Raw genomic sequence first — 72,089 nt, forward strand, 5'->3', positions numbered from 1 at the left:
TGCAGGAGAAACCACATCCCCCCCCCCCAAAAAAAAATCTGAGCTGTGGGTCAAAGCTCGTTTTCTGGCTGAATTGAGTTCTACCACCAATTCTGAGATATTCCTTGGGCTAACACCTCAGGGAAAGCTCGGATCTGAAAATGAAGTTTTTTATAAGCCTTCCAGAGCCAGGGGAACATGGATATGTGTTTCTTTTTCAAATTTGAGCTCTGAGGCAAAACTCACATTTTTTGGCTGAATTGAGTTCTACCACCAATTCTGAGATATGCCTTGGGCTACCCTCCTCAGGGAAACTTCCATCGACATATTTATAGTGCTGTGCAATCTGTTGAATTTTAAGCAACATCTGTTAAAATTGTTTATCCACTTCCTCTTCTTCCTTCATTCATGGCATCAGGAAAAACAGTTTAAAGAAGAAGAAGCTTTCTGAAACTAGGAAAGGAAGCATAAACAAAACTCATAATAGTATTATCATTATTTCAAGCCAGATTTTTATTCCCATGGGATCAGACTACAAAAGTGGGATGGTGCAGATTTTCTTTCTTTTTCTCTTTATAAAAATGCAATTTAAAGTAGGTCAACTAAGCTATTGGCAGTCTGAAAACATTTATTTTTCTCCCACTTTAGTACCACGTGTTAGCCAGAATGCTGCTCTGTGATGGTTCAACAATACTATATTGATTTGATCATGACCAAGTTGCCCATCCCTACTCAGCAGGACTGGAAAATAGGACATAAACAAGATCACTGGAAAGCCAATAAAGTTAATTTTAACTGCTTATTCATCCAGAACTTTTCTCTTCCAACTTAGAGTACAGATGAGACTATTTGAGAAGCCTATCCTTTGTGAACATCAAAATAGAACCTGGCAGTAGGACCATGAAGGTAATTTTCCTTGCATGCCAGAAGAGCATGCAAGCTGAGACAGGAATAAGATAATAAAAAACTTCATTCTGAGTTCTTTGTTGACTAGCATCCTGTTTCCTATAATGGCTAATCAGATACTCAATGGGAAACAGGACTGATGAACAATATACAGATGCCTCACTTCTAAAGGTAAAATATAGCTATTAAGACTCACAGACACTGACACCATTATCTTATTTATTTATTTATTTATTTATTTTATATGGCTGCCCATCTCAAACAAGTGACTCTGGGTAGTGAAAAATCATAAAATCAATTAAAAACCAAAATATATCACAATATTAAAATTAAATATATACAACAGCTGAAAATAAAATATGACAATCATAGATTTTTTTAAAAAATATTCTTTTATTTCTTTTTTAAAATGACAGAAAAATTGAAAAAATCCCACAAAGATAAAAATCCATGCATTGTTACAAAAGAAAAGAACCCCCACCCCCCAGATTGGAAGTGTTTTTTCAGGTGAAAAATGAAATTATACACACACACACACACACACACACACACACACACACATATATTTAATACTTTTCTAGTCAGGGTTTTTTCTTACGTAGCTCAAGATGTTTGTATAGCCATAGTGGGGTGATATCTCAAATCACCACTTTCAGGCTTTATCAGACATTTTGTGTTGTCTGTTGTGAGACTTAAGGGAGACTTATCTCAACGCTAAATCACATCACCATCCAGCACAAATAAACTCTGTTGCCAAAACATTAACCACAAGAACTAAACGTCTGGCTGATGAAGCACATTTACAAACAGAATTATATACATTAACTAACGTACCGACATCAAATGGGTTCTGTAGAAACAAAATCATCAGTATGATCCAGCATGTAACACCCAGACAGAAGAGAAATCAACAAGAGGAACAAAACAATGGGAAAGCCATCTTGCCCTATATAAAAGGAACAACAGATAAAATTAGCAAAATACTACATAGACACAACATCAAAACCATATTTTGCACAGATAGAAATATATCGTCTATTCTGAGAAACCCTAAAGACAAAATAGAATTAGAAGATCAAGGCATATACGAAATCCCATGTGCTTCCTGCCCTTCAACATATATTGGACAGACCAACAGAAGAATGAGTGTGCGCATCCAGGAACATAAAAATTCAGTACAAAAGAAAGAACACACATCATCATTAGTACAACACATAAATGCCACAGGACATAATATTAATTTTAATAACGCAAGAACAGTTGCAAAAATAGAACATCTCAATGGCAGAATAATCAGAGAGGCCATTGAAATAGAGAAAAGACCATATTGTATGAATAAACGTGATGACACCTCCCGTCTGCCTACTATTTGGAAACCTGCTCTCATAGACAGACGAATCTTAACACAAAATATAAACCATAGATCAAAGATTCATCATAATGCCTGTGTTGCCACCATTTCCAGCATAACTTATCCAGTAACCCACAACCAAACAACAGCGCTTCCACCCAATCAAAATACAACTACATCATCAGCCAATTAGAATACAACAACACTGTCGACCAATCAGAATACACCTTTGCCTCTTTTCATAGAAAAACGTCAGTTATAATCACACAGTTTGCCCATAAGAACCAAACCGAGAACTTCAGCCAGAAGATGACAAATGTGATTTTGTCGAAACGTCGCTGCTACCCTTCTAGGGATATGTTTGCCATTACACGGGAAGAAACCCAAGATATTAACTGTACACACACACACACACACACACACACACACACACGTAGGTCTTTGGTTATTCGGGTTTTCTCCCGCGAAAAATTGGAGGTTTCTTGGCAACGTTTCGACGAAGTCTCATTCGTCATCTTCAGGCTGGTGTCTTCGGCTTCGTGCTTCTAGGAGCAATGTGTGTGACTCCTTGATTTTCTAACTCAATTTTGTCTTTGGGGTTTCTTAGGATGGTGGATATTTTTCGGTTTGTACAGTATGCTGTCTTGATGTTGTGTTTGTGGAGGATCTTGCTGATTCTATCTGTGGTGCCTTTTATGTATGGGAGGAGGGTTTTGCCGTTTTCTTGTTCTCTGTCTTGGATTTTAGTGGGGGTTTCTTTTTGGATTAGGTACCTAAACACCCACGAAAACCTCAGAAAACATATATATATATGTTTTCGAACCGCTACACCCCGCCGCAGGGAGGCGGACCCAATTGGATGGATCCGCCCCAGGCGCCTGATGGATCCTGATATGGGCCAATTCCTGAAGATCTGGCACACGACTCGGCCGAGGACCTGGTAGCTGCCTGGGATCGGGCAGCTGGTGGGGCCTTGGATCGAGTCGTGCCTTTGCGGCCTCTGACCCGGTGTCGATCCCCCGCGGCTCCTTGGTTCACCGAGGAGCTGAGGGAGATGAAACGCCGGAAAAGACACCTAGAGAGCGGTTGGAGGGCCAGTCTCGCTGAATCTCACCGAACACTGGTAAGGTCACATATTAAGACCTACCTAATGGCGATAAAGACGGCAAAGTTTAACTACTTTTCCGCCTCTATTGCATCATCAGGGAATCGTCCGGCTGCCCTGTTCAGGGTAACCCGCTCCCTGTTCCATCCGGGAGCGCGGGAGGATCCCTTGGAAGGCAGGGCGGAGGATTTCGGACAATACCTGTATGACAAAATCGCTCAGATCCGGGGGGATTTGGACTCTGACTGGGTAGATCAGGGCAGGGTGACGAGGAATAGTCTTGAGAATGTTACCTGGGAGGAGTTTGATGCTGTGACTCCCGATGATGTGGACAGGATTTTGGGGAGACTTAGTGCGGCCACATGTTTACTGGACCCGTGTCCCTCCTGGTTGGTACTGGCCTCCCGGGAGGTTACATGAGGCTGGCTCCAGGGTGTTATCAACGCTTTGTTGAGTGAGGATCACTTCCCCGCCACCTTGAAAGAAGCGGTGGTGAGGCCTTTCCTCAAGAAGCCGTCCCTGGATCCAGCAATATTGGCCAACTATCATCCTGTCTCCAACCTTCGCTTCCTGGCGAAGGTTGTTGAGAGTGTGGTCGCGCGACAGTTTCCACAATTCTTGGAGGAAACATCGTATCTAGATCCGTTCCAGTCGGGTTTCAGGCCTGGACACAGCACGGAAACGGCATTGGTCGCGTTGGTTGATGATCTCTGGAGGGCTCGGGACAGGGGTTGTTCCTCTGTTCTGGTCCTGTTAGATCTCTCAGCAGCTTTTGATACCATTGACCATGGTATCATGCTGCACCAGTTGGAAGAGTTGGGGATGGGGGGCACCATATTACGGTGGTTCTCCTCCTTTCTCTCCGACCGGTCGCAGTTCATGTTGGCAGGGGGGCAGAGGTCGACCTCAAGGCCTCTTATATGTGGAGTGCCTCAGGGGTCGGTCCTCTCGCCCCTCCTGTTCAACATTTATGTGAAGCCGCTTGGCGAGATCATCCGTGGCTTCGGGGTGAGATACCACCAGTACACTGATGACACCCAGCTGTACATCTCCACCCCAGGCCACCCCAACGATGCCCTTAAAGTGATGTCCCAGTGCCTGGAGGCTGTGCGGATCTGGATGGGGAGGAACAGGCTCAGGCTCAACCCTTCCAAGACTGAGTGGCTGTGGCTCCCGGCATCCCGATATAGTCAGTTGACTCCATCACTGACTATTGGGGGTGAGTCATTGGCCCCCACAGAGAGGGCTCGCAATCTGGGAGTCCTCCTGAATAGGCAGCTGTCCTTGGAGGAACATCTGACGGCTGTAACCAGGGGGACCTTTTGTCAGGTTCGCCTGATCCGCCAGTTGCGGCCCTTTCTTGATCGGGATTCCCTGTGCACAGTCACTCATGCCCTCGTCACCTCTCGCCTTGACTACTGCAACGCTCTCTACATGGGGCTCCCCTTGAAGAGCACCCGGAGGCTCCAACTGGTCCAGAACACAGCAGCGCGGGTTGTGATGGGAGCAGCATGGCGCTCCCATGTAACACCGCTCCTGCGCGAGCTGCACTGGCTCCCAGTGGTCTTCCGGGTGCGCTTCAAGGTGTTGGTTATCACCTTTAAAGCACTCCATGGCATAGGGCCTAGGTATCTTTGAGAACGCCTGCTGCCACTGACGACCTCCCATCGACCCGTGCGCTCCCACAGAGAGGGCCTCCTCGGGGTGCCATCAGCCAAACAGTGCAGGCTGGTGACCCCCAGGGGGAGGGCCTTCTCTGTGGGAGCACCTACCCTCTGGAATCAATTGCCTCCAGAGATAAGGAGAATCCAAGACCTCAGTGCCTTCCGCCGTGCCCTTAAAACCTTCCTTTTCCAGCAAGCCGGGCTGGCCTAATTTTTTAAGTGTTTTTAAGTGTTTTGTTTATTGTTTTTAATTAATGGGGCCAAATTTATATATATATATTTTAACTTTATTTTAATATTTGTACTTGATGTTTTTACTTGGCTGTTCACCGCCCTGAGTCCTCAGGGAGAAGGGCGGTATACAAATTCAAAAATAAATAAATATATATATATATTTATATTTATGCCCATATTCTTTCTAGCCAGGTTTTACCTACGTAAACTTAGTTGTTCTACAACTCTAGGTTCTGTGAAATCTCATTCACAAGTTTCTGGGCTTTTTTTTTTGCTGACAAACTGCAACTCTGTGTTGCACTCTGGGAGACTCAGATAGCTATTTCTGCCTTTTAAGGCATCGTCAGTGAGCCACACCCACTTCTCAGATATCCTTCCTGTAAAGGTACAATGTATCTTTTTTCTTTTTCATAGGCTTTTATGTGCATATTCTTTCTAGCCAGGTTTTACCTACGTAAACTTAGTTGTTCTACAACCCTAGGTTGTAGTTAAAATCCTAGCTTAAAATCTTCCAAAAATTCTTACAGAGCACTCTGCAAGGTCCTTTAAAACCTTAGCTAAAATCCTACCAGTATCTTAAAAGTTTTTCTTTCTAGCAACGTTTCGACAGGCTCACAACCCTGTCATCTTCAGGCTCTTGTTTAGTTTAGAAGCTATGGGTGTGTTGTGAGGTTGGAGCTGTCACTTTTCTATGTTTGCTGCTGCTGACGTATGCTGGTTAGCCTGTAACTCTGTGTCCTGATTGGAGGACAGCAGTTTTTCTTCCTGCTTCCTCATCCTGGCTTTTTGGCTACGTGTTACAGGCCTAGCTTTCTCAGGTTCTCTATTATTATCTGTCTGCTGTAGAGGAGAAAGGATTCTGGTAGGCATCCCAGCACCCTTGATTGTTAGTTGAGATCTCAGCCTGTCTTCTGGCTCAATCCTCTCTCTCTCCCTATTGCTAGCCACCCTCTGCAAAGAGGGAAGAATTCTGGCAGGCCTTACAACACCACTGGTTGCTTGTTGGAATCTCTGCCTCTCTTCTGATGTGAACACTCGAGTTTCTCTCAGTGCAGGTCCCCAAACACTTGATAACCTAGAGGCGTTGTCTCGTCTGTTCATATTCTGCAGCCTCTTTTCAATTTTGATGGCCTCCCTGATTATTCTTTTGTTGAGATGTTCCTCTTTCGCCACTGTTCTGGTTTTATTAAAATCAATATTGTGTCCTGTGGCCTTCATGTGTTGTACCAAAGAAGAAGTTTGCTCTTCTTTCCTCACTGCATTTTTATGTTCTTCTAAACGTACACTTATTCATCTATTTGTCTGTCCAATATAAGATGACTGACAGGAGGCACATGGCATTTCGTATATCCCCTGGTTTTCCAACTCAATTTTATCCTTAGGGTTTCTCACCATCATCGATATTTTTCTATCTGTACAGAACACTGTTTTTATTTTTTGTTTCCGTAATATCTTACTAATTTTGTTGGTGGTCCCTTTTATATAGGGCAGGATGGCAGTTCCCATATTCTGTTCTTCTTCTTGGGTTTTGCTCTGTCCTACTGTCCCTTGCTGGATTATAGTTCTAATTCTATTTTTGTGGAACCCATTTTCCATTAATACTTCTGTGAGGGTCTTAAACTCTGTTTGTACATGTGCCTCATCTGCTAGACGTTTAGTTCTAGTGATTAAAGTTTTTGTCACTGAACTTATTTGTGAGGGATGATGGTGTGAGTGTGTGTTCAGGTAACAATTTGTATGTGTCTTCTTTTGGTAAACACTGTGTCCTAGGGTGAGAGAATAAGAGAATAATAAGACTATAAGAATAATAATAAGAGAACTGATGGCACTCTAGGACACAGTTCACCATGGAAACAGAAGCTAACAACCAACTTCCCTTCCTGGTCTTAGTCTACAAGAAATCCAATGGCTCCCTAGGACACCCCATCTACCAGAAGAAAACACACACAAACCGCTATCTGCAAGCACTCTCACATCACCACCTAGCACAGATCAACTCCGTAGCCAAGACACTCATCTCCAGAACAAAACGCTTAGCTGACGAACAACACCTAAAAAGCGAACTACACACTCTCACTAACATACTAACATCCAATGGATTCCAAAGAAATAAGATTACCAACGTAATCCAAAAAGAAACCCCCACTAAAATCCAAGACAGGAAAATGGCAAAGCCCTCCTCCCATACATAAAAGGCACCACAGACAGAATCAGCAAGATCCTCCACAAACACAACATCAAGACAGCATTCTGCACAAACCAAAAAATATCCACTATCCTAAGAAACCCCAAAGAGAAAATTTAGTTAGAAAATCAAGGAGTCTATGAAATCCCATGCACCGCCTGCCCCACCACATACATCAGACAAACCAACAGAAGAATAAGTGCACGCATTGAAGAACACAAGAATTCAGTCAGAAAAGAGGAACCAACTTCTTCCCTGGTCCAACACCTTAAAGCCACAGGACATGATATTGACTTTAAAAAGACCAGAACTATCGCCAAAACTGAACACTTTAACAACAGAATAATCAGAGAAACCATCGAGATAGAAAAACGCCCACACAGCATGAATAAATGAGATGATACCTCCCACCTACCAGCCATTTGGAAACCCGCCCTCATTGACAAACAAGTCCCTAACTCAAAGAATGACACCAGACCCACACTCACGAAAACCACACAGGATGTCACCACCACACATCCACGCAAAAAGCAAACCCACACTGATGAGGCATGACCACAAACAAGAAGCCAGACCACAGCTGCATCATTAGCCACTTTAAACCCCTCCAATCCATACATGAAGCAAACTGACACCCACCATGAAGATGTGGCATGACCATGAACGCGAAGCCAAACAACAGCAACGCAGCTCACCAGCTCAAATCCCTCTGCAACTCAGACTAACCCGAGCACAACCAAGCCCCCACCTAAACAGAACACACTCCCATCTAATCAGAGCACAGTCAATCCCCCATCCAATCAGAGCACAGCCAAACCCCCAACCAATCAGAACACACCTCCACCCAATCAGAACACAGCCAAGCTCCCACCCAATCAGTTCACACCCCCACTGGCAGTTAAAAGGAAGAAACAGCTGCGATCACACATTGCTCCTAGAAGCACGAAGCCGAAAACACCAGCCTGAAGATGACGAATGAGACTTCGTCGAAACGTCGCCAAGACACTTCCAATTTTACGCGGGAGAAAACCTGAATAACCAAAGACCTACATACAAACACACACACACACACATATATATATACATATAAACACATATAAAACACACACATATATAAAACACATATAAAAACACATATAAAAACGTATATATATATATATATATATATGTAGGTCTTTGGTTATTCGGGTCTTCTCCCACGTAAAATTGGAAGTGTCTTGGCGACGTTTCGATGAAGTCTCATTCGTCATCTTCAGGATGGTGTTTTCGGCTTCGTGCTTCTAGGAGCAATGTGTGATCGCAGCTGTTTCTTCCTTTTAACTGCCAGTGGGGGTGTGAACTGATTGGGTGGGAGCTTGGCTGTGTTCTGATTGGGTGGAGGTGTGTTTTGATTGGTTGGGGGTTTGGCTGTGCTCTGATTGAATGGGGGATTGACTGTGCTCTGACTGTGCTCTCAGAAGAATAAGTGCACGCATTGAAGAACACAAGAATTCAGTCAGAAAAGAGGAACCAACTTCTTCCCTGGTCCAACACCTTAAAGCCAAAGGACATGATATTGACTTTAAAAAGACCAGAACTATCGCCAAAACTGAACACTTTAACAACAGAATAATCAGAGAAGCCATCGAGATAGAAAAACGCCCACACAGCATGAACAAACGAGACGATATCTCCCGCCTACCAGCCATTTGGAAACCTGCCCTTATTGACAAACGAGTCCCTAACACGACGAATGACACCAGACCCACACTCACGAGAGCCACACAGGATGTCACCACCACATATCCACGCAGAAAGCAGACTCAAACCCACACTGATAATGAGCCATGACCAAGGACAAGAAGCCAGACCGCAGCTGCATCATTAGCCACTTTAAACCCCTCCAATCCATACATGAAGCAGACTGACACCCACCACGAAGAGCTCGCACGGCCACAAACACGAAGCCAAACAACAATGCAGCTCACCAGCTCAAATCCCCCTACAACTCAGACTAAGCTGAGCACAACCAAGCCCCCACCCAAACAGAACACACCCCCAGCCAATCAGAGCACAACCAACCCCCCATCCAATCAGAGCATAGCCAAGCCCCTAACCAATCAGAACACACCTCCACCCAATCAGAACACAGCCAAGTTCCCACCCAATCAGCTCACACCCCCACTAGCAGTTAAAAGAAAGAGACAGCTGCGATCTCACATTGCTCCTGGAAGCACGAAGCCGAGAACACCAGCCTGAAGATGACGAATGAGACTTCATCGAAACGTCGCCAAGACACTTCCAATTTTACGTGGGAGAAGACCCGAATAACCAAAGACCTACATACAAACACCCGCGAAAACCTGAGAAAACATATATATATATATATATATATATATATATATATATATATATATATATATATATATATATATATATATATATATATATATATATATATATATATATATATATATATATATGTTCTTCTTTCTTTTTCATAGGTTTTATGTGTATTTCTCTTTAGCCAGGTTCTACCTACGTAAACCAAGATATTATGTAGCCCTAGTTCAGTGAATTGTGATTTCACTGAACTAGGGCTGCATAATATCTTGGTTTACGTAGTTAGAACCTGGCTAAAGAGAAATCTATCTATCTATCTATCTATCTATCTATCTATCTATCTATCTATCTATCTGTGCATTACTGTTCTAGCTAGGGTTTTTCCTATGTAAATCAAGATGTTTGTATTGCCATAGTTAAGTGACATCCCAAATCACTATTTTCTAGGCTTTATCAGACATTTAAGCAGCACTATGACAGCATAGTCAGATATGCATCGTGCAAAAGTTCATTTATTTCAGTAATGCAACTTAAAAGGTGAAACTAATATACGAGATAGACTCATTACATGCAAAGCGAGATAGTTCAAGCCTTGATTTGTCATAATTTTGATGATTATGGCTTATAGTTCATGAAAACCCCAAATTCACAATCTCAGAAAATTAGAATATTGTGAAAGGTTCAATATTCTAGGCTCAAAGTGTCCCACTCTAATCAGCTAATTGAGCCATAACACCTGCAAAGGGTTCCTGAGCTTTTAAATGATCTCTCAGTCTGGTTCAGTAGGAATCACAATCATGGGAAAGACTGCTGACCTGACAGTTGTGCAGAAAACCATCATTGACACCCTCCATAAGGAGGGAAAGCCTCAAAAGGTAATTGCAAAAGAAGTTGGATGTTCCCAAAGTGCTGTATCAAAGCACATTAATAGAAAGTTATGTGGAAGGGAAAAGTGTGGAAGAAAAAGGTGCACAAGCAGCAGGGATGACCGCAGCCTGGAGAGGAAAAGGCCATTCAAAAGTGTTGTGAACTTTCACAAGGAGTGGACATGGGCTTCAAATGTCGTATTCCTCCTGTCAAGCCGTTCCTGAACAACAAGCAATGTCAGAAACGTTTTACCTGGGCTAAAAAAAAAAAGAACTGGTCTGTTGCACAGTGGTCCAAAGTCCTCTTTTCTGATGAGAGCAACTTTTGCATCTCATTTGGAAACCAAGGACTGGAAGAAGAATGGAGAGGCACACACTGCAAGATTCTTGCAAGTCCAGTGTGAAGTTTCCACAGTCTGTATTGATTTGGGGAGCCATGTTATCTGCTGGTGTTGGTCCACTGTGCTTCATTAAGTCCAGGGTCAATGTAGCCGTCTGTCAGATCCCTAAAAGTGATACTGCCATTCAAGTGGAGGAAGGGGGGACTTGGATTCAATTTACTAGCATGGCCTGTGTCATCAGATATTTTACAACCTATATCCTGGCGCCAAGGAGGCCTGAGATTCCCTTTACCTGCAGGAATTTATATGATAGCGATGTGGGTTGTCTCACTTTAAAGGGTAGTGGTGGGAATGCATGTTTGTTCGGGTTCTCAAAGGAAATAGTAAAGAAAACATCTTCACACTCGTATATTGGCTGAAATCTGCATTCTGACTTAAAGGGAGGGGTCTCTACCACTTTAATCCTACTGCTTTGCCTAAGGGCATTCAGATTGTGCTTTAGCTGGATGGCAGTCACTTCTGCTTAATAAAAGAATCCTTTTGAACAACCACATTTCAAGAGTTCGTACTTTCTTAAGTTGGAAGGATAGGCGATCCTTACACCGTCTACCAGGAGATTTTGGAGCACTTCATGCTTCCTTCCACAGACGAGCTTTATGGGGATGCTGACTTCATTTTCCAGCAGGACCTGCCCACACTGCCAAAAGTACCAAAACCTGGTTTAATGACCCTGTGTTTGATTGGCCAGCAAACTCGCCTGACCTGAACCCAATAGAGAATCTATGGGGCATTGTCAAGAGAAAGATGAGAGACATGAGACCGGACAATGCAGAGGAGCTGAAAGCCGCTATTGAAGCATCCTGGTCATCCATAACACCTCAGCAGTGCCACAGGCTGATAGCATCCCTGCCACGCCGCATTGAGGAAGTAATTGATGCAAAAGGGGCCCAAACCAAGTACTGAGTACATATGCATGCTTATACTTTTCAGAGGTCCGATATTGTTCTATGTACAATCCTTGTTTTATTGATTTCATGTAAGATTCTAATTTTCTGAGATTGTGAATTTGGGGTTTTCATGAGCTGTAAGCCATAATCATCAAAATCATGACAAATCAAGGCTTGAATTATCTCGCTTTGCATGTAATGAGTCTATCTCATATATTAGTTTCACATTTTAATTTGCATTACTGAAATAAACAAACATTTGCACGATATTCTAATTTTTTGAGTTTCACCTATATATGTGTGTGTATATACCTATCTATCTATCTATCTATCTATCTATCTATCTATCTATCTATCTATCTATCTATCTATCTATCTATCTATCTATCTATCTATCTATCTATTTATCTAGCTATCTAATTTTAGTTGCAAATAGTTATAGCTACATATATGGTTGTTTAGAATAGAATAGAATTCTTTATTGACCAAGTGTAATTGGACACACAAGGAATTTGTCTTGGTGCATATGCTCTCAGTGTACATAAAAGAAAAGATACATTCATAAGGTACAACACTTAATGATAGTCATAGGGTACAAATAAGCAATCGAATCATATTAGGAAACAGCAGGGGTGAAATCTAAACATTTTTGCTACCGGTTCTGTGGGCGTGGCTTAATTAGTGGGTGTGGCTTGTTGGTCAGGTGACTGGGTGGGCATGGCTTGTTGGTCAGGTGACTGGGTGGGCGTGGCTTGTTGGTCAGGTGGGCATGGCCAAGTTGATGTCAGTTCTTTGCCCTTTTTTAACCTACAAAACACAACACAACACAACTGGCTCACCCACAATGTAAAAGCAGCTGTGTTAGACCCAAAATGGCCCCTGCAACAAGCAGGAACCTCACACAGCCACAAAAAGTCCAAAAAAAAGAACTTTCACACTTTACACACACAAAATTCCACATACAGCTTTGTGAGATTTTGTGTGTTTGTGTAGTTAGAGTGAAACACTACAGAAACACACAAAATCTCACAAAGCTGCACAAATATTATTTTATTTTATTTTTATTTTTATATAAAAGCAGCTAAATTTAAAACTTCCTAAACTTTAAATGGCTAGGTCTAAAAAAAGAACAACTACAAAAAACCCCAATTAACTATTTTTTTAAAGCTCCCAAACGGGAAAAAAACTTACCCAATTGAAGGGAGAAGGCAGGCAGGCAGGCAGGCAGGCAGGCAGATAGAGCTGCTCACCGATGAGCTTGATTGCAGGCAGGAAGATTCAGTTGCTTGCTGATGCAATGGATTGCAGGGATTACAGCAAGCGAAGCAAGGCAGGCGTTGCAACCAGCAGCTCAGAATTCGGTCCCAAGAGTGAAGGTAAGCAAGCTGGAGGCTGTGGGGGGGAAGGGATTTTTGCTACCGGTTCTCCGAACTGCCACCACCCGAGCCGGTCCAAACCGGGAACATTTCACCCCTGGGAAACAGTCAATATAAATTGTAAGGATACAATACAATGTTGTTTTTGATCATCTTTTTCTATATAAACATAACAAACAATAAGTTCTAAATATTATTTGTTCTTGTATAAATCATAATTTGAGGTCTAGTATCTAGTATCTCAAGTGACTCAGAAACTGAAAATGTTGCCAGTTCAAACAATGTTGTCAACATATGTAACTGTAAATATTGCAATTGGGTTATACCTGTAGGTCAGGGATGTCAAACTCAATTTCATTGCGGGTTGCAACAGTATTGTGGTTGTCCTCAGGGGGCTGGGGTGGGGGTGGGGGGCTTGGTTGGGATGGTCACGGCTGAGTGGGCATGGCCCAGGAGTGTGGCCAGTTCAATGTCGCTCATGTGGGCCGGGAGGTGTTGGAGAGGGAATCCAGGGATCTCCGGTAGGTGGGACAGTGGGCGGGAGGCTTGTCTAACAGGATGAGGTGAAGTGAGACAACACAGGGGGTGGTGTCCTGGGTGAAAGGAAGCGCTCAGAACGCAGTCCCCAGGGACGCCAGGCCCTGTGAACTTGCCGCCTCCTGTGTGCACACCTAGGAGGTGGGGCTGAGGTAGCCCTGCGGATCTAAGGCTGGCCATGGTCTGGCCCAGATGGATGCCACCAGGTTGTAGATCAGCATCTGGTTGGCCTGGGCCAGGCTGAGGCACTGAGGGCTGGTCCTTCACTGTTTCTAGGAAGGACCGGTAAAGGACCAACAAATCACAGATAACTCAAGGCAGTGAACATATCCAACATATCCTCCTCCTACTTTCTGCACAACAACCCTGTGAGGAGGTTTAGGCTGAGAGAGAATTACTAGCCCAAGTCACGTTATTAACTTAGTTATACCTTTTGATATACATATACTTAGATATTTAATGGAATTGGCACAATTAAGGAATTGAATTGCTTAACTGAATGGGTAACCAGATTTTCAGAAACTTACTGGGGGGAGACTTCAATGCTAGATTGGGACCAGATGATTATACACTATATATGAAATATCATCATTATTCACCATTAGAGGTTCCCATACAAACCAGCTCCTCCCTCACATGACTCTCTAAAGACAAGAGAGCAAATTTCGCTGGCCTCTGTCTTGCAAAGATGAAGAATAAACTCAACCTTTATATATCCAATGACTCTTGGGCTGGTGACTATCCTGGCAAGATTACATTTATGGCAGGGTCCAAAACCAGCACCATTCATTATATCCTAACTTCTATGGACTTATTACATTATGTAGAAAATTTTGAAGTCCTACCTTACCTGGAAAGCAATCATCTACCTTTATGTATATACATGAAGCCCTTCATCCATCAGATGCCCTTTGAGGACCAATTTATTCCTGCAATTTCTCCAGCAGGCCCAACAAGATGTAGGGTCAAATGGCCCCAACAACTTGACCAGAAGGTGAGAAGAGCTCTAACAGAGCACAATCTTCAAAAATGTCACTCAGCCTTTATTACAGCCAACCCTTCCCAAGATTTACTAGAACCATATAAAAATATAGTTCATAAAGTACAACCTAGGGATAAAATACCTAGGGATATGGCTGACCAATAAAAGTTCATCAATTAGAGAAGATAATTATGATAAATTAACAAAACAAATTAAGAAAGACTTAGAAATTTGGAAAAAGTTACAGCTATCTCTTTTGGGAAGGATCGCCTCCATTAAAATGAATGTGTTGCCTCGAATACTATTCTTGTTCCAAGTGATTCCAATAAAACCGGGGAAGAACTTCTTCAAGGACTTTAATAAACTAATTGCAGACTACATATGGCAAGGGAAGAAGGCAAGAATTAAACTAAAACACCTACAGGACTCAAAAGAGAGAGGAGGATTGGCATTGCCCGATTGGGAAATATATTACAAAGCATCAGCATTAATTTGGATCAAGGAGTGGATGGAACTCAAAAACCATAGACTATTGAATTTGGAAGGATTCGATCTTCAGCGAGGATGGCATGCCTTCTTATGGGAGGGCACAGACAAAAGGCATGAATATTTTCAGAGACATACAATCAGACATGCATTATACCAAACATGGCAGAGTATTAAAAAGGCACATTATTACTAAATCCCGGAGTGGTTGTCAATGATGGAAGCTCAGATCTATCCAAATGCCATGGACTATAACAAAACGAAAACTTATAAAGATCTGTTAAACAACAGGGGGAACTAAGAACAAGGCAAGAACTAAAAGAGATGGGTACAGACATTGACTGGTGGCCATATATACAAATAAAATCAAGATACAATAAAGATTCGGCTCAATTTGAATTCCAAAAAGGTCAAACCGAATTAGATAAAATTTTGCAAGGGACACAGGACAAACTGATCAAAAAAATTTACAATTACTTACGAGGATATAAATTAGAAGAGGTAGTGAAAGAAAATATGATAACCTGGGCAAAAAATTTTGGTTATAGTATTCAATTAGACAAATGGGAAAAACTATGGAAAATAAATTATAAATTGACAATGTCTGTACCCTATAAAGAAAATCTCTATAAAATGTTTTATAGGTGGCACTTGTCACCAGCCAGATTGGCAAGAATGTTCCCCGGCACACCATCAACATGTTGGAAATGCAACCACCACAAAGGCACCTATTACCATATGTGGTGGCCCTGCCCAATGGCGAAACAATATTGGCAAAGGATCAAAATACAAATAGAGGAAATAACACACCAAAAGATAGAACCAAGACCAGAAAGCTTCTTATTAGGCATAGTGAATGGATACTACGAAAAAGAAACAACATATTTAATTATACATATGATAACAGCAGCACTAATACTATACGCGCAACACTGGAAGAGTAGTGATATACCAACACCAGATAAAGTAATCAATAAAACTAAGGAATGTGCGGAATTAGATAGACTCACAAAGGAATTACAAAATAGGGAAGAACATGACTTTTACTTAGTATGGGAAAAGTGGTATAGTTGGTTGAAAGATAGGAAAGAGATGAAGCAATAGAAAGTAAACAAAATGACCAAATATAATATGATGGAAACAAAGAACAGACATAGGTCAACAAAGATCAATAGTAGATAGACGAAAGGGAATGACCAAATAAGGAAGAGTCAAAATACAAATGTATATTACAGTTGCGACAAACTAGACATGTATTGAAATGGATGTTTATATGTTTTTATGTTTTGTACGTTTCATTGTTCTGTTTAGTTTGTACTTATAAATAAAAATTGGGAAAAAAAATGAAATAAAGTACAACCAATACTAGTACATGACCGGAACTTTTCAACTAAGAAAAGTTTGTATCACCTCCAAACCATGGTTTGATAAGGATTGTGTAGAAGCCAAGAAAACTCTCACCTTGGCTTATAAGATGTACAAAAGTGAGACTGGGAATGGTAAGAAAACAAGTCTTAAACATCTTATTACTCTCAAAAAACAATATAAGCAACTGATTGCTCTTAAGAAGAGACAAGACAAAAGGTCCTCCTGGGAACAGCTTATTGTGGCAGCAAAGCAAAAGAACTCTTCTCTATTCTAGTGTCTAATAGCTAGACATTCTGACAGAATTCATACCCCATTAGACATCCACATACCTCCTACAACATGGGAACTTCATTTTCAGAGAATGTACGAAGACCTGTCCAGTGAGAGTATAAGATATTCAATGAAGGACTTACCTGAATGGCCAGTTTCAGAGTCCGAAATCAAATCGCTCATTGACCAACTCAGGACTGGGAAGGCCCCAGGAGCTGATTCCGTTACTGCTGAATTACTGAAGAACAATTTGGAGTGGTGGATACCAGTTCTGGTGGCACTATTCACTTATATCAACTCCACTGGCTATATCCCAGAAGATTGGGGCTTGGCAATTGTTGTCCCAATTTTTAAAAAGGGAAAGAGAGATGACCCTGCCAATTATATAGAATTATAGAACAATTCACAAAATCTGTGATTAGACCAGAAGGATGTAGAATTCAAAGTTACCTTCGGTGGTCTTGCCATTCCTTTAAAAAATGGCCTGGAAGGGGAACCCATGCTCCAAATCTTAATAGAAGGAAAATCATTGTCAGTGTTCCAGAAAAACCTCCAACTCCCAGTAAACATGCGGAAGCAGGCATTTTCCAAAGTTCTCTTTACTAGAATAGGTAAACTGGCACATCTGGGAAATCCCGAATCTGAAAAGCCTGGGGTTTCCTTCAGTAATTCAAAGCTCCCAAAACCATCCCATTTCTCCCCAGTCGATCACATGCTCCAATCAACGTCCATTCCACCTCGACCCAGCCCCTGACCTTGACCGATATGAAGAATGCTATTATGTCTACTAATTCCCCTCTCCTCAATCCCCCCTCCTACTTTCCCACACATGACGAGGTAGCAGCATTGAAGCTTCCAGCCTAATATGGCTTTCAAGGCTGACAGGCATCCCCCCTGCAGAAAGAACCACATCCTGAAAAGTAAATCAGACAAAACACAAAAGAAGGGTTTTTCGCTTAGCACCAATCCCTTTAACTCCCCCCCCCAGGAGGATCTTTTGGTTTGTCAGGAAATTTGCCATGAAACTGTTTCATGAGCGCATCAGCCTTCACATCCCAACTCTTACCCCAAGTAGCTTCAGCCAAAAGGTAGCCTTTCCAGTGCACCAAATATTGCAATAGACTCCTGTAGAGTCTAGAATCCAGGATTTTCTTCACCTCATAATGAGTCTTCCCTTGTATTACTAAAGGAGGGGGCGGAGCAGCTGGCAAAGGTCTGAGGGTAGATTCTCTGACTGGTTTCAATAAACTGCTGTGGAAAATGGGGTGTATTTTCCCCAATATGCGAGGGAGCCTAAGTTGGACAGTCACTGGGTTAATCACTTTCACTATAGGAAAGGGACCTATGAATTTGGGTCCAAACTTCTTGCTGGGCACCCTCAATCTTAGGTACTTGGTTGACAAATACACCTTATCACCTATTCGGAAAGGTGGTTGGAGACCCCGGTGTTTGTCGGCCTGGGCCTTATATTTTTCCACTGACTCCGCTAAAGCTTTTTTAATATTCTCCCAACCCTTTTTCAATGAGGTCATCCAGTCCGTTAAGGACATGGAAGTGGGCGGCTCTCTAGGCAACTCAGGCATTGGCACAAAATCCATGCCCGTAGTTATTTGAAAAGGGGTCAACCCAGTACTGCTGTGTACTGCATTATTATAAGCGACTTCTGCGAATGGTAGCAAGTGCTCCTGTTGATAATTCACATAACACCTAATGTACTGTTCCACCATTGCGTTCAATTTTTCAGCCGATCCATTAGTTGACGGGTGAAAAGCTGAGCTAAGTCCCTGGGACGACCCAATGGATCGTAGAAATTCCCTCCAGAACTTAGCGGTAAACTGGACCCCGCGGTCCGATATTATTCTCCTTGGGACTCCATGTAGCCTGTAGATATGTTTCACAAACAGCTTTGCCAGTTTTTTAGCTGAGGGTAGTCTGCTGCAGGCAGTGAAGTGGGCTTGCTTGGAGAATAAATCAATGACAGTCCAAATGATTCGGTTTCCCCCACTGTCAGGGAGCTCAACTATGAAGTCCATCACAATCTCCTCCCAGGGCTTGGTGGGTTCGGCCACAGCCTGGAGAAGGCCAGGGGGCTTCCCTGGTCCGTATTTCATGATGGCACAGGTGGCACAGCTCCTCACATAGTCTTCCACTTCAGTTTTCATCTTTGGCCACCAGAATTGCTTCCTAGTCAAATGGAGGGTTTTTAAAAACCCAAAGTGGCCCCCTAGGTGAGAATCATGACTTCTCTTCAGTACCAGGAACTGCAGGCTGTGGGGCAAGTAAAGTTTATTCCTCTTCCAAGCCAGCCCGTCCCTTAGGGTGAGGTCCGCTTGGTGCTCTTTGAACCAGGAATCATTAGAGAGCGCCGCTTTTAGCGCCACTGTCAACTTGTCTTCGGGGAGGTTGGAACCCTGGTGCATTTGCACTCTGGTGCGGGCTTGGGCAGCTGGCTGAGTCTCTGAAATCATGGCGTGAACTATCTCTTCCTGTCGGCTGTCAAATTGGGGTTTGAGGGAGAGAGCGTCAGCCAGAAGGTTCTTACCTCCCTGGGATATATTTCAGGTTAAAGTTAAAGCGTTTGAAATATTGAGCCCAACGAACCTGCTTTGGAGAAAGCTTCCTTGGGGTCTTCAGTGCCTCGAGATTCTTGCAGTCAGTCCAAATCTCAAAAGGCTCCTCCACCCCTTCCAGGAAGTGTCTCCAGGACAGGAGAGCCCATCACACCGCAAATGCCTCCTTTTCCCATACCGCCCATCTGCGCTCAGTGTCTGTTAACTTCCTTGATACATAAGCACATGGCATTAGATTGTTCCAGGGGTCCCTTTGTAGTAGAACAGCCACTACCGCCACTTCACTTGCGTCTGCCTGAACCACAAAGGGCTTGTTCGGGTCAGGATGCTGTAGGATTGGCTCCACCACAAATAGGTGTTTTAACTGTTCAAAGGATTTTTGGGAGTCCATTGTCCAAGCTAAGGGCTGGCTAGGTTTTGGCTTGGTGGGAGACAGACTGGTTTTTAGCAGTTCGGTCAAAGGGAGTGCGACCTCAGTGAAGGAAGGGATGAATTGTCTGTAAAAGTTTGCAAACCCCAGGAAGCTCTGGAGTTGCTTATGGGTGCATGGGGGCTGCCAGTCCAGTACTGCCCTCACCTTCTCTGAGTCCATTTCAATCCCCTTATTCAACACCCTGTATCCCAGGTAGTCAAGGGCTTCCTTATGGAACTCGCATTTGGACAATTTTGCATAAAGTTTGGCTACTAGGAGTTTTTTCAGCACTTGTCTGACCAATTTGACGTGGTCTTCCATATTTTCGCTGAATATAAGAATGTCATTGAGATAAACAAGAACCCCGTGATATAAATGCTCATGCAAAATTTTGTTGATCAATTGCATGAAGACCCTGGGACCCCCTGGAGTCCAAAAGGCTTGACCCAGAATTGGAAGCTGCCCAAGGGGCAGTTAAAAGCAGTCTTCCATTCGTCTCCCTCCTTTATGCGAACTCGGTAGTAGGCTTCTCTTAGATCTAGCTTGGTGAAAAATTTTCCTTTCGATAGGTGGTTCAGTAAGTCCTTCATCAGTGGGAGGGGGTAAGTATTTTGTATGCAAATGCCGTTGATGGACTGAACATCGACACATAATCTTAAAGAACCATATTTTTTTCTTTAAACAGTACTGGGGTGGCCATGTTGGATTTGCAGGCTCGATGAACCCTCTGGCTAGGTTGGTGTCAATGTATTTCCTCAATTCAGTCATCTCAGCAGGTGTCATGGAGTACATTCTAGGTTCTGGCAATTTAGCCCCTGATTGTAATTCGATGGTGCAGTCTGTGGGCCGATGAGGGGGGACAAGGTTACATTCTTCCACGCTGTAAGCTTCAGCTAAGTCTTCATACACTTTAGGGATCTGGTGTTCACCTGGAGGTCTGTCTGAACAAGCTGTTGCTGTCTCTGGCCATTGGCCGTTATGGGTAGGTTGCTGTTTGGGAGGAGGTGTAGGGGGTGATGGGCCAACTGCTATTCTGATTTTTCGGTATCCATCTTCCCATGGGCCCCATTTGTCTAGTCAAGCCAGGCCCAGTATGATAGATTCTGACATCTTTGGGGTTACTATAAATCATATAAGTTCATGATGTTTCCCCATCTCTAATTTAATCAGTTCAGTAATATGGGTGGCAGGGACTCCCCCAATCAATGTCCCATCCACCTGGTGAAATTTAATTGGGTGCTTTAAGGGTGTTGTTCTGATCCCCAGCTGTTCTACCACTTTAAGCCCAATTAAACATCTGGTGCAGCCAGTATCTATTATTGCTGGAAGTTCTGCTTGTTTCTCTGTTTCCAGCAGCACTAGTTTTACTTTAATTGAGAAGGGGGAGATGGGTGCACTCACCATCGGGTCTTTATATCCGCTAGCCCCGTCGGGAGGGGCTCCTTTTGTCGGAGGCTCCTCGCTCTCTTCAGTGGGGAGGGGAATCTCCACGGCTTGTCTGGCAAAGTGGCTGGTGTCTGGGACTTTCTTTGGAGCCCTCCTGCCTCGTGCAGCTGTGGCGGGTTGTTGTTGTGGAACTGGGGCAGGGGCAAGGCACTCAGAAGCTCAATGTCCTGTCTGTCCACAGCGATAGCACTTAATCGCCCCCCCCCCGGTTGAGGGGGGTTGAGATTTGTGGCTTTTGAAATGGGTTTCTAGATAACATTTTCTGAGGTGGCTCCTGTGCTGGGGTTTGGCTGGGGGGGGGGGTGGACTTCTCTGTCTAGAGCAATGGACATGGTATACCAGTCGTGGAGATGCTCAGATACCCCCCAGATCCCACAGGCTTTTCTGACTTCTGGGTCAATAGCTTCCTTCAAGTAGTGCAGGAGTATGCGGTCAGGCCAATGGCCTAGATTCCCTGCGACTCATCTAAAGTCCCATACAAAGTCTTTTATACGTTGATTACCTTGCTTCATGACCTTTAGGGTGGCTTCATTTTCATTTAAGTGGTCTGGGTCCTCAAATCGGGACCAGAGCAGTGTGATAAACCCATCGGCATCATTTAGTTCAGCAGCGCCCTCATTATGCAGCTGGGCTATCCATTCAGAAGCCTCCCTCTCATTCATTCCATCTGAGATTGCCAACACTAAGTCTTGTTCTGATTCACATTGCTCACCATACTGATCCACATAAGCCCAGACCCTGCTGAGGAAATAAACTAGCTTGGCTGACGCCCCGTCAAAGGTTGCTCTGTAATGGGGTGGTGCTGGCCTCGCAGGTGGGGGAGGGGGTGGCAGCGGCCACAGCCGGTTGGGGTAGAACATACTGTGGGGCTGCTTCTGGTTGTAGCATTCTAACAGGCTGTTACATTCCAACAGGCTGGTGTTCCAGAAAAACCTCCAACTCCCAGTAAACATGCGGAAGCAGGCATTTTCCAAAGTTCTCTTTACTAGAATAGGTAAACTGGCACATCTGGGAAATCCTGAATCTGAAAAGCCTGGGCTTTCCTTCAGTAATTCAAAGCTCCCAAAACCATCCCATTTCTCCCCAGTCGATGCCGTCATCGACGATCTGCACATGTGACAAAGCTTCTGCACATGCGCAGAAGCAAAGCTCGCGCATGTGCGATCCCGTTATGAACCGGTAGTAAAGGTAAGTAGAACCCACCCCTGGCCCCCTGTCTCCTCTTTCCCTTCTGGGAAGAGATGTACTATGTAAATTAGAGGCCAACATTGCTTGCAGCAAAGCTGGACTAACTCTAGATATCCCAGCTAAATGCTTACTGTTAGTAGTGGAAAATGCTAACCAATTACACAAGGATCTCAGAACCTTACCATCTCTTCTATGGGGATGGGATAGCACAGAGGTAGGAGTATTAAAAGGGACAGCACAGTGGTGAAATCTAAAATTTGTTACTACTGGTTCTGTGGGCGTGGCTTGGTGGGGGGGTAATGTGACTGGGAGGGTGTGGCCAATTTTTTTTTTTTACTTTTAAAACCATTTTTTCTACAACCTCTTCGGCGAAGAGGTTGTAAAAAAAATGCTTTCAAAAGGCTCTGAGGATCCCAGCTGAGTTGCCTGATCGGCCTCTGCAGATCAGGCAACTCAGCTGGGATCTTCAGAGGCATTTAAAAGAAAAAAAAGGTTTTTTTTCTTTTAAAAGCCTTTGATGATCCCAGCTGAGCTGCACGATCATCAGAGGCTTTTTTTTTTAACTTTTAAAAGCATTTTAAAAGCATTTTTTTGGGGTGAAGTGGTTGTAGAAAAAAAGCCTCTGATGATTGTGTGGCTCAGCTGGGCATGGGGGGGGGAGGGATTTTTGCTACTGGTTCTCCAAACCACTCTCCTCCATCGCTACTGGATCAGGCGATCCGGTCTGAACCGGGAGCATTTCATCCCTGGGGCAGCACCAGTCACAATTCAAGTAAGAAAGGGACCGCCCCCAAATGTGCCACAGTATAAAATTTCAGCTGAAGCAGTCCAACCCATAAGAAAACTAATAAAGGCATACCTAGAACAGAGGGTCCTCAGGAAATGTACATCCCCTTGGAACACCTCCATCTTTTCAGTGAAAAAGGCAAAGGTGGTGTGAGAAAAATAGGAATTATTCCTGTAAAAGCATAACCTGAGTTACGCCATTTTGAAATCATGTTAAGGTTTTGTTTTACCTTGTATAACCTGATTATATAATTTAGCTGACATTTAAGAACATGAGAAAGGAAATGTGTAATTTCTGTGTTTTTTAGAGGATGTTTGTCTTGCAGGAAATATGTTCTTGGGTTAACTTGCCCTTATTAATTAAAGGAAGTACGCAATTGATGTTTTTGAGGGGTATTTCTGTTGGGAATTGGGGAATTTCCAGGGTGGAATTATGTACTGCATATGTTATATAAGATGTTATGTAAGATCTGAAACTGATTCCCAAGGTACTTTATTGACGTGTATTCTGATGTTCCTGAAGACTATAAAAACTTGTGTAAATTGTTTTATTTTCGTCTTTCTCTACTTTAGAGAGAAAGGCCCTTTGCAAAGAATAAACTTTGTTCCAGGATTATTTTGGTCTTTGTCTCTTTAAAACGATAATGGGATTTACCTGTCGACCACAATTGGCGCCCGAAGGGACTGAAAACATTCTGTCTGGAATGGTGGAATTCCCTGATACGTGTGCACAAACACTGATTTCAGTGAGATGGGGTTATTTCCTTTCCAGCCGGAATTGCTTTTCTATGAACCTTGAGGCAGAGACCTGAATGCCTGGACAGAGAGGAACGTTCCTGAAGACTTTGGTGCACCAGGAGTGAGTATATGTTTTCTCTTTGGTGGTTTGGATTTGTGTATGTTTGTGTGTGTATGGCCTGTATGATTTGTGTGTATAATTAGTGTAATACAGGTTGGGGAAAGTATGGGGCCTTTACTAGGGAAAAGTGCTGCTGAGACTGAAATATCCTCCATCCCCCATATCTCCATTAGGGAAATTGTTAGTACAGTGGTTAGAGGATTGGTTGGAAGCTTGTACAAAGGTATTAGATAAGGTGACTATGATTAATTATTGTAAGGAGGTTTGGCTGACGTTTGTGTTGATACAGCCTAATTATAGGTGGAGTAAGTTTGGGGAGTCAGACCCATATTGGATCAATGCTTTGAAGAAAGTTTTGGTGAAAAAAGAAGTTGAAAGTTCAATTGTTATATGTTGAACCTCAGTTCCATGTTCAGTAGTTTAACTCCTCTTCCCCGAGAAGTTCTAGAGTTTTGTATGGGAAGGAAGAAGAAGAGGAAGGTTGGGATCCTTTAGCTTATGCTACATGCCCACCTCCACCTCCTTCGTATAATCCAAGTTGTGGGTGAAATTGATGTTGCTGCTGGGAGCAGAAAGGAAGAGACTTCGGCAGGGCAGTAATATGGGCAGCTGGAGAAGGAGTTGGGTGAATTGTCAGTAACTGTGAAACAGAATCCATCCACTTCTCCTCATGTTACATGTTCACAAACTAAAGGAATGTTTCCTTTAAGAGGAATGCCGAATGGTATTGCAGCTTTTGTGAATGAGTCTTTGACATCTTCTGATCTGGAAGATTATAAAAGAAACATGCCATCTTTATAGGCGGATCTGATCACGTTGTCTGAGTCATTGGATTTATTCCTGAGACCCAATCTGTATACTTTTGCAGAGTTACAGCATATATTGGGTTATTTGTCCTCCCCTGAGGAGAGGTCACAAATTCGAAAGGCAGCTATGGTTTTTTTTTGGGATTAAACCCAAGTGGGGGCTGTTCAGCCCGTTGCTGCAGATGTTAAGTCTCCATTAGTTGATCCTGGTTGGAACAATAATAATTTAGCTGATCGGGAACAAATGGAGGGAGTTAAGACAGCTGTACCTCAAGGAAGAAACAAAAGTTTTTGAGGTGGAACAGTTGTGGGAAGAAACACCGTCTGTGTTTCTGGAAAATATTAAGGACAATTTGAATAAGCACACTGGTCTTTCTCCTGAAACGCCGGCTTATGAGTCCTTAATGAAAATGAAATTTGTGACGAAATCATGGCCAGACATACAGAAGCTACTACTGATATTGCTGCTCTGTTGAAAGAAGCTTAAAAGGTCTATGTGAATAGGGACGAGGCCAAGACTAGAAGAGAAAAAGAAGGAAAGAAATGATGAATGATGGTGTCTGTGTTGCAACAGACAGGAGAGGGAAAGGAGTTAGGTAGAAGAGGAAAAGGTTTTGTGAAACTTTGGTTGCAATGTGGCGACAGTGTCCTGGAATTGGGAGAGGATTACTCCAGTGGAAAAAAGTCTAGTGTTGGTGGATTGGAAAGCAAAAAGTGTATTATACGTTTGGATGTGATATTTGTTCTAGAAGTAGGTCTTAATCTGCTTGGGAGAGATGCATTGTCTCTTCTGGGATGTGAGCTTGGTATACAGATCTTTATTGTTCTTGGATGAGGCAGAAAACTCTGTAGGAATGTGGTAATGAAGATTTATTGTTCTTCTTACCTGAGGTTGAATGCGAATATTTTGTCTTTGATTAATGTGATGTGATGGTGATATGTGTGTGCCGGCTAATTAAGTGACCTTCTTGGCTTAAGCCTGGAGCTGTGGAGGACAGGTGTGGTTAGGGCCCAAAATCAAGTTTTTGATTAAAAACCGCATCCTGAAGTTTTCCACTGCTTGAGGAATAGGCTACAAGATGTCAAGGATAAAACTGAAATGGGTATCTGAAGGGATGGAACCTTTCCAGGTTTTATTCCAGGTTTGCAAATGTTGTTAAATGGTATGTGTGTGTAATGAGAGTTGTTTAGGCAATAGAGCTCATTGTCTTGAAAAAAAATAATAATGAGAATGATAATAAAGCTCCCTGAAGTATTTATGCTGACTAATTGGCAGGGAAAAGGCATGTGTGTGTTGGAATACACTAAAAGGTCTGATTGCAGAATAAATATGAGTGTGTGTGGTAAGCCCTTAAATGGGGGTGGTAAGGTGATCCTGATATTTGTGAATGACTGTGCGTTGAACCCCTGAGAAATTTCCTTTTGTATATTGAAATAGTGAGTGGCAAGAGTTTGTTGTTGTAGTTGTTGTTATGTTGTAATAGCAAGTGTTTGAATGAGCAAGTGAGAGATGAGAGAGATCCTATGGAGAAGTAGGATTAGGTAAAGGTATTTGCGATGTTAATTAGAGACAGGAGTAGTATTTTTCTTCTCTATATTTCCCCCGTCTTTTTGTTCTGAATAAGAGAAGTAAGAAAGGGGGGAGGGAAGGTGCGGTTTGTTTTCCCTTTTACACATTTTTTTTTCCTTTGTTGAGTTTGTCTGAGAGAAAGGAGGAGCGAATGGGTGATTTGATCCTGCATTGTTTCTGACTGCATTGGCAGCTATGCAGATGTATTTCCTGTCCTGCTTTAGAGAAGTGACATTGAAAGTTTGAAAAGTTTTTGGGAGTAGAGACCCGGAATACCTCTATTAGGTGATTTTCTTTTGCTTTTTGAAGTTTTTTATTACCCTCTTTTATGTTTTTGTGTCTGTGTATTTTGAATGATTTTGAATGCTGAGAAGGAGATTTCTAGATACTGGATACTGGATAGTCTGGGGAATAGTTGACTATGTTATTTTAGCTTAGTGTTGTCTAGGTAAAGGAGGTTCCCTTGAGGGAAGAATTACTGGTAGAAGGTAAAGATGACTTTTGGTCTGGTTAGCTAGGAAGTTACTTGTAAGTTAGTCTGTATAGACTTGTGAATTTAGATCAAGCTTTGCATTTCTTTGAAGCTTGTGGAAATAGTTTAGCTAATTGTGATAGAGGTGTGGTGTGATTCCTCTGAAGTGGGGAGAGTTGAGTATTTATTGAGACTCTATTGATTTATTGATAGTTAATTTTAAACTAAGTTGTTTGGAAGAAAGGTTGAAGAGTTGAAGAAAGTAATAATATAGTGTTGCTCCAGTGTTATGTTTGCCTGGTTTAAGAAAAAATTTCCACTTGTCTGTAGTAGTGGAAGATGGTATAGCCAAAGGAGTGTTGGTCCGCATGTGGACTGGGAACTAAAAGGTGGTGCACAAATGCTAGGTTTTTAAAATTGTTTCAAGAGAGTTTGGTTCTCTTGACCAATAGGAGAGAGAGATGGGAAGATGTGGAATGAAATTGTGTGGTTATGAATAAATGAATTGAGAATGGGATGAGACTGGATGAGATGCAGTTGTGAATGGAGATACTATTGAGAAATTGAGTTGTGGAAAGTTACCGTTTGACTGGTCAGTGCAGATATGTGAGGTTTTTGCTTTATTGTGAGCATTGCACATATTAATTAATGAGGTAGGGAATATTTATGCTGATTTAAACTATGCTTATGGTATCTTACATACTTTTGGGATAATCTGGATTGAAAGGGGGTTGATATTTAGTAAAAGGAATTGCGATAGGTGGAACTTATCACAGCTGTTTTAAAGGCAGCTGAGGATCCTTCTAAACTTGATATTATATAAATAGTGGATGAAGGGGTGTGTAAGTGAATGGGAAATGGATTACTAAGATGGAGTGCAAATTTTTACTAAAGTTGTGATGTGGAATGTGATTGAATGAGTGCATGAGGGAACCTATTGGGGAACGCAAGCACTTATTGATTTTATTAAATGTATATGCATATATGTGTCTAGGGGTGTGTATACAATAGTTATACAAATGGTATGGAAATGAATACATTGTGTATGTAAAAAATATGTAGAGATTTGACCATTTGGCCTTTTCAATGAATCTAAGTAGATTACATTGAAATGCTGGTGGTGTGACCATTGATATATGTAATAATAATAGTGGATTATTTTACTGGATAGGTTGAAGCCTTTCTTTGTGTAAAGATAGATGCTCAGAAGATTGTTAAATCATATTAGAGCGAATAATACCCAAATATAGTGATAGGGGTATACATTTCATTGTCCAAGGTGATGAAGGTTATGGAACAATTAGGAATTGATTGGCAATTACATTTATTGTTTATGCAAAGTTCTATAGGGTGTTGTGAATGTGCTAATCAGATAAGTAAATCTATGTTATAAAAATTAATGTTAGAGTTTCAACTACTTTGAATGAAGTGTTTGCCTTTAGCTCTATTAAGAATAGGAACTAGTCCTAGGAAAGATCTGGGGATATCTACGTATGAAATGATGTTTGGATTGCCATATGTGGGGAAAGTTGAGATGCCTAGGATAGAATTGAAGGATGTTTTTTCTGAAAATATATATACAGAGACTGTCCCAGTGTTTTTCTCATTTAAGGTAAAAAGGACAGAATCCACCTCTTGATTTCCAAGCACATGAATACAAAAATGGAGACTGGGTCCAATAAAAGCCATTACTGAGAAGAAGTTGCAGCTGCTGTGGAAAGGACCGTTCCAAGTTTTGCTGACTACTGAATCGGCTGTAAGGACTAAGGAACAAGGTTGGGTATGCTATTCCAGAGTCAAGGGACTGGTGGCTTTGCCTTATGGAAGGACAGTTGCTACAGAACCTGCAAACCCTCTTAAATTGACTTTTTGATGACAAACCTTAGACAATTGGGGACCAATGGATGGAAGAAGAGTTTTATGAAGAGATTTGTATTTGGCTAGGAGTGGTAATAATTCTTGTTGTGTTTTTGATTGTATTGAGGAAAGATATTATTGATTGGTGTAAATCTATGTTTTGGAATCCAGTGGATGTAAGTTCTCCTTGATTGATTGATGTATTGGAGGTAAGATAATAATCTTTTATCTCTTTGAACAATATGTTGGGGGAGCTAGTTCACTAGGAATAATGGGTTTTTTTGTGGTAATGTTTGTTATTCTACAGGTGTGGATAGGAATGGGGATTTTGGCTGTGTTGCCTAGTTACCCTATAACATGGTAGCAGCTATGTTTCCATACAGAATTCGAGCACTGTTATTCTTTTATAGAAGCACCACTAACCCTAATAGACACCACTGAGGAAGCTGAGATATGTATTGTCATCTTTTGAAGATGGTGTGTGCCAAGTGCAAATGTACATATGAGATAGTTCCTCAATACATTGGCCTTACAAATAGAATGGAATTTTTATATAAGCAATGCACTGAGCTATTTGGTAATTATATACCTTCATACAAGAAGTTTCGGATTTTGGAGGAAGGGTTACATTTTCTATGTCTAAGGATACAAGTTCCCTCCAAGTTAATGTTTTTATGTGGTAACATGGTATTGACCAAATTACCTATTGTATGGAGAGGAGTTTCTATACTGTTACAGGATATTCATAGTTTACAGGAATAAAAGATAATGAAGAGGAGAATTGGGGATTGTGAGAAAAATAGGAATTATTCCTGTAAAAGCATAACCTGAGTTACGCCATTTTGAAATCATGTTAAGGTTTTGTTTTACCTTGTATAACCTGATTATATAATTTAGCTGACATTTAAGAACATGGGAAAGGAAATGTGTAATTCCTGTTTTTGAGAAGATGTTTGTCTTGCAGGGAATACGTTCCTGGGTTAACTTGCCCTTATTAATTAAAGGAAGTACGCAATTGATGTTTTTGAGGGGTATTTCTGTTATATAAGATGTTATGTAAGATCTGAAACTGATTCCCAAGGTACTTTATTGACGTGTATTCTGATGTTCCTGAAGACTATAAAAACTTGTGTAAATTGTTTTATTTTCGTCTTTCTCTACTTTAGAGAGAAAGGCCCTTTGCAAAGAATAAACTTTGTTCCAGGATTATTTTGGTCTTTGTCTCTTTAAAACGATAATGGGATTTACCTGTCAACCACAGGTGGATAGTGAAGGGAACCCTATTTTTCATTTTGTTCATGACCTAAGGCTTGTGAATAGTCATGTGATCCCACGCGCTCCTGTGGTGCCTAATCCAGCAACCATAATAACCGAAGTTCTGGCCTCTGCTATGTTTTTTTCAGTCATAGATCTACGCTCAGCTTTTTTTAGCATCCCAGTAGACCGGGCATCCCAATATCTTTTTGCTTTCACTTGGGAAGACCAACAATATATATGGACTTGCTTGTCTCCTACTTTATTTTCTCAAATTTTAAAGGATGATCTCTGCTCCATTTCCTTACCAAATCAGTCAGCCTTAATTCAATATGTTGATGATTTGTTACTCACATCCAACACTGAGCTAGCATGTAAACTAGATACCTTACACCTACTAAAAGCATTAGTAGACAGGGGATACAAAGCCTCCCCGGGGAAAATACAATATTTAAAGCAAGAAGTCGTATATCTAGGCTACATGATCGCACCAGGAATTAGGAAACTGGCACCTAGCCGAATACAGACTATCCTAGAAATGAAGCCACCAAAAACAAAATGACAAGTAAGAGCCCTACTGGGAGTCTTAGAGTTTTGCCAGCCATGGATCCTCTCTTTTGGGGTACTTGCCAGGCCTCTAATACAAGGGACCTTGGTGGTGCAGCGGACTAAACTGCTGTTAAAGTAGCACTTAGCTGCCAGCTGCCTGCAATTACTGCGAGTTCAATTCTCACCAGGCTCAAGGTTGACTCAGCCTTCCATCCTTCTGAGGTAGGTAAAATGAGGACCCGATTTGTGGGGGCAAAAGCTGACTTTGTATAAAATAGAACACCGCTTAGGGAGGGCCAAAAAGCCCTACTAAGCAGGTATATACAAAAGTATGAAGGCTATTGCTTAATGCATTGTAAGCCGCCCTGAGTCTCTGGAGAAGGGCGGCATATAAATCGAACTAATAAATAAATAAATAAATAAATAAATAAATAAATAAATAAATAAACAAACAAACAAACAAACAAACAAACTGACAAAAAAGGATATGCCTGATCCCATTGAGTGGTCAAAATCACTAGATCAAACCATTCAAACAATAAAACAAACTCTGGCATCCGCCCCTGCCCTTGGGCTTTCTGACTATAGGAAGCCTTTCACCCTCTTTATTCATGAAAAATCAGGCATCGCTTCAGATGTCTTAACTAAACCATTTGGACACACCAACTGACCAGTAGCATATTATTCAGTTACATTATATCCAGTGGCAAAAGGAGCAGTTCCATGCTTAAGAGCAGTGGCAGCCACTGTAGAAATTGGAAAGAAATCTAAGGTTAGTATTTAACCTCCAACTTTAAAGGTCCCCCATAAGGTTTTCGCAATACTCTTAAAGTCCCAGATCCAAGCATTCACCCAACGATGACTGGCTCAATATGAGGCTGAATTATTTACTTCAGGAAATAGCACCTTTGAGAAATGCACAATTTTAAAACCTGCAACATTACTCCCAGTAGAGCAATCTGGAGAAAGTTTTCATGACTGCCTCCATCTAATGCACAATGGTGAACAACCCCGATCCGATCTGATAGATTCCCCATTAGAAAACCCTGACTTAGAACTTTTTACTGATGGCTCCTCGTATATTTTATTTTATTTATTTTATTTTATTTCAAATTTATATACCGCACCTTCTCCTGAGGGACTCAGGGCGGTGTACAGCCAGATAAAAACATACAAAACAAACATTAAAAACAATTAAAAGGATATATATTAATTTGGCCCCAATTTAAGATAATAAACAAATTAAAAAATATTTAAAAATATGTTTAAAAATATGTTAAGCCAGCCCGGCTTGCTGAAAAAAGAAAGTTTTAAGGGCACGGCGGAAGGCACCGAGGTCTTGGATTCTCCTTATCTCTTGGGGCATCTGATTCCAGAGGGTAGGTGCCCCCACAGAGAAGACACCCCCCCAGGGGTCACCAGCCTACATTGTTTGGCTGATGGCACCCCAAGGAGGCTCTCTCTGTGGGAGCACACAGGTTGGTGGGAGGTCATCGGTAGCAGCAGGCAGTCTCGAAGATAACTAGGTCCTATGCCATGGAGTGCTTTAAACAACTTGAAGTGCACCCGGAAGACCACTGGGAGCCAGTGCAGCTCACACAGGAGCAGTGTTATATGGGAGCGCCTGTTAGCCTCCTCTGGAACCACCTGTGCTCCACCGAACAAACACCACACGCACACACTCAAAGGTGAAGCTATCCAGTTTAATCGTAGCTTACACGGTGGTCATACAGTAAGCGCTGAAGTTTTCTGATGAAAACTTATGCCACAATGGTTGACCTTGAGTGGTTATCAGCTCTCTTCCCAGCTTCAGAGAAAATGCTGAGGAAAACTTTCTCCCCTCTTCTCCAACAGCTCACTTCCCCCTCCCAAACATTTAAACAGCTCCCCCTCCCCCCTTACAATGGCAGCTGAGCAAGCAAGCAATAAAAAGGTGGTGGCTGACATTTGGCCCTCCTGGAGAAGAGACATTATTCCTATAAGAAAAATCGAATAAGGGAAAATAGATAATTACATAACTAGGAACATGAGTACAGCTACAAGATTAAGGTTTATCAGGATATTTGGAATAAAATAATTGCAGCTGCTTCAGAGCCCTAACATCTCACTTATTTATCCATTCAGACTGAGTTAAAGGGAAATTTTTCCAGGCCACCAAGTACTGCACCTTACCGCGATGTTTCCTTGAATCCAATATTTCTTTGACTTCAAAATGCTGTTCCCCTTCAATGAGTACAGGGACAGGAGGAGGTTCTTGGTCCAGACGCAAAGGGGATGAACGCTCTGGTTTCAGCAAACTGACATGAAACACCAGATGAATCCTTCGCAAGATTTTAGGCAACTCTAATTGCACCGTAACTGGGTTAACTATGCGTACGATAGGGAAAGGACCCACGTATTTGGGGCCAAGTTTTTTCGACTTTTGGGTGGTTTGCAAGTACTTGGTGGAAAAGAAAACCCTATCTCCTACCTTATAATCCCTACCCTGAACTCTTTTCTTATCAGCTTGGACTTTATGAGCTTGATGAGCCTTGTCCAGAGCCCTATGTGTTACGGACCAAGTACCATGTAGCTGTTCAGTCCATTCAGCCAAAGGAGGTATCTGTGGGTTCTCCTGAGGTAACTCCGGGATAAGCACAAAATCTTGGCTGGAGGCTACCTTAAGTGGGTAAACCCAGTACTGCTGTGTATAGAGTTATTATAGGTGACCTCTGCAAACAGCAAAAAGTCTGCCCAGTTATCTTGCTGATAATTTATGTAACACCTAAGGTATTGTTCCAACACCGAGTTAGTTCTTTCACAAGCCCCATTGGTCTGAGGGTGGTGGGCAGACCTTAACCCCTGGGTGGAGCCTAACAAAAGTGGGAGGTGAACTGGACCCCTCTGTCTGAGATTATTCACTCTGGAGCCCTGTGTAGTCTGTACATATGTTGGACAAACAATTTAGCCAGAGTTTTAGCCGAAGGAATCTTGGGACATGGGATAAAATGCACTTGTTTAGAAAACAAATCAGTAATCACCCAAATGACTGTATTCCCTCCACTTTCGGGCAACTCAACAATAAAATCCATGGAGATTTCCTTCCATGGGGCTTCCGGCCTGACTACACTCTGAAGCAGCCCAGGTGGTTTCCCAGGAGGCCTCTTTACTGAAGCACATATGGGGCAGCTCACCACATAGGCTTCTATGTCTTTCTTCAGTGCCGGCCACCAGAATTGTTGTTTAACTAAATGTAATGTCTTCACGAAGCCAAAATGCCCAGCGATTTTAGCATCATGGGCATATTGCAATATTGTCCCCCTCAGGCTGGTGGGGACATACAGTTTGGCTCCCACCCAGGCGAGACCCTCCCAAAGTGTACACTCATTGGAGTGGGCTAAAAACCACTCGTCAGTTTTTAGTGCTTCTTTCAACTGCTTGCTCAAGTCGTCAGACAAAGTTAGATATACTTTTGTCTGGGTTCTGGTAACCACTGGTGCCACCAGCTGTTTTGAGGGGATAACCGGACGGATTACTTCCTTTCGAATGCTATTATATTGAGGCAGTCTTGAGAGGGCATCTGCCATAAAGTTCTTCCCTCCAGGAAAGTAGCGCAGGAAGAAATTAAATCGGTTGAAGTGTTGGGCTCAGTGGACTTGCTTAGGCGACAGTTTTCATGGCATTTTTAAAGCCTCTAAGTTTTTGTGATCAGTCCACACTTCAAAGGGATGCTTCGCCCCTTCCAGGAAATGCCTCCACGTTAACAGTGCCCAATGAACAGCAAAAGCCTTCTTCTCCCATATGGCACATCTCCTCCCGGTCTCAGATAATTTCCGAGAGGTATGGGTTCAGGGTTGCAAATTCCCCTCTGCATTGGCTTGGAGTAATACCACCCCGATGGCCACATCACTGGCATCGGCCTGAACAACAAATGGGGGTTCCATGTCAGGATGCTTAAGGACCAGTTCAGCAGCAAACAGTTGTTTCAGTTTCTCAAAAGCTGCCTGACAGTCCATAGTCCACTCAAGAGGCCGGGAGGGTTTTGGCTTCGCCTCTCCTTTTGTTTTCAGAAGGTTAGTAATCTGTAAGGCAATTTTTGCAAACGAGGGGATGAACTGTCGATAGAAATTAGCAAAACCCAGGAAACTTTGTAGTTGTTTGTGGGTGTGTGGGGGAGCCCATTCCAACATGGCCCGGATCTTTTCTGGATCCATTTCTATCCCCTCATGCGAAATGCGGTACCCTGGATAGTCAATTTTATTTTGGTGGAATTCACATTTTGATAGCTTAGCATATTGTTCAGCAGCTCTAAGTTTTTTCAGGACAGCTGTCACCAGTTTTACATGGTCGTCTATGGTCTCGGTGTAAATAAGGATGTCATCAAGGCAGACCAGCACCCCCTTGTAAAGGTGTTCATGCAGTACTTCGTTGATCAGTTGCATGAACACTGCAGGGGCTCCTTGCAGCCCGAAAAGGAGCATCCGAAACTGGAAACATCCCAGCGGGCAGTTGAAGGCAGTTTTCCATTCATCACTTTCCTTAATCCAAACTCTATAATACACCTCCCACAAGTCCAGCTTAGTAAAAATCTTTCCTTTGCCCAGGTGGGCTATCATGTCCTTCATGAGGGGCAGGGGGTAAACATTTTCTATGCAAATTGCATTCAAATTCCGATAGTCAACCACCAGACTTCTTTGCCTGGAATAGGACTGGGGCGGCTACACATGGCCTAGCCAGTTGGATGAAACCACATTTTAGGTTTTTCTCAATAAAGTCTCGTAGTTCCCCCAACTCCCGGGGGGGGGGAGGTGTCATGGGGTAGATTTTTGGTTTAGGAAGTTTTACCCCAGGAAGGATTTCTATGCTACAGTCTTTAGGCCAGTGGGGGGGGGGCAGCACATCTGACGTCTTTTTACTGAACACCTCCCGGAGGTCCCGGTACTCTTTTGGGATCTTTTCTTCCCCCACAATGTGGTCCATTGCAGTTGCCACCCCCTAGCTCGCCACTTTGGCCATGCAATAGGGGTTCTCCCCTCTCTTCCCTTGTTGATTAGAGAGGATGCGCAACACACCCGTTTTCCAATTTATATGGGGGTTCCATTTTTGGAGCCAGGGCAACCCAAGTAGGAGGGGTCATTCCATGTCAGGGGCCATAATAAAACTCAGAGTTTCTAGGTGATCCCCCATCCTCATCTCAATTGCTTCAGTTACAAAATGGGCTGCCCCCTCCCAGTTACCGATCCGTCTAGCTGACAGAATGTGATGGGCTTTTTCATTGTTTTTAGTCTTAGACCCATCTGTTCCACAATGTCTGGGCTGATGATACACCTGGTGCATCCCGAATCTAGAAGGGCTAGCATCTTCCCATGGGCCCCAGTGGATGGTACTTTTAGTTTTACTGGGATGGTCATGGGTCCCCCATTCTGACTTACCACCAGGTCCTCGTTGGAATCGGTTTCAGTTTCTCTGTCATCGGCGAGGGTTGGAGTTCCCAACTCACCCTGGTTCAGGGAAGCGAACTCAACAACTTCTACCTCTTTTAGGGCAGCTTTGCAGGATTTCGCAGGTGCTTTGTTGGCTCTCTTCCCTCCACTAGGGGTCACCTTGGGTCCAGGCTTAGAGAAGCACTCAGCCACTCAGTGCCCCTCCTTTTCACATTTGAAACACTCTGAGGACTTTGGCTTGGAGCCTGCCGGTCCCACTGCGGCCTTTGGAGCCCCCTTGTGGGATGAGGAGGGTGGTTGGTTCCAGCTGTGCCCACCATGGAAACGATCTCTGGCCAAGTCAATCTCCACATCCATGGCCAGCATGTACCAACTCTGAAGATCCCTAGGGGCCCCTTGGGAGCAACAATCCTTGTAGACATCCTCATTTAGTCCATCTTTATAGCTCTCCAGCAGGGCTACTTCTGACCACCCTCTCATGTAGGGTGCCAACTTGCGGAACTCCTGGGTATACTCTGCCACTGATCTCCGCCCTGATGTATGGACTTCATTCTAATTCTCGCCCTTCGCTCAGCTAATGGGTACTCAAAGCACATTCTGAGGGCTGCCATGAATTGGTCATAATTCCTCATTAGAGGGGAATTTTCATTATGGAGTCCCACCATCCACTCAGCTGCCACCCACTCCAGGGCCCTGGTAATGCACCTCATGCGTGCGGCATTTGAGGGAAAATCCTCTCCCCAGTGCTGCATGTGGTTCCACACTTGGGTTAAAAAGAATCCCAGTCCTTTTGGATCTCCCCCGTATCTTACTGATAGTAAGGGAATTTTGGGCTTGCTTCACCTCCATGGCAAGGCCTGTCCAGCAGGGGGGCCCTGGGCTGCAGCAGCCACTTGAGTTCCAGAGGCCTGAGCTGTCTCTTTCCAGCCTTGGTCTCTCTCTTCCAGACAAGCAGCAGCCTCCGTTTCACCCCCGGGGCGTTCATCCTCCCCCCTGGCAGGCAATCCATACCTTTCATGGGCTTTACAATTCTCAGCAGCCTCTCTCAGAAGTTGCAAAGCATGGGTGATCAGAAGATTTTCTTTCTGCTCTTGCTGCCAGGCAGCGTCTCCGCCTCAACTTCTGGTAGTTGTTACTCCTTGGGGGGTTTTCTCCAGCTCCGGTAAACTCCCCACACCCAGCAACTATTTGGCTCTCTCCGGCTTTTCCTCCAGCTGTAAATCAGCCATCCACTCTGAAGCCTCCCAGCTGGGGTGTGACAGGGAGGTCGTGGATCCAGCAGCTTCCTTCTGTTTTTGGTTGCTGTCTTGGTCAAACATTCTTTGCTCAGCCCCCACAATAGTTTTCCAGGATGGCTGTTAATTGCAGATCTTGCTTAATGTCAGGTGTGCCTCCTTTCAGTACTCAAGAAAGAAAAACCCCAACTCCATTTTCATAGAGGTACTTTTACTGAGTATGAACTGAATGCAACCAAAGAAAAGCAAGGTCTGAGGCAATAGGCATGAAAATCATATATAGAAAGCATCCTTAAAACCCTCCCCCCAATCGTCCAGTCAGGATTATCCAATCCACATCCCCCCAGGGGTCATGTGGGGTTCAGCTTTTGATGGTGCCATCCTCCTGATATGCCACAACGGTTGACCTTGAGTGGTTATCAGCACTCTTCCCAGCTTCAGAGAAAATGCTGAGGAAAACTTTCTCCCCTCTTCTCCAACAGCTCACTTCCCCCCTCCTAGACATTCAAACAGCTCACCCCTCACCCTGTTACAATGGCAGCCGAGCAAGCAAGCAATAAAATGGTGGTGGCTGACATTCAGCCCTCCTGGAGAAGAGACATTATTCCTACAAGAAAAACTGAATAAGGGAAAATAGATAATTACATAACTAGGAACATGAGTACAGCTACAAGGAATTTGAACCTGAAATTTGCTGGCAGAGCAAAATCAGGAGAACAGAAAATGCAAGCATTAAACTTTAACTCCATTTAAAAGAAAGAAAAAAGATGGCGCTTAAGGGTGTTAAAACGAAACTTACAAGTGAAAGTGATCGTTAAAGCTGCAACATTGTAAAAGCTACTGGATTACGCGGCAAGAAAAAGATTTAAAGTGCTAGTGAAATGAAAAAGACTATAGTATTGACCTCAACTACTTTATACTTCTAAATTGTGTGGAAAATTATTGGATTTATTGACTTGATAGCTGAATAAACTTAAAGTGGAAATTGAAATATGGCTGACATCAAGGATGGAGGATCATTACTATATGAGCCAGCAAATTCACAAGTTGTGACTGTAAAGGTTTTATAAGAAGTTTTAAATTTCTATACTTCTGCTATACTGGAATCAATTGAAAGGACTATTCAAAATTATAATCTGGAGAACAACAATGATTTGCTGGCTGGAAAAGAGGAAGAAAATCAAACTAATTTGTCTTTGGAGCAGGGAAAAGAGGGAAAAGATGGAAGTTAGCACACTGAAAACAGAGGTTTTGGCAGAGGCTTCTATGCAGTTAACTGAAAAGCAGCAAATAGACTCTTTCCTGCAGACTGATAAACTTTATCGTGACAATTCTTGGTTTTATAGACAGAATCAATTTTTAAGGAAGGAAGTGACTGATTATATAAGCAGGAAGAGTTGAAATGGAGGTTTCAAAATGAAGGAGATAACTTTTAGAAGAGAGCGATTTTCAAAGATGCATCAGTCTCAAATCTACATTCAAAAATTTTCGAAAATAAAAGCAGGGGGAGGAGCAATGCTGAAGGAGAAAGTATTATTGAAGAAGAAGGATTGGCAAAAATATAGAAAGAAAGGAAGAATTGAAGATTAATTTCTTTTGGGGAGGATCTTAATAATAAATTTGAAAAGTCTATTGAAATTAGCATTTCTTTTTTAAGTTTAAGTAAAAATGTTTAACTAAAAATGGATAGCTTTTTTAAAAAAATTACTGTGGTATTAAAATAGTTAACTTTAAAGTTAATGGATAGTTTTCTGAAAGTTTTGAAATTGATGTTCTGAAGAATGAATTCAAGAGTTAGAAATAATTTAACTCAATGGATTAATAGTATCTTTAAGGTTATATTCTGAAGAATATTTTATTGAAGTATTTTTTTAAAAAAGACTTATTGAAGTACTAAAATGGTTAATTTAAAATTGAATGGATGCAAATAATATTTTCTTTTTTTTCTTAAAAAGATGCTTTAAATAAAGTTTTAAAATGTTTAAATTAGAATTTTAAAAGGGGAGGCTGATGAACAATTTTTAAAAAAGGAGTTAAAGAGGGTGAGCAAGTTAGTATATTTTAGCTTATGTTTAGTTTAATGCTATACCCTGTTTTTGCTCTGGGAAGTCGGGGGTGGGGGTGGGGAGGGGGGGTTGAAGGTTGTGTGGGGATAAAATGGTTGTCTAATTTTTAATATAATTAAAAGATAGAGTAAGGTATTAATAGAGAAGTAAGCAAAATGGGGGAAATGTTATAATAAAGGAAATGACAATATTAAGATGTGATAAATACTGGAGGAGTAAAAAGAAGATTTAAAAGATGTATTCAGAAGATATATTGAATGATTGATTATGTATTGTTTGTTTGTTTGTTTACAATATTAAGATATGATAAATATTGGAGGAACAAAAAGAAGACTTAAAAGATGTATTCAGAAGATATATTGAATGATTATGTATTGTTTGTTTGTTTGTTTATAAAATAAAAAACTTTTTAATGAAAAAAAATTAGTCTCTTCATTAAGATCATGGAGAATAATTTGTAATCAGCATTGAGCAGGGAGATTGGCCTGTAATTATTAATCAGAAGCAGATCAGTGCCTTCCTTTGGGATTAATGTAATATACGCTTCGGACCAGGAGGGTGGCATATGACCAAAGACCAAGACCTCATTGAACAATTCGGTCAAGAATTCCCCCAAGGTCTCAAGAAGGGCCTTATATATTTCTACTGGAAGACCATCTGTACCTGGGGTCTTCCCCCCCTTTTGTTCCCCTAATACTAACTCTTCTTCCTTCAAGGTAAACTCTGCATTCAATATTTCTTTCATTGGGAGTGGAACTTTTCGGGAGTCAGATCTAGCCAAATACTCTCTAATCTCCTGGTCTTGTTCATCTCCAGCTGTATATAAGGCGGCAAAGTATTCTTGTATTATTTTCCCTTTCCCTTCCTTATCCGAGACACATCTTCCAGTTTGGTCCCTCAAACAAACTATCCTATTTCTCTCCTGTTGCTTCTTCAGTCTATAAGTAAGCCATTTTCCTGCTTTATTTGCATGTTCAAAGTGCCTTTGTCTTGCCCATCTAATTTTAGTAGCCAATTCTTCCTGGTCTAATAAATTTAACTGGTGCCAAACTATTTTCTTCTCCTCTGCTAATTTTAGGTCCCCTGGGTCTGCCTGCAATTTAGCTTCCACTTTCTCCAATTCACACACCATTTTACTCTGTTTCAATCTCTGAACCTTCCCTTTTCCAATTATATGGGATGATACTAATCCCCTGATCACCGCCTTTGCCATGTCCCAAATAATCTGAGGACTAGTATCTTCCTTCCTATTTACCCTAAAGAAAAAATCCATCTCCTTCTTTAGCTTTTGAAGTAAATCTTTATCTTTTAATACCGCTACATCCATCTTCCATTTCTTTATTCTGCGGATTCCCTCCATAGTATCTTCAATGGGTTATGGTCCGCCCAGTCATTGACCTCTATTTCCACATCCAACACCTGATCATATAACCCTACAGTCATCCAGGCCATATCTAATCTGAACCAGGAATGATGTCTGGGAGAGAAATAAATACCCTTAAAAAAAAAAGCATTTTTTTACAACCTATTTGGCCAAACAGGAAGAGGAAAATAAAAATAAAATAAAAAAATTTGATGGATTGTAGGAAGAAAATAGACAGTATTACCACTAGAAAGAAGAAAAACTCTAAAATCAGAAACAAAGGCTCCACTAGAAGCTTCTAGGAAAACACAAACTGCAGCAAAATATTACCCAAAAAACAGGAAACCGCAGCTCCAAACATATTAAATGGAAAACCATTTAAGAAGTCAGCACCAAAACACATTAGAATAGAAAATCATTAAGAATCCCCATAGAAGCAGATAGCCCAATAAGAAGAACAAAACCAGAGTAATTAAAATTCCAATATAGTGGGAAGGAAAAATAGGAAATGCAAATGCAGGAGGAGATGGACTACAATAACGAAGGGGAAGCAAATGGAAAGCTGCTAAAGACAGATTATAAACACAATATCAGTTTTGGGGAAACACACTTGGGACAAATAAAATTTAATTAAATATTAGCAAGCATTCCTTGCCAGTACTCTGGGGCGGAGAAATCACAAAGAGCAAAACAGGAATGAAACCATTAACACAGGAACTGCACAAAGCCAGAACTATTAGCACGAAGCAAAAAAAAAAAAAAAAAAAAAATCAGATTTCAGAAGTAAAAAGAGTATAAAAACATTTAGTCACACAGTTTGTTAGCTAGCCCAGGAACGTGTGTTCTTGCTGCCACTTGTACCTCCTTCCTGAAAAATAAAGAGATCTGACTTTCACGCAGCCACTCCACTTAAATTATTCCGCTGCATCAGCAATGCTTCCCAGCGGGAAATTTGAACCCAGCCAAGGAAGGTTTGAAATAAATCCAACAGCCTCCTTCCAGGGCTGTTCCATTCTCCCCCGCCCCCGTTATCAAAGTGGATCCCCCTGAGCGCTGCGCTCAATAGGGGAATGGAATGGGAAAGGGAATTGCTGGCATGGGGGAAATATGAGGAGCAGGGAAAAAGGAAAAGTAAAGCCTCCTTCCCTCACACTGGCTGCTCCTTTGCCCGTTTTGCCATTGCAGCCCCGCGCCACAGAACCTTCCCCACCCACCACCGCTTCCCCACCCACCACACTGCCCAGATGCCTTCACTTCTCCCAAGCATTTCTTTGCCTACCTTATTTCCAGCTCCATCGCGTTTCTCACCATCATGTGGAGGGAAAGAAAAGTTTGTGTGGAGCTAAAAAAAAATTCACTCAATCAATTCAAACTTTCCAAGATCTTTTTATTTCATGAGAAGTTGGAAATGATTGATTGAACTTTTTTTTTAGCCCCACACAAACTTTCATTTCCCTGCACATGATGGCGCAAAGGAGAAAAGCGATGTACCTGGAAATCAGATAGGCAAAGAAATGCTTGCGGAATTTGGGGGAAGTGAGGGCATCTGGGCGGTGGTGGGTGGGAAAAACTCTTCTGCCTACAAAGAGAAGGGGGAAGAGAAGAGATGGCGGGGGAGCTCCGTCTTGCTCCATGTGCCCCAATGAAAGGCAGTAGCAGCCCAGCCGCTTCCCTTCCATGCAAAGAAGGCAGGCAAACATGGCTTGGCTGCAGGCCATGCAGAAGAAAGCAGGGAAGGCAGGCAAGAATGGTGGGGCCCCGGGGGAGATAGCTGGGTGAGAAGCAAAGGAAGACTCACCAAGCAGAGATCAGCTGGGCTGCGTGGTTGATGCAAGCGAGGGAGGGAAGCAGGGAGCAGCTCTAAGCCTCAGGTGTGACTCTAGGCATCGTCCAAGGCAGGTGAAGCATGAAAAGGAGTAAGTGAGAGGGGAGGGGCAGGAAGGGGCGGGACGGATTCCAGTCAGAATTTTTACTACCGGTTCACCTGAACCAGGCAGAACTGGCTGAATCCCACCACTGCAATTGACCCTCCCTTATGCCTAGAGGTCATATTGAACTATTGACCCCTAGCCATTTTCTGACACCTTTTGGCTCCCAACCATTTATCAACTTGAGGGTCAGTATTGGTCACTTTGGAAAAGCCTGATCATTGTTAATCTAATCAAGGATAATGTTTTGTCATCGTATGATTTTTTATGCCCCAAGAAGCAATTAAATAAAAATCTTTAAACAAGAATACATTCATTTTTGAAAACCAATGATTTCCCAAATTGTTGAGATATTTTTATGTTATTTCTTGAAGATTATCAGATGAATTACCAGAGCAGAGCAGAACATTTTAAATGGTTATTTTCACACATTCTTTTTATAACTATGCACAGAGAAGGGACAGGATATTTTTAAAAACAGATTATTAGAAAATATTCACAGACAAAACATTACATGGTGCCTTTCTTTTGTACAGTATGTCCTCAGAATGAATTTCACTTTCCTGATTCCTAAAGAAATGCCAGTCAAGTAGAAATAAATCTGATTTTTAACAGCAACAACCAGAAATTACCTATGCTTCTCATTTTCATTGCAGATATATACGATAATATACACGCTAGATACTTGGGTTTTTTTCAACTGTGTTAAAGCCTGAACTATGAACAATTTAAAGATGATTTAGAAAAATGCTGTAGAATGCAAACACAACATCTGTGTTCCTATCATTTTATATATAGTATTGTGTAATTGGATTTAAAATTAATTAACATTGAAAGCATCAGATTCCCACTTTTCATTCTTTCTTTTCCAGCCCCAACAATTTAGTTTATTTTAACTGTGCATTTTTGTTTTTCGTCATTGTTATACTTTTTTTCCTAATGGTTCTCTCATTATTTTGTTTTCTTTCATTTTAAACTGCTGTAAACTTTGTAATATTGCTGATGTTTAATTACAAATCAGAGTTCAAAAGACTAATGTTTTCAGTTGTACCAATAGCAATATGGTAGTGATAGACAATACATGACTCATACCTTTGAGACTCAGCAGTAATGTAATCTTATTCAGATCTTTATAAAAGCACATGCCCAAGGCTACTGAAGGTCACTATCGCCTCTGCTAATGATTTCCTCAATTGTGACTGTGCGAATGAGTTCTCTGTAAGTGGCTTAAATGCCAACTGTGTTTTAGCTCTACACTTGAGTTTTCTCATTGACAGATTATGCCTGAATATAATGTGTATGTGTATGAAAGACACACAAGGTACAGTGTGCTGTGAAGTTTTACTATATTTAGCTATAGCTGATAAAGATTCACAAAAAGTATTACTTTACTGGAATGTAATTGTCTACAACTCTAAAACCTCCTTATGCCCAGTTTTGTTTCTAGTGACCTTAGTTCCGTTTATATACCATATGGCAGCATATGGATATATCAGTAACATATGTTAAATCGCCATAGAGGTTTCCCCCAAAAGGGTTTGAATCTCCCGGCTGGGAGAGCGTCACAGACACGATGAGCAGATTAATGAGCAAAGCAAGCTGCGTGAAAACAGGATTCTCTTTATTATCATTTCAGGAAGACGGATCTGGCAAGCGCATGAACCAGCGTTCCTGGGTGAGCTGACATTGTTACAAGGTAAGTGTACATTTCTATACTTTTCTGTACAAAGGAAATTCTTTGTTTCTTTTGTTGCTTTTGTGGATCTTCCTTTTGTGTGTGTGTTCACAGATTGTCCTGCGTTTTCTTATGCTAGTTCTTCCCTATTTGAGACTGGGTGGTGTTTTGGTCATCTGGTTTTGTGTTCTTTTGTTTCCTTCTGCTCTTATTATTTGTTTCTTGCCTTAAGGTGATCATGTTGTTATCAGATAAGCCCTTACCCCTGGCTTAACTCTTATCAGATCACTTGGGCTATTGCTTAAATCTTTTCCTTAGCTAATCCTCTGCCATTCCTTTGTCTGCTCTTCTAGTTTCTGCTGTTTCAATAGTTTCTTTCCTGACATGTCCTGGATCTTTTGTGTGTGTCATTTCTGTGGGTCCTCTTTTGTTCCTAAATGGCCCTGATGTTTATGTGTTCTATTTTGGGAAGGTTGTTTTCCTATGCCTGTGGTCTTTACCTTTCTGAGTTGATCTTGTACTATGAGGTTTTATTATGTCTTACTGGCCCTGGCACTATCTTGGTGGTGTTCCCCTCCTACAATCCCCACTTTTTTTTCTTTGTGTGTGCATGTGTTAAATAGGTGTTTCTCCATCTTCCTTTTTTTTTGGCTGGATCTAGGTCTGAGTAAATTTGATACTCATGGTCAATCTGAACCATCATGAGGGCTGCTTGGTTATTTCCTACCTTCTGCTGGGAAAGATTTGTCTTACAAGTCCTTATGCAGCTGAGGCAGGGAGGGATGCAGTGACAGAGACAACACATAAGGCCTCCCAGTACACAGATAGTGACAATACTTGTTAGGACAATTTTGAGCCAAGAGAAGTCTGGTAACCAAGAGAAGAGCCAAGAGAAGTCTAGAGATTACTGGCTGTGGCCAATGTTTTGTACCAGTTCCTCTAGGTGTTTGACTTCTGTGTCTACAACTTTTGAGCTTTGTTCCAAGTCAAAACAGCACAACCCTTTAAATTCTTCATAGCCATAGTTGTGTTTTAATAGTAAGTAATCGATTGCTGCTCGATTCTCAAGGGTGACCGCCCTGACTTGTCTCAATTCTCTGTTTAGGGCATCCAATGCATGGGAAGTTGAATTTTAACCTTTTGCTAGGGTGCATGCCAGGCTATTCAGGTTTCTAGAATTTCAAACTGCTAGTCCTGGCACTCCCACTAACGAAACAGCCAATGAGACATATTCTGCTTTGGTGAGTAGGCTCACTTGAGAGTCACAGTCTGCCTCTAGGGGATGAAAAGCCCTCCTGTGTCATCTCTGTAGGGATGGCATTAGCATGGTTAGTTTCCCTAGGGTGCATGGTCCTCCTGTTGAGTTGGCTGGCAGGTATGAATAGGCTTATAATCCATACAGTATAAACCAGCCATGAGGCAACCTCAGGTAGCTCTAATAAAAGGGAATCTGCTCTGTATTATTGCATCTTAATTCTGTGTTATTTAAATTGATGCAATTTCCATTTCCCAACTTGCTGCACCCATAGATTTCAAAACACCATGATGAGGCAGAGATAGCAGCTACATGGAGGGTGTACATGTCTAGATCTTTTGTTATGGAGATATTTTCCCACTCATAAATAGTTGAGTATGGTTGTGTAATAGGGAAATGTCTAAGCCATGTGTGGTTGACTATAGCTTGGGGTCCTATTGCTACTCCCATTAAACATGTTTTTAAAATGTCTTTCACTGATTTCCCTCCTGCTAAACAAAATTCTGGGGTGTTCAGTATCTATTTTGCTAGGTATTCCCAGATGTTCCCTTTCTCTGGGATTAGATTTGGTTCTACGAATGCTGTTACTTGGGTTACAATTAACAATATACAATAAAGGTTACATAGTACGCTTACAATAGATTTTCGTTTTCCCATTGTACAATCTGACCCCCCCTTAACAAATAATAATTAAAAAAAAGAAAAAAAGGTAAATATATATATCCAGATAGTCAGAATGATGTTAATAAAGAGTTATTACTGATTAAGTTCATTTTGTTCAAAAAATGCTTGCAATGTCCATTGTTCTGTGTCTGAGTTTTTCTTCAGTTTGATTGGAGGGACTGCTGGGCTGTTGTCCACCACTGCTGGTTTGGCGTGTGTCCAGTGTATCCAGCTGTCCTTTTCTGCTACTCTGATGGCTGTCTGGGTTGTTAGCAGAACTTGGTAGGGTCCTGTCCACCTGGGTTGCAGTGGTGAAGTCCTCGTGAAGGATTTTATCCATACCCAATCACCTGGCTCGAATGGGTGCAAATTTTCTTCCAGGGCAGCATCTGTGTTAGGGCACTCTGCGTCCACAGCTCCTGTAGTCTCCTGTGCAAGGCTGAAAGGTATAAAGAGAGGACCATATCCCCCCTGTCTAGGCTGAGGGACTGTGGGTCAAGGCCTTGTAGTGTGGCAGGTGGGCGCCCAAACAGAATCTCAAAAGGGGAGATTCCCATATCCCTTCTTGGTCTTGTTCTTATATAGAATAAGGCAATGGGCAAGACTTGTGGCCAGGAGAGGTGTGTCTCCTGGCAGAGTTTCCCCAGTAGTGTTTTTATCTCCCTGTTAGCTCTCTCTATTTCTGACGACGAACGCGGCGAGTAAGGACAATGGAGGTTTTGAGTTATGCCTAAAGCTTGGAATATATATGTGAGGACCTGTGCTACGAAATGGTTTCCTCTGTCTGTATCTAAGATTTGTGGTACACCGAATCTGGGTACTATATCTTTAATAAGGTGTCTGGCAGTTTCCAGGGCCGTGGATTGGTGGCATGGAAAAGCCTCCACCCAGTGTGTCAGCTGGTCTCTACACACGGGGGCATACTGGTATCCATTGGCCTTGGGCAATTGGATATAGTCCATTTGCATTGCCTCAAATGGCCCATGGCCTACCTCCCTCATAGATGGCTTTCCTGGATGTGCTATTATTGGCTTGGCATGTCTGGCAGGTGCTGGTTACTCTGGTTGCCTGTGTATATACCTGGTGCATGCCATACCCTCCTAGCAGCATCAACTATTGCCTGGGTCCTGCAGTGCCCTTTTGCATGTAGCCTCTGACAAATTAAGTGTATGAGGGGACGTGGGGCAATAGATCTATCATCTGGGACTCTCCAAAACCCTTCTGAAAATGTTGCCCCTAATTTCTCCTCCCACATCTGTGCTTCTCCCTGCTCCAGGAAGTCCCTCTACTGAATTTCAGGATCAACTCTTATTGTTGGGGCAGCGATATTGTAGGGAAGAGGTTCTGTAGCTGCCCACTTGGCTGTTGTGTCAGCATATTGATTTCCTTTAGTGACCAGGGAATCATCCGTTTGATGGGCTCTACAATGGATGACTGCGATGGCTTTTGGTAATTGGATAGCTTGTAATAGTTGGGAAACTTGGGTGGCATGTGCAATTTGTTTTCCTGCTGATGTTAGGAAACTCCTTTGCTTCCACAAGGCTCCTGCAGCGTGGCAGACTCCAAATGCACATTTGGAATCTGTATAAATGTTAGCCGATAGATCACTTGCTGCTTCACAAGCTTTTGTTAGAGTGATGAGTTCAGCAGCTTGAGCGCTAAAAGAGGGGGAAAGTGATTCTGCCCAAATGATCTCGTAAAGAGACACTACTGCATCTCCAGCAACCCTGTTTCCCTCATGGATAAAAGAAGAGCCATCTGTAAAACTTCTAAATCCGGGTTTTGCAAGAGGGTGTCGGTTAAATCCGGGCACGGTAGTTCTGCATCCTGTATTAGGTGGAGGCAGTCATGGATGGGATCATCTGTTTGAACTGTGGGTAGCAGGGTGGCTGAATTTAATGTGTTACATCTCTCAAACGTTATGTGGTCTGAAGTGAACAATTCAGCCTCATATTGTGCTAAACGTTGTTGTGTGAAAGCCTGGATCTGGGATTTTAGAAGAATGGCAAAAACCTCATGAGGCACTTTTAATGTCAGAGGTTGCCCCAGAACTAGATCTCTGGTTCTCTTTACTATTTCAACAGTTGCCGCTACTGCTCTTAAGCATGGGAGTGTCCCTTGGGCTACTAGATCTAATCTAACAGAATAATATGCCACTGGTCTATGTCCTGGACTGAAGCACTGGGTCAGGACTCCAGACACGATGCCTAGTTTTTTGTGGATGAATAGGGTGAAAGGCTTGTTGTAGTCAGGGAGACCTAGCGTGGGAGGTGATGCCAGGGTCTTTTTAATTGCTAAGAGGTTTTGTTCTAGGGATTTAGTCCATGTTATGGGATCTAGCATGACCTGTTTTGTTATTTGTATTAAGGGTTTCACCAGTTCCCCGAAAGATGGGATCCAGGGGTGGCAGAATCCCAGGACCCCCAAAAGTGCTCTGACTTGTCTTTTAGTGCAAAGGTTTTTCATGGATAATATGGTTTCCACTCGGCTTGGAGCCAATTTCCTTACTCCAGGGCCAATGATATAAGCTAAGTATGTCACTTCCTCTCTTAGGTATTGTAGTTTTGAGGGGGAGGCTTTGTGTCCCCTCTGCCAGAGATTTCAGCAGGTGAAAAGTGTCAATTTTACATGCCTGTTCGCCTTTAGAGGCCAGCAGGAGATCGTCCACGTATTGGACTAAGGTTGATTCTTCTGGCAAGGTGACGGAGGATAAGTCTGCCTTCAGGATCTGGGAAAATAGGGTGGGGGATTCCATGTAGCCCTGAGGCAAGCGGGTTCAAGTATAGTGCTGTTTTTCCCAGGTGAAAGCAAAAAGGTATTGGGAAGCGTGATCCATGGGAATACTAAAAAAAAGTGGAGCACAAATCTATAACAGTAAAATGGGTAGCTGAAGCTGGAACCTCCGTAATTATCATGGCCAGATTAGGCACTATTGGTGCTCGGGGCATCACGTGGCGGTTGATAAGGTGCAGATCGTGCACAAATATGAAAATGGGGTTGTCGTCTTTGTCTAACTTGGATTTTTTTACTGGGAAAATCAGGGTATTGTATGGGGAGGGTCACTTACGCAGAACCCCTTGCTCTAAATAGGCTTTAATCAGTTTATGTATGGGCTGGATGGCTTCAGTCTGGATTTTATACTGTGGTATGCAGGGGGGCGGTCCTGGTTTTACTCTAATCGTGACTGGTGTGGCTCCTTTAAGGAGCCCTACCTTTGTCGCGTTCCATCCCCATAAAGAGGAAGGTAGGGTGGCCAAATCCATATGTAATGATGTGTATTGAGTGGCCAGTAGAAAAGTTTTCCTGCCTGGGTTGTCTAGGGCCAGATCCTCTTTTCCACACCTGATGGTTGCTCCTAATTTACATAGAAGGTCTCTTTCAAGGAGAGAGATTGGATATTGAGGGCATATGGTGAAAGAATGTTTCAGTGAGAAGGGACCTACTTCAACTGTTACATCATTTGTGAATTGTACAGGAATAACCTTTCCTCCTACTCCCATTATATTATCATGAGCTCCAGGTTTTATTGAGTCCCTATGTGGTGGTTGGACAATTAAAGAGCGGTAGCCCCGGTGTCCACCAAACAGTCATATTCTTTCCCCCCTATGAACAGAGAAATCATGGGCTCTCTCCCTCTGGGCCACTCCTTATGGGAATCGCAAGCCCTTGAAAGGTAGCTGTAAACTCGTAGTCTTCTTTTCCTAGTCATAGACCACGCGGGTCTCTTTCTGGTTCCCAATTGGGGTTATCCTGTCCATCCTGCCAGATGCGATGGAGTGGGTTACTGTCTGGGAATGGGGCTGTCGGGGGTTCCATGTTATAGTTATTTCTCTGCTCATTGGTGTTGAAAGTGTCGCTCCTCTGCCTAAAGTTTCTGGGCGTTCCTGATATCGGGAACATGTGGAGGTTTTAAAACAGTCCCAACTTGAATGCTCTACTTCTCCACATTTAAAACAGTGTCGGCACATGTGGGGGCTCTTTGTCCTTTCACATTACCGGCATTGGCGCTATAATTAAATCATCTCTGCAGGGGTCTCGTGTCATGGTGCATGGCCACAAATATCTGCAGCTCTTTGTGTCTCTCTAACTTCCTTCTCCTATCCCTCTCTTTCTCTTCTTCGATTTCTTTCCTCTCCTTCTCTTCCTCTCTCAGTTTCTCCCTCTAGTCGTAAATGAAGTTGGCGATTCGGCGCGACTCTGATATTTCTAACAAGGACCAGTTAGAGACTATCTTATGAAAATGCTCCTTAATGTCTCGGGTGGATTGGTCAACAAAAGCCGAAGCTAAAATCCTTTGGTCCTTCTGGCAGTTCACATCCAGGTGGGCATAAGTTATGGCTGCCTCTGAAAGTCGGACCCAGAAGGCATTGGGGTTCTCCTGATCTCTCTCGGTAACTCGCTGGAATTCTGACCAATTTAGGGTTTTTTTCCTGATCTGTTCCAGGGCTTCCATTAGGTTTTGTTTTGCCTGGTATAGGTGGCCCAGTGGTTATCATCGTTATAGTCCCAGTTAGGGCACTCAAGGGGCCAGGCGATCCTGGGGCAGACAACCTGACCCGGGACCCTTATGATTGGTTGTTTAGCAATCTGGTCCATTTTCTCAAAAAGTTTTAACAATTCGTCTTTGGTCAGGAAAACATGCAGTAGTTGGTTCATGTCCCCCCAGGATGGATTGTGACTATCTATAATGGCTTTTAGGGTCCTGATCACAGTTTGGGGGTCTGCTCTAAAGGTTGGGACATCTTTCTTCCAGATCACTAAATCTGAGGCAGAAAAGGGTGTGTGTGTCAAAACATAGTCAGGTTGGCCCCTCTGTCTCCCTGGCATGGGTCTACTTATTAGGGGGGGCATTATTTTTGCCTCTCTGTCTTTTTCTACCTTAGGTGTGTTGTTTTCTATTAAGGATTCCTTATTCCTAGCTAGTTCGGCCCAGCAGTACCAGTATGGTATGTGGCTGGGTTTCAATCTTGGTCTAAGTGCTTTTAGAGTGTTTATATCAAAAGTACCGCTGTCTGGCCAAATTTGTCTCCCGGTGCTATCTCTAAGCATTGCCCATTTTTTGCACAATTTCCTGGCTTTCCTTTTACTCATGCCAGGTAACACTGGTGTCTGCCTGGTGTCCCAGGCCACAATCAATTCCTCCAGGGAATTTCCCTCTACCCTCGAGCTACTGTTTCCCATGTTCCTTGGAATATAAGGTTCACTTTGGCTGTAGCCGGGCACCACTCCTACAGTTTTCAGAAAAAAGGTTCTGGGAAGGACTTCGATTCCCTGACGAAGTATGGGCCCCTTCCTTTTAGAGAATTCATCTAGGTTTTCAAATCAAAAAGGGATCTTGGGGGACCTCACTGCCCCTACAGTTAGTACTAGCACCTTGTGGGATTTACCTGTCGACCACAATTGGCGCCCGAACAGGGACTGAAAACAGCAATTCCAGCCGGAATTGCTTTTCTATGAACCTTGAGGCAGAGACCTGAATGCCTGGACAGAGAGGAACGTTCCTGAAGACTTCGGTGCACCAGGAGTGAGTATATGTTTTCTCTTTGGTGGTTTGGATTTGTGTATGTTTGTGTGTGTATGGCCTGTATGATTTGTGTGTATAATTAGTGTAATACAGGTTGGTTGGAAGCTTGTACAAAGGTATTAGATAAGGTGACTATGATTAATTATTGTAAGGAGGTTTGGCTGACGTTTGTGTTGATACAGCCTAATTATAGGTGGAGTAAGTTTGGGGAGTCAGACCCATATTGGATCAATGCTTTGAAGAAAGTTTTGGTGAAAAAAAGAAGTTGAAAGTTCAATTGTTATATATTGAACCTCAGTTCCATATTCAGTAGTTTAACTCCTCTTCCCTGAGAAGTTCTAGAGTTTTGTATGGGAAAGGAAGAGACTTCAGCAGGGCAGTAATATAGGCAGCTGGAAAAGGAGTTGGGTGAATTGTTAGTAACTGTGAAACAGAATCCATCCACTTCTCCTCATGTTACATGTTCACAAACTAAAGGAATGTTTCCTTTAAGAGGAATGCCGAATGGTATTGCGGCTTTTGTGAATGAGTCTTTGACATCTTCTGATCTGGAAGATTATAAAAGAAATATGCCGTCTTTCTAAGCGGATCTGATTAAGTTGTCTGAGTCATTGGATTTATTCTTGAGACCCAATCTGTATACTTTTGCAGAGTTACAGTGTATATTGGGTTGTTTGTTCTCCCCTGAGGAGAGGTCACAAATTCGAAAGGCAGCTATGGTTTTTTTTGGGGGGGGGATTAAACCCAAGTGGGGGCTGTTCAGCCCGTTGCTGCAGATGTTAAGTCTCCATTAGTTGATCCTGGTTGGAATAATAATAATTTAGCTGATCGGGAACAAATGGAGGGAGTTAAGACAGCTGTACCTCAAGGAAGAAACAAAAGTTTTTGAGGTGGAACAGTTGTGGGAAGAAACACCGTCTGTGTTTCTGGAAAATATTAAGGACAATTTGAATAAGCACACTGGTCTTTCTCCTGAAACGCCGGCTTATGAGTTCTTAATGAAAATGAAATTTGTGACGAAATCATGGCCAGACATACAGAAGCTATTACTGATATTGCTGCTCTGTTGAAAGAAGCTTAAAAGGTCTATGTGAATAGGGATGAGGCCAAGACTAGAAGAGGAAAAGGTTTTGTGAAACTTCGATTGCAATGTGGCGACAGTGTCCTGGAATTGGGAGAGGATTACACCAGTGGGAAAAAAGTCTAGTGTTGGTGGATTGGAAAGCAAAAAGTGTATTATACATTTGGATGTGATATTTGTTCTAGAAGTAGGTCTTAATCTGCTTGGGAGAGATGCATTGTCTCTTCTGGGATGTGAGCTTGGTATACAGATCTTTATTGTTCTTGGATGAGGCAGAAAACTCTGTAGGAATGTAGTAAGGAAGGTTTATTGTTCTTCTTACCTGAGGTTGAATGCGAATATTTTGTCTTTGATTAATGTGATGTGATGGTGATATGTGTGTGCCGGCTAATTAAGTGACCTTCTTGGCTTAAGTCTGGAGCTGTGGAGGACAGGTGTGGTTAGGGCCCAAAATCAAGTTTTTGATTAAAAACTGCATCCTGAAATTTTCCACTGCTTGAGGAATGGGCTACAAGATGTCAAGGATAAAACTGAAATGGGTATCTGAAGGGATGGAACCTTTCCAGGTTTTATTCCAGGTTTGCAAATGTTGTTAAATGGTATGTGTGTGTAATGAGAGTTGTTTAGGCAATAGAGCTCATTGTCTTGAAAAATAATAATAATGAGAATGATAGTAAAGCTCCTTGAAGTATTTATGCTGACTAATTGGCAGGGAAAAGGCATGTGTGTGTTGGAATACACTAAAAGTCTGATTGCAGAATAAATATGAGTGTGTGTGGTAAGCCCTTAAATGGGGGTGGTAAGGTGATCCTGATATTTGTGAATGCCTGTGCATTGAACCCCTGAGAAATTTCCTTTTGTATATATAAATAGTGGATGAAGGGGTGTGTAAGTGAATGGGAAATGGATTACTAAGATGGAGTGAGAATTTTTACTAAAGTAGTGATGTGGAATGTGATTGAATGAGTGCATGAGAGAACCTATTGGGGAACGCAAGCACTTATTGATTTTATTAAATGTATATGCATATATGTGTCTAGGGGTGTGTATACAATAGTTATACAAATGGTACGGAAATGAATACATTGTGTATGTAAAAAATATGTAGAGATTTGACCATTTGGCCTTTTCAATGAATCTAAGTAGATTACATTGAAATGCTGGTGGTGTGACCATTGATATATATAATAATAGTGGATTATTTTACTGGATAGGTTGAAGCCTTTCTTTGTGTAAAGATAGGTGCTCAGAAGATTGTTAAATCATATTAGAGCGAATAATACCCAAATATAGTGATAGGGGTATACATTTCATTGTCCAAGGTGATGAAGGTTATGGAACAATTAGGAATTGATTGGCAATTACATTTATTGTTTAAGCTAAGTTCTATAGGGTGTTGTGAATGTGCTAATCAGATAAGTAAATCTATGTTATAAAAATTAATGTTAGAGTTTCAACTACTTTGAATGAAGTGTTTGCCTTTAGCTCTATTAAGAATAGGAACTAGTCCTAGGAAAGATCTGGGGATATCTACGTATGAAATGATGTTTGGATGGCCATATGTGGGGAAAGTTGAGATGCCTAGGATAGAATTGAAGGATGTTTTTTCTGAAAATATATATACAGAGACTGTCCCAGTGTTTTTCTTATTTAAGGTAAAAAGGACAGAATCTACCTCTTGATTTCCAAGCACATGAATACAAAAGTGGAGACTGGGTCCGATAAAAGCCATTACTGAGAAGAAGTTGCAGCTGGTGTGGAAGGGACCGTTCCAAGTTTTGCTGACTACTGAATCGGCTGTAAGGATTAAGGAACAAATTTGGGTATGCTATTCCAGAGTCAAGGGATTGGTGGCTTTGCATTATGGAAGGACAGTTGCTACGGAACCTGCAAACCCTCTTAAATTGACTTTTTGATGACAAACCTTAGACGATTGGGGACCAATGGATGAAAGAAGAGTTTTATGAAGAGATTTGTATTTGGCTAGGAGTGGTAATAATTCTTGTTGTGTTTTTGATTGTATTGAGGAAAGATATTATTGATTGGTGTAAATCTATGTTTTGATATCCAGTGGATGTAAGTTCTCCTTGATTGATTGATGTTGGGGGAGCTAGTTCACTAGGAATAATGGGGTTTTTTTTGTGGTAATGTTTGTTATTCTACAGGTGTGGATAGGAATGGGGATTTTGGCTGTGTTGCCTAGTTACCCTATAACATGGTAGCAGCTATGTTTCCATACTGAATTCGAGCACCGTTATTCTTTTATAGAAACACCACTAACCCTAATAGACACCACTGAGGAAGCTGAGATATGTATTAAGTCATCTTTTGAAGATGGTGTGTGCCAAGTGCAAACGTACATATGAGATAGTTCCTCAATACATTGGCCTTACAAATAGAATGGAATTTTTATATAAGCAATGCACTGAGCTATTTGGTAATTATAGGAGTTTTAGATTTTGGAGGAAGGGTTACATTTTCTATGTTTAACGATACAAGTTCCTTCCAAGTTAATGTTTTTATGTGGTAACATGGCATTGACCAAATTACCTATTGTATGGAGAAGAGTTTCTATACTGTTACAGGATATTCATAGTTTACAGAAATAAAAGATAATGAAGAGGAGAATTGGGGATTGTGAGAAAAATAGGAATTATTCCTGTAAAAGCATAACCTGAGTTACGCCATTTTGAAATCATGTTAAGGTTTTGTTTTACCTTGTATAACCTGATTATATAATTTAGCTGACATTTAAGAACATGAGAAAGGAAATGTGTAATTCCTGTTTTTGAGAAGATGTTTGTCTTGCAGGAAATACGTTCCTGGGTTAACTTGCCCTTATTAATTAAAGGAAGTACGCAATTGATGTTTTTGAGGGGTATTTCTGTTGGGAATTGGGGAATTTCCAGGGTGGAATTATGTACTGCATATGTTATATAAGATGTTATGTAAGATCTGGAACTGATTCCCAAGGTACTTTATTGACGTGTATTCTGAATGTCCTGAAGACTATAAAAACTTGTGTAAATTGTTTTATTTCCGTCTTTCTCTACTTTAGAGAGAAAGGCCCTTTGCAAAGAATAAACTTTGTTCCAGGATTATTTCGGTCTTTGTCTCTTTAAAACGATAATGGGATTTACCTGTCCACCACACACCTCCCTCACTTCAATACTCACTACTCACATATACATTGGTCTGCTTTCTGGAATACACTGGGGACTCCCTTTATTTTTTCCTTTTACCCCCCCCCCCCTTCCACTTTCTCCTTGCGTTCGCTCGGCTTTCGTTCCTTTCAAACACAAAGTTCCATGTTTGGCTTCCCCCCCTTGCTTTCTCTATCCTACCGGTCACAGCTCGGTGGAGCTAGCAGTAGGCAAAGGTGCGGCTAGAGGTCACTTAAAGAGGTGGAATCAGACTGTTATCCAGGTGAACCCCCCCCACACACACACGCACACACACGCTTTTGTCCCCCCCCTAATTTAAGGGATGTTAAAATTTAGAGCGGTACTCACCTGTTTTCCAGCAGCTCATTGGGGGCAAAGCTCACAAATCTCCCTTTACTACCTCTTTTCCTCCTGGGCAGGGTCCGTTGATTTTTCCCTGGATGAAGATGGTCCGTGCCGGCTGGGTTCAATCTCCAGCCCCATCCAGTTGGTTAGGTTGGCTGGGAGTCCCTTCGTGGTCTCCAATTGTTGAATCTCTGGAGAGGATTCCCCCAAAAGGGTTCAAATTTCCCAGCTGGGAGAGCGTCACAGGCACGATGAGCAAATTAATGAGCGAAGCGAGCTGCATGAAAACAGGATTCTTTTTATTATCGTTTCAGGAAGACGGATCTGGCAAGCGCATGAACCAGCGTTCCTGGGTGAGCTGACATTGTTACAAGGTAAGTGTACATTTTTATACTTTTCTGTACAAAGGAAATTCTTTGTTTCTTTTGTTGCTTTTGTGGATCATCCTTTTGTGTGTGTGTTCATGGATCGTCCTGCGTTTTCTTATGCTAGTTCTTCCCTATTTGAGACTGGGTAGTTTTTTGGTCATCTGGTTTTGTGTTCTTTTGTTTCCTTCTGCTCTTATTATTTGTTTCTTGCCTTAAGCTGATCATGTTGTTATCAGATAAGTCCTTACCCCTGGCTTAACTCTTATCAGATCGCTTGGGCTATTGCTTAAATCTTTTCCTTAGCTAATCCTCTGCCATTCCTTTGTCTGCTCTTCTAGTTTCTGCTGTTTCAATAGTTTCTTTCCTGACATGTCCTGAGTCTTTTGTGTGTGTCATTTCCATGGGTCCTCTTTTGTTCCTAAATGGCCCTGATGTTTATGTGTTCTATTTTGGGAAGGTTGTTTTCCTATGCCTGTGGCCTTTACCTTTCTGAGTTGATCTTGTACTATGAGGTTTTATTATGTCTTACTGGCCCTGGCACTGTGTTGGTGGTGTTCAAATAAGAAGCTTTATCTTTTGTCAGAAAGAGATGTAGCTTCTTCAAGAAAAATCTACCGAGAAAGTTTACAACAAGAGTCTGGATTCATGAACCCAAATGCTAATATCTCTGAGCTCTGAAAGAACTCAGATGTGGAACTCAGAAATAGTATTTTTATAATATTTTTTTAAAAATTACAATTCCAATGATTATATTTCAGTTTTTATACATAGCACTCTGTGCCTTTGTTTTGTAGTGATCAAAGGCTATGAGCTATTGCTTATTTTGAAGATAATATAACCATCTGACTCACCCAATGCTAGCCTGCTATGGATCTAACACCATTTCATTGGGGTTCCTAATGTTCTTGTCAGGTAGATTTCCCCATTATCCTTTTTGTTCAATTCTTAGAAGCAATTCTACCACCCCATCATTTGTTAGATGGACTATTGTTAATCAAGGATTTAATTCTTTTCAGAAGAATCTTAAACCCATATTTTAAGAGTATCCTGTCATAACAGCTAATAGGAGCTGCAAATGTAGTACAAGGGAGATCTCCGTTTCATGGTGCAACCTGATCAATTGATAGCTAGCTATTTTAAAATATGCATTTGATGCTCTCTTTTTTTTTACATTTTACTGCATTTTTATTAATACTAACATGCAAATATGTTTAATTTTATCAACCATTTACATTTTTATTTCTGTGAATAATTGGGGTTTTTTTGAATTTTTTTTATTTAAAACAAAACATAAAACCTCCATCACTCAAATACAATCACCGAAAGTGTGTCGGTTGGTTAAAATTCTTTTGTGCACAATTCCATATTCAAAATTACCAATTATTTAATTTCTCTTATTTAACAGTTTTGTATATCCCTTTATATTATTATACTCATTTAGCCATTATTTAACAAAGGCTTAACTCCCATAAGAAAAACATTTCATATATTTTATCATTATATTAATTTCATATTTCATACTTCATCTCCATACTTTATTATCTACCATTGGTAAAACAAATCCCATATCAAATAGTATTGTTTATCTTCCTGTTCTCTAATTTCAAATGTCAATTTACTCATTTCAGCACAGTCCATAATTTTCTTAATAACTTCATCATCAGTAGATATCTTCTTGCCTTTCCAATTTTTAGCAAAAACAATTCTAGCCACTGTTAAAACATTCAGGATTAAATATCTCAGTTCTTTGTTATACATTTCTGGTAAAATCCCTAATAAAAATATCTCTGGTTTAAAGTCAATGTGTTTCTTTTTTTTTTTTTAAATTTTATTATAAATTAGAAACAAAAAACAGAATAAAGACTATAACGAAACACAACCACATACATACAACTGAGGTTGATTCAACCCCCATATATATATACAGTTTCTAAATAACATTACATATCATCAAACTACAGCTTCAATTTGGTTTATCATACTGCATCTTGCATTTGTTAATCTTCTTATATCTAATATTCCCTTATTTATATTTAGCTTGCTATTTACATATCTATGCTACATGCTTTCCTAACATCTACCTCATGACATTTTTTCTTCTATCCATTGGTACCATTTATCCCAGCTTTGATTGAAAATTGATTCTTGTCTATCTTTAAGTATATATGTTAATCTATCACATTCTGCACACCACAAAATTTTGTTAATAATCATCTGATCCGATGGTACTTCCTTTCCTTTCCAAAGTTGTGCATATGCAATTCTAGCCGCAGTGGTAATGTGTATGAAAAGGTACCAGTCTGCTTTCCTTATGCCCCCAGGGTTTACTCCTAGCAAGTAGACCTCTGGTCTCAGTTGAAAGCTGACTCCTGTAATCTCCATGAGCCAAACTTTTATTTTACTCCAATAGTTTTGGGCTTGTAGACATGTCCACCATTGGTGGTAAAATGTACCCCTGGCTGACCCACATTTCCAACATTCTGCTGAGGTTCCAGGGAACATCTTTGCAATTCTTGCTGGTGGTATATGCCATCTATATAACATTTTAAATATATTTTCTTTGAAAGACACTGCCATCGTCATTTTCACATTTCTATTCCATATTTGTTGCCATTTTTCCAGATCTAATGAATATCCAAAATTCCTCCCCCAGGCTATCATCGAGTCTTTAACTATTTCTTCAGCTACAAATCGGGACAGGAGGAGGTTATATACCTTAGTGATACATTTCTTATCACCTTCCAGGAGGGCCTTATCGAACTCTTGTGGTGAAGTGAAACCCCCCCCATTGGTTTTATCTTTTTGATATTTTGCTTGAATTTGTGCGTATGCCCACCATCCAAATTGACTCCCCGTATTTGTAGTTCTGCTTTAGATCTAAGATTTCCCCCACCGTCCAACAATTCCCTGTATATCACAGGTTTATCCAAGTTGTATAGAAATGGGTATATAGTCGCTTCAAGATCACAAACCAATATGGAATCTTACTATACATCATTCCTTTGATCTTATTCCATACCTTAATCAGACATCCCCTTACATAGTGATTTGTAAAATATTTATGCTGTCCTGCTTTGATTGGCCAGAGAAAATAATGCCATCCCTGCTGTAGATTATGCCCTTCAATTTTTAATATACGCTTCCTCTTCAGTATTATCCAATCTTTTACCCAAACCAGGCAAGAAGCTTGATAGTACCACTCCCAGTTGGGGAGTCCCAAGCCTCCCCTTGTTTTATGCTCCTGCATCATTTTCCTTTTAATACGTGGCTTTTTCCCTTGCCATATGAATTTTCCAATTATCTGATCCATTTTTCTAAAGAAACTTTTCTCTAATCTTGCTGGGGCCATTTGGAAAAGATATATCCATTTTGGCAGCACGTGTGCCTTTATCACTGCCACTCTTCCTAACAGGGATAGCTGTACTTTCCTCCACCGATCTAAATCCTGTTCCATTTGCAAGATGAGTTTATCATAATTATTCTTTTTTATTGAGGAGCATTTGGGATCAGCCATATGCCCAAGTATTTTACCTTTTTAGCTATTTGTATTCCCATCACATTTTCTATCTTCAATTTCCGTGTCCCCTTAAGATTTTTAACAAGTAATTTGGTTTTGTCCCTGTTAATTTGGCTACTGCACCAAATTCCTCAATACTTCTTAACAAATTTGGCCCCGAGGTCATTGGCTCCTCCAATATAAAGACGAGATCATCTGCAAACGCTTGTATTTTAAACTCCTCTTTCCTAACATTAAGTCCTTTTATTTCTTTGTTTTGTCTGATTTGATTTAGTAAAGGTTCCAGAGTCAAAATAAATAATAGTGGGGATAGTGGGCATCCTTGCCTAGTTCCCCTACATATTTGTATCTCCTCTGTTGTTTCACCTTCAATTAACACTCTTGAGTATTGCACCGTATAAAGTGCCCAGATAGCTTGTGTAAAGCTAGATCCAAAATCCATCTCCTCAATTTGTAATAAAATAAAGTCCCAATTAACCCAATCAAATGCCTTTTGCGCGTCGAGGAACATTAGAACCATTTCTTTGTCTGTATGTGTTTCATAATATTCCAGTGTATCCATGATGGTTCTAACATTGTCTTGTAAGTATCTATATGGCAAAAAGCCGTTTTGATCTTGGTGGATGTATTCGTTTAAAAAAACCTTTAATCTTTCCGCTAATATTGATGTAAATATTTTGTAGTCCGAATTTAGTAGGGAGATAGTTTTTAATCTTGTTCAATCAGAATCAGGCTTGGGAAGCAATGTGATGTAAGCTTCCATCCATGACCTGGGAACTATACCTTTAGTTAGAACTTCATTAAATAGGTCTTTCATATTTGGCAATAGTATATCGTATATCTCTTTATATAATTCAACTGGCAATCCATCCGGTCCCGGTGATTTGCCACATTTCTGCTTCTTAATAACAGTTTCAATTTCTCCTTCCCTAATCTCTGAATTAAGAATATCCTTCATATTTTCTGGGGTTTTAACTAATTTTAAGTTTTCAAGGTATGCCCTTACTTGCATCTCCTGTATTCCCTCTTTTTGATATAATTTCTCAAAAAATGTTGTAATCACCCTCTTTTTCCCTTCCACATTCCCCATGAGATTTCCCTCACCATCTTGTAAGGCATAAATTCTCTTTGCTTCTGTTTCTTTTCTTAACCTATATGAGAGCCATTTACCTGCTTTATTAGTATGTTCAAAAAAATGTTGCCTCCCCCGCTTAAGTTTGTTCACCAATTCCTCTTGATCCAGTAATGATAATTTATGCTTAAGAAGCTCTTTTCTCTCTTTTATCTTCTCATTTCTCGGATCTACTTGTAATGCCCTCTCTTCCTTTTCCAATTTTTCTAAAATTTTGCCCCTCTTCTCTCTTTCTAATTTCCATTTATGTGCCGAAATTTTTATCGAATATCCTCTTATAACCGCTTTTATAGTATCCCAGGTATTTTGTAGCGAGGTATCCTCTCATCTATTTTCCTCGTAAAAAAGCTTTAGTTCTTTTTTCAATCCCGTGACAAAGTCCTCCTCCCTTACCAGATCTGTCCTCATTGTCCATCTTCCCCAACTCTTTCGTTCCAACTTACTGTCACCGGATTGTGGTCCGCCCATTCATTTGGTCCAGTTTCTATTTCTATAGCCAATCTTAATATTTCTGGAGTAGCCCAAATCATATCTATCCTGGACCATGTCTTATGTCTAGGGGAGAAATACATGAATTGGGCCTCTCCTGGATGTGCAACTCTCCAAACATCTTTCAATCCTAATTCATCCCGAATTTGGTCACATATCAACGGCAGTGTCTTCCTTACCCCTTTCCTATTTCCCATATCCACCCCCCTGGTATAATCTTTAGTGGCATCTATAACCGCATTGAAGTCACCTGTTAAGCAAACATGTTCATACTCCAATTCGTTTAGTTTGTTATAAATCATGTTATAAAAAATTTTCTAGTTACAGTTAGGAGCATATATATTTCCTAGTAAAACTTTCCTTTGGCATATTTTGATTTCCACCAGCAAGAATCTTCCCTCTTCATCAGCAAAGATTTTTTTGGGTTCCAAATGTTTCTGTATATATATCACAACTCCTCTTTTTTTTTGGTCAGCCAAGGATACAAATAAATCACCTAATTTGGGACATAAGAGTAAATTCTGCTAACCTTTTTTTTTTAAAATTTTAAAAACAAACTTTATTCAATATAAAAAGATAAAAAATTGTACAAAACGTTCTTAACTCTAAAAAAGAGAATACAATTCTAAATTACAAATATACTAAAATTAACAAGCAGGATTATCTATCTATAATATTTAAACATGTGAATATATATAAATATAAATATAAATATAAATATAAATATAAATATATATATAAATATATATATATATATGTAGGTCTTTGGTTATTCGGGTCTTCTCCCACGTAAAATTGGAAGTTTCTTGGCGACGTTTCGACGAAGTCTCATTCGTCATCTTCAGGCTGGTGTTCTCGGCTTCGTGCTTCCAGAAGCAATGTGAGATTGTAGCTGTCTCTTCCTTTTAACTGCTAGTGGGCGTGTGAGCTGATTGGGTGGGAACTTGGCTGTGTTCTGATTGGGTGGAGGTGTGTTCTGATTGGTTAGGGGCTTGGCTGTGCTCTGATTGGATGGGGGGTTGGTTGTGCTCTGATTGGCTGGGGGTGTGTTCTGTTTGGGTGGGGGTTTGGTTGTGCTCAGCTTAGTCTGAGTTGCAGGGGGATTTGAGCTGCGATCTCACATTGCTCCTGGAAGCACGAAGCCGAGAACACCAGCCTGAAGATGACGAATGAGACTTCGTCAAAACGTCGCCAAGACACTTCCAATTTTACGTGGGAGAAGACCCGAATAACCAAAGACCTACATACAAACACCCGCAAAAACCTGAGAAAACACACACACACACACACACACACACACACACACACACACACACACACACACACACACACTAACCTTAATTTCTTAATGACGGTGTATTTTTGTTACCTTTAATTTCTTACTGTATTTGACTTTAATTTTTTTTTCCATCGATTAATCCAGTCATAACATCTGTCCCATATTTGGAAATACTTTGAGTCTTCCTTATCATTTAATTTTAAAGTTAATCTATCCATTTCTGCACATATAAATATCTTTTGAATTATTTGTTGTTCTGTTGGCAACTGTTCTAATTTCCAGCATTGAGCTAGGGTTAATCTAGCTGCCGTAATTATATGTAATGTGATGTATTTTATTTCTTTTCTACTGCTTTTTTTAAATATGCCTAATAGAAAAATTTCAGGTTTTAGGTCAATCTCTTCTTCCGTTATTTCTGTTATCCAGGTTCTAATTTTCATCCAAAATTTTTTAATTTTTGGGCAGAGCCACCAAAGATGATAAAAGGTTCCCAGTGATTGTCTGCATTTCCAACATATCGGATTACAATTTGCATACATTTTTGCCAGTCTAGCAGGGGCTAGGTACCACCTATACCACATCTTGTAATGGTTCTCTTTGCATGTTGTTGCCTTTGTTATTCTACAATTATTTTCCCATATCATTTCCCACTCTTCCAATTGTATATTTCTTCCAATGTTCCTAGCCCAAGCTATCATTTGACCTTTAACTATATTTTCTGCCAAATCGAACTCTAGTAGGTATTTGTAGATCTTTGAGATTAATTTTCCCTCTTTAGTTTCTAATAATTTATCTAATTGGTTAGATTTTATTTCAACTCCTCCTTCTTCACTGTCTTTTTTGTATCTGGTTTGTATTAGTAAATATGGCCACCAGTCTATTTCTATACCATGGTCCCTGAGCTCTTGGCGTGATTTAAATCTTCCATTTATATCCAGAATTTCTTTGTATCTTATTATTTTTTGAGTAGCTGATGTATTGGGATGCATTGTTGCCTCTAATGTAGATATCCTGCCTGGGACTTTCATATAGTGCTTACGTTTAATTTCCAACCAGGTGCCAATTAGTGAGTTTCTTATTATATAGTTTTTGAAATGTTTGTATGTTTTGTTTCCAATGTTCCACAAGTATGCATGCCAACCTTTTAATAAATCGTGACCTTCCAATTTCAATACTCTTTGGTTATCCAGATTGACCCAATCCTTAATCCATATCAGACTTGCCGCTCTATAATATTTTTCCCAGTCTGGTAGGCCAAAGCCTCCTCTGGTTCTATCATCTTGTAATGTTTTTAAATTTATCCTCGGTTTTTTCCCCTCCCATATAAATTTTGAGATTATTTTATTCAAATTTGTAAAAAAAAAAAATTCTCTAATTTAACCGGGATAGTTTGAAATAAGTAGAGGAGCTTTGGGAATATATTCATCTTTATCGCCGCAATTCTTCCTAGCAGCGATAATTTAAGTTTCCCCCATCTCTCTAGGTCTTTTTTAATTTTATTTATTTATTTATTTATTTATTTATTTATTTATTTGTTTAAATTTCTATACCGCCCTTCTCCAATGTAGGACTCAGGGCGGTGAACAGCCAAAGTAAAAACAAGACATACATACAAACATACAAAATCTAAAAACTGTTTAAAATAATTAAATAATTTTGGCCGTAATTAAAACATTCCAATTTAAAATCCATTTAAAATTTGACTCAAGCCAGCCCAGCTAGTTGGAATAAATGGGTTTTCAGGGCCCGACGAAAAATCCGGAGGTCTGTTATTGTACGTAGCTCTGGGGGGAGGTTGTTCCAGAGGGCGGGCGCCGCCACAGAGAAGGCTCTCCCCCTGGGGGTCGCCAGCCGACATTGTCTGGCGGACGGCACCCTGAGGAGGCCCACTCTGTGGGAGCGTACTGGCCGGTGGGAGGCTATTGGTGGCAGAAGGCGGTCTCGTAAGTACCCCGGCCCTAAGCCATGGAGCGCTTTAAAGGTGGTCACCAACACCTTGAAGCGCACCCGGAAGACCACCGGGAGCCAGTGCAGCTCGCGCAGGAGAGGTGTCACGTGGGAGCGCCTCGTCGCCCCCAAAATCCCCCGCGCGGCCGCATTCTGGACCAGCTGGAGCCTCCGGGTGCACCCCAGGGGGAGCCCCATGTAGAGAGCATTGCAGTAGTCCAGGCGGGAAGTGACGAGTGCCTGAGTGACTGTGCGTAGGGAGTCCCGATCTAGAAAGGGGCGCAACTGGCGTATCAGGCAAACCTGATAAAAAGCCCCCCTGGCCACGGCCGCCAAATGATCTTCTAACGACAGCCGTGCGTCCAGGAGGACGCCCAAGTTACGAGCCCTCTCCGTGGGGGCGAGTGATTCGCCTCCAATAGCCAGCGATGGCGTCAGCTGGCTATATCGGGACGCCGGAAGCCACAGCCACTCGGTCTTGGAGGGGTTGAGTTGGAGCCTGTTTCTCCCCATCCAGGCCCGCACGGCCTCCAGGCACTGGGACATCACTTCAAGGGCATCATTGGGGTGGCCTGGGGTGGAGATGTACAGCTGGGTGTCATCAGCGTACTGATGGAACTCCACCCCGAAGCCACGGATGATCTCACCCAGCGGCTTTACATAAATGTTGAACAGAAGGGGCGAGAGGACCGACCCTTGTGGCACCCCACAAGCAAGGTGCCTCGGGGTCGACCGCTGCCCCCCTGTCAACACAGATTGCGACCGGTCAGAGAGGTAGGAGGAGAACCACCGCAAAACGGTGCCTCCCACCCCCAACCCCGCCAACCGGTGCAACATGATACCATGGTCGATGGTATCAAAAGCCGCTGAGAGGTCTAACAGGACCAGGATAGAGGAGCAACCCCTATCCCGGGCCCTCCAGAGATCATCCACCAATGCGACCAATGCCGTTTCCGTGCTGTGCCCAGGCCGGAAGCCGGACTGGAGCGGGTCTAGATAGACAGCTTCATCCAGGTACCGGGGAAGCTGTTGCGCCACCACACTCTCAACAACCTTCGCAATGAAGCGAAGGTTGGAGACTGGACGATAGTTAGCCAAAACAGCCGGATCCAGAGAAGGCTTCTTGAGGAGGGGCCTCACCACCGCTTCTTTCAAAGCGGCCGGCAGGACCCCCTCACTCAAAGAAGCGTTAACAATCTTCTGGAGCCAGCCTCGTGTCACCTCCCGGGAAGCCAGTACCAACCAGGAGGGACACGGGTCCAATAAACATGTGGTCGCGTTCAGCCGTCCCAGGACCCTGTCCATGTCCTCGGGAGCCACAGGATCAAACTCCCCCCAGATAACACTCTCAAGACCTGCCTCAGTCATCCCGTCTGGACATACCCAGTCAGAGGCCAGCCCTTCCCGAATCTGAGCGATTTTGTCATACAGATACTGCACAAAATCCTCAGCTCGACCCTGCAAGGGGTCATCCCGCACCTCCAGATGGAGGAGGGAGCGGGTCACCCTAAACAGGGCGGCCGGGCGATTATCTGATGACGCGATAAGAGCGGCAAAATAGCTAGTTTTCGCCGCTTTTATCGCCACTAGGTAGGTCTTAATATGAGACCTCACCAGTGTTCGGTCAGGTTCGGAGCGGCTGGTCCTCCAACTACTCTCCAGGCGTCTTTTCCGGCGCTTCATCTCCCTAAGCTCCTCGGAGAACCAAGGAGCTAGGTGAGTTCGGTGCCGGGTCAGAGGCCGCAAAGGCACGACTCGGTCCAAGGCCCCGGCAGCCGCACTATCCCAGGCGGCCACCAGGTCTTCAGCCGAGTCATGAGCCAGAATCTCAGGAAATGGCCCAAGCTCCATCTGGAACCTATCAGGGTCCATCAGGCGCCTGGGGCGGAACCACCTGGTCGGTCCCGCCTCCCTGCGGCAGGGTGCAGCGGTTAGAAAGTCCAGTCGAAGGAGCGAGTGGTCAGACCATGACAAGGGTTCGATGGCTATATCCCCTATATCAAGGCCACTCAACCACTGACCAGAGACAAAAACTAGGTCCAGAGTGTGTCCTCCTGTGTGAGTGGGGTCATGAATTAACTGAGTAAGGTCCATGGCCGTCATGGAAGCCATGAACTCTCGAGCCACCTCAGACGTTTCACCGATAGATGGCAGGTTGAGATCCCCCATGATGGCAATTCTGGGGGTGCCCACCGCCACCTCGGCTATAACGTTAAGGAGCTCGGGCAGGGCCGTTGCCACGTGGCAGGGAGCCAGGTACGTGACCAACAGGCCCATCTGTACTCCACGACCCCACTTCACAAAGAGGGACTCACATCCGGCTATCTGTGGAACAGTGGTCTCCCTTGGATCCAGACCTTCCTTTATAATAACCGCCACCCTCCCGCCCCTGCCCTGAGCCCTCGGCTGATGAAATGCACGGAAGCCCGGTGGGCATATATCCACGAGGGGGACTCCCCCCTCCTGGCCCAACCAGGTCTCCGTAATACCCGCCAGGTCCGCCTCCCCCTCCTGAATAAGATCGTGAATGAGGGGGGCTTTATTAACAACGGACCTGGCGTTGCACAACATCAGCCGGAGGCTCTGGCCCTGAGAATCTGGACAACCTGGGGAACAAGAAAAGCATTGGGGACCGGAATGCGCAATCGCTCTAAGACAGCGAGTGCGCATTCCCCGCACATGATGTGGTCCCCAGCTTCCGCCATATCTGCCCCTCCCACTCACTGTGCTGATGGAACAGCCCTCTTCAAATCGAACTCCAACCCCCTCCCCGACCTCCGGTTCTACGTCCCTAATGTCGCAGCCCTTCGCTAAGGCTGGTCTTGAACCCGGTGGATTTCCCCCAGAACCCACCCTAATCCCCCCCGAACCCCTTAAAATTTTTGTTAAAAACTCACTAAAAAACCCACTTAAAAAACCCCTCAAACTCTTATTAGCCGCATGCCATCTCTCGGGGCTCCAACGCCCGTCATCAAGATAGGCCCTCGATAACGAAGAGGGCCAGACCTGCGAGAGGGGGGAGTCTCGCAGGGCACGAAGGTCATTCACCGAGTACATCAAACATCAAAGGGAGGTGATAGTCCATGGCCAATAACCAGGGGCCAATTTGATGTTATCACAGTCAGAAGGAGTGAAATGCCAGGCTTCAATAGAGTTCCAATGGAGCATGTGAGACCTCAGTGCCCTCTCACGGCAATGGCGGGAGTAAAATGCTGTTTCGGTCCGGCAAAGGGTGACCCAGCCCTCCTCTCACGGGGGCTGGTCAACCACGATCGTCCAAAAAGCCGGAGATGAGACAGCAGCTATAGACCCACTCCACCAAGACTTGAATCCCCAGATGTAAACCTCCATTCAACGGAGGGGAAGAATGGGGTCAGGTCAGTCCACATAATCCAGACAGGCTCAGACAGCGGAGATCATAATCGTCATTACCTCCGGGGAGGTCAAGATGGCATCTAGACCCGGAGATGATTGTTCAGCAGGCATACACGGCATGGCATCACCACATTCAGGGGGATGGGGGTGAAAAAGGAGAGCAAAGGCAACAAATGCCATAGGGGGGAAAACCCCTCAGTCATAGTCCAGCTCTCCCCAACCCCTCCCGGATCTTCCTTGGGACCATGCTGCTTGCCTCGTCCAGCCTCGCCCAGCCTCCATAAATCCTCATGGAGGCCTCTGGGATGACCAAGGGGCCGGATAACGCCCCACGGTCGCCCAGGAGATCCAACAAAGCAAGCCAGCAACTGCCAACCTCTCCGACGCTCCCACGCTCCAAACTGTGGCAGCTTCTTCCTTGACCCGGCAGCCGCCATTTCCACGTCGCCAGCACCGCCGCCGCCGCCGCCGCCAGCCTCCCCGCCCTCACCTCGCCCCCCCCTCCGCCCCTAATACATGTCCAGGGCAGATTGGGCTGGCGAGGATCCCGGCGGGGGTGCTGCACCGCCACCACCACCGCGGCGCTGACGCCGTCATCCTGGCTCTGCTACCTTCGCCAGGAGAGTCTGCTGCCGCCCCTCCTCCTTCGGGCCGCTCTCGCCGTCCTACGGTCTCCGCGAGCCTCAAGGACACTCGCAGAAGCCGGAGACCCCTCAACGGAGAGCCCCAACACTCCTCCAGCTGGGCCAGGGCTGCAACGATCGAAATTCAGCCCTCCAAAGGCCCCCTGGAGCCATAATCGCCCCCCAGGATCACCGGGATCACAGGCAAGTCGCCATCTTGCGCATGCGCAGAAGAGTTAATTTGTTGTATTAGTTCTCCATAGTTGTTATCTTTAATAGCTATATTTCTGGTTGTCAAATTTATACCTAGATATTTTATCTTTTTAACTACTTGCAGTCCCGATTGTTGTTCCAGTTCTTCTATTTGTTTTGTTGTTAGATTTTTGGTTAATATTTTGGTCTTGTTTTTATTAATTTTTAACCCTGCCACCCTGCCAAATTTCTCTATCTCTTCCATCAATTTTAATTGTGTTTCTAATGGGTCTTCTGTGAAGAATACAAGGTCATCAGCAAAGGCTTGGACCTTGTATTCTTCTCCTTTTACTTTAAGTCCTTTTATGTTTTTATTTAGTCTAATTCTCCTAAGCAGATTCTCCAGGGTTAAAATAAAGAGCAGGGGTGAGAGTGGGCACCCTTGTCGTACTCCTCTACTTATTTCAAAGAAATCTATTAATTCCCCATTCACTAATAGTCTTGCCTTCTGATTTGTGTATATTGTAGATATTATCTTTTCAAATTTCTCTCCAAATTTCATATTTTTTTATTTGTTGTGTCATGAATCTCCAATTAACCTGATCAAATGCTTTTTGTGCATCCAGAAAAATCAGCGCTGCTTGTTTCTCTGGATGAACCTCATAGTATTCTACTATGTTAATTACCATCCTTAAATTATTTTTAATTTGTCTTGTCGGCAAGAATCCATTCTGATCTGGATGTATTCTGTTATTTAATATTATTTTTAATCTATTTGCCATTAAGTTCATAAAAATTTTATAATCGGTATTTAGTAGGGAAATTGGCCTATAATTACTAATTTGTGTTGTATCTGTCCCTTCTTTATAGATTAATGAAATATGTGCTTCTTTCCAAGATTCTGGTATCTTTGCTTCTTTTAATGCCTCATTGTAAACCTCTAATAATATCCCATTTAGTGATGTTCCTAATCCTTTGTATAGTTCTATTGGTAGCCCATCTGTTCCCGGGGTTTTATTATTTTTTGTTTCCTGATTGTTTCCTGTAATTCCTCCATCGTAATCTCCCTATTTAGCATCTTTTTTTCCTCTTCCGTTATCACGGGCATTTCCTCCTTTTTTAAATATTGGTCTATTTCTTCTACTTCTACCCTATCTTGCTTATATAGGTTTTGGAAGAATTGAATTGCTATCTCTTTTTTTTTTTTCTGGGCTCTGATGCAGGTTACCTTCATTGTCCTGTAGTTGATGGATTATTCGTTTTTCCCTTTCTTTTCTTAGTTTATAAGCCATCCACCTCCCCGGTTTATTTGCCTGTTCAAATTGATTTTGTCTTATGAATTTCAATGTATTGACATATTTTTCTTGTTCAAGTATATTCAATTTGTGTTTGGCTGCCATCCAATTAACTCTTATTTGTTCGTCCCCTGGTCTTTCCTGTAATTTCTCTTCCCAATTTTTAATCTCACTATAAACTTTGTTATATTCCTTTTCCCTCTCCTTTTTCCTTTTACTATTATAGGCTAATGTTATTCCTCTTATGTAGGCTTTTTTTGTGTCCCACAAATTTTGTAAAGATGTCTGGCTTTTATTATTATCCTTGAAGAACCATTTCAGTTCTTCTTCTATTCTTTCAGTATATTCTTTTTCTTTCATTACCTGTGTATTCATCATCCATCTACTTTTCCCCTTTCTCCATCCTCTCCATTCTATTATTAATGGGTTTGTTCTGTCCCCGTCTCCACACACACACACACACACACACACAGCCAGCCGAGGATTAAAGGAAGCACTTGGCACGCACAGTTTGTTTATCAGAAACTTGGCAGCAATACGAGCACCGACTGCCAAGTGCTTTTACTTAATATCCCTTCACCAGATAAACAGAAATACACACAGTTTGCAAATAGTCCAGTTCAAAACAAGAAACCTTCGGCAGATTTAGGCGTTATTCAAAGTGACTAGCCAGAGTTAGTTTTTCTCCATCACAGAGTCTTAAATGGCCATCACACTCTCTTATATAGTCTCTGGGGTGTGGTCCAGTGACTCAGCCTAATCCCTGGCACGCCTCCTCAACTGCTGCAACCGTTTATCACGCCTTCGTTGGCGTGGATCCAGGAACAATAGATCGCATCCATCGCTATCATCGGAGACACCTGGCTCCTGGCTAATCTCCTCTTCCTCGGCCGGCACCTGAGGCAGTGCCAGAGAGGAGGGGCCTGGAGAGGGAGGCCTGGCCAACTCCTCTCCTTCATGTTCAGAGCCTTCTCCCTCCGATAAGATAGGCTCGGAGGACGGAGCCACAACAGGTTATGATCAGCCCAATCATTTGTCCCTATTTCTACTGATTGAATCTCCTGTGTTAAGGTCTTCGTAGCCCATACCATGTTTATCCTCGACCAAGATTTGTGAGGGTTGGAGTAGTATGTATATTTTTCCTCTTTGGGGTTATATAATCTCCAAATGTCTACTAAATTTAGTTCTTCTATGAAGGATAAAAATGTTTTCGGCAACAAATTTTTCTCATTATTTTTTTTTATTCTGATTACTTCTATAGTCTTTTTTTGGGTCTACAATGGCATTAAGATTGCCTAGCAGGCATACATTTTCTATATTTTGTTCTATTATTTTTCCATGTAGGTTTTGATAAAATTCTTTTTGTTCACTATTTGGTGCATATACCACCACTAATAACATATATTTACCTTTAAGATTAACTTTGATCATCACAGTTCTTCCTATTCTATCTGCATATTTA

At 42.2% G+C, this 72,089-nt stretch overlaps 2 long non-coding RNA genes across 2 annotated transcripts; one reads left to right on the plus strand and one right to left on the minus strand.

The window, feature by feature from the left end:
• Window positions 1-12,420: 12,420 nt before the first annotated feature.
• LOC148113443 (uncharacterized) lies at window positions 12,421-42,696 on the minus strand. Its single transcript, XR_015734496.1, has 3 exons — window positions 42,574-42,696; window positions 13,092-13,373; window positions 12,421-12,707 (listed from the first exon to the last, which is right to left on the minus strand). It is a non-coding gene; the product is annotated as an uncharacterized LOC148113443 (long non-coding RNA).
• Window positions 42,697-51,727: 9,031 nt separating this feature from the next.
• LOC132712468 (uncharacterized) lies at window positions 51,728-55,999 on the plus strand. Its single transcript, XR_009623117.2, has 2 exons — window positions 51,728-51,820; window positions 54,557-55,999. It is a non-coding gene; the product is annotated as an uncharacterized LOC132712468 (long non-coding RNA).
• Window positions 56,000-72,089: the final 16,090 nt, after the last annotated feature.

The sequence above is a fragment of the Pantherophis guttatus genome, chromosome 5, assembly GCF_059756535.1.
Source record: "Pantherophis guttatus breed Tessera chromosome 5, ASM5975653v1, whole genome shotgun sequence".
Taxonomy (NCBI): domain Eukaryota; kingdom Metazoa; phylum Chordata; class Lepidosauria; order Squamata; family Colubridae; genus Pantherophis; species Pantherophis guttatus.